This window comes from Marmota flaviventris, chromosome 1 (genome assembly GCF_047511675.1).
Source record: "Marmota flaviventris isolate mMarFla1 chromosome 1, mMarFla1.hap1, whole genome shotgun sequence".
Classification (NCBI taxonomy): domain Eukaryota; kingdom Metazoa; phylum Chordata; class Mammalia; order Rodentia; family Sciuridae; genus Marmota; species Marmota flaviventris.
Genome location: NC_092498.1, coordinates 85,273,515 through 85,334,462, shown reverse-complemented (window position 1 = coordinate 85,334,462; position 60,948 = coordinate 85,273,515). Strand labels below are relative to the sequence as shown.

At 40.6% G+C, this 60,948-nt stretch overlaps 3 protein-coding genes across 14 annotated transcripts; 1 reads left to right on the top strand and 2 right to left on the bottom strand.

Moving 5' to 3' along the window:
* Positions 1 to 1,667: 1,667 nt before the first annotated feature.
* On the bottom strand, positions 1,668 to 9,069 carry Cbx3 (chromobox 3). Of its 7 annotated transcripts, none has more exons than XM_027932747.2 (6): positions 8,961 to 9,069; positions 7,945 to 7,998; positions 5,387 to 5,529; positions 4,510 to 4,672; positions 3,173 to 3,267; positions 1,668 to 2,739 (listed from the first exon to the last, which is right to left on the bottom strand). In XM_027932747.2, exons 2-6 carry the CDS (start codon positions 7,966 to 7,968, stop codon positions 2,613 to 2,615), a joined length of 552 nt encoding a protein of 183 aa, XP_027788548.1. In that variant the 5' UTR covers positions 7,969 to 7,998; positions 8,961 to 9,069; the 3' UTR covers positions 1,668 to 2,612. The 7 variants fall into 7 exon arrangements, with proteins under 7 accessions (XP_027788548.1, XP_027788549.1, XP_027788551.1 ...); XM_027932748.2 differs by having other exon boundaries at positions 8,969 to 9,064; XM_027932750.2 differs by having other exon boundaries at positions 8,929 to 9,026.
* A 925-nt stretch (positions 9,070 to 9,994) lies between these two features.
* Hnrnpa2b1 (heterogeneous nuclear ribonucleoprotein A2/B1) lies at positions 9,995 to 19,970 on the top strand. Of its 5 annotated transcripts, none has more exons than XR_011707818.1 (13): positions 9,995 to 10,203; positions 12,824 to 12,859; positions 12,957 to 13,067; positions 13,228 to 13,374; positions 13,743 to 13,953; positions 14,081 to 14,182; positions 14,259 to 14,339; positions 14,986 to 15,048; positions 16,127 to 16,246; positions 16,575 to 16,697; positions 17,329 to 17,411; positions 18,779 to 18,851; positions 19,435 to 19,970. XR_011707818.1 is itself a non-coding variant. In XM_027932639.2 (12 exons), exons 1-11 carry the CDS (start codon positions 10,198 to 10,200, stop codon positions 17,388 to 17,390), a joined length of 1,062 nt encoding a protein of 353 aa, XP_027788440.1. In that variant the 5' UTR covers positions 9,995 to 10,197; the 3' UTR covers positions 17,391 to 17,411; positions 19,435 to 19,970. The 5 variants fall into 5 exon arrangements, 3 of the variants coding, with proteins under 3 accessions (XP_027788440.1, XP_027788439.1, XP_027788441.1); XR_003582356.2 differs by having other exon boundaries at positions 18,779 to 18,914; XM_027932639.2 differs by lacking the exon at positions 18,779 to 18,851.
* Positions 19,971 to 22,257: 2,287 nt separating this feature from the next.
* Positions 22,258 to 48,162, bottom strand: Nfe2l3 (NFE2 like bZIP transcription factor 3). 2 transcript variants are annotated; one of them, XM_071613848.1, is made up of 4 exons: positions 47,383 to 48,162; positions 30,775 to 30,951; positions 24,115 to 24,198; positions 22,258 to 23,831 (listed from the first exon to the last, which is right to left on the bottom strand). In XM_071613848.1, the coding sequence occupies exons 1-4, from the start codon at positions 47,935 to 47,937 to the stop codon at positions 22,617 to 22,619; spliced, it is 2,031 nt and encodes a 676-aa protein (XP_071469949.1). In that variant the 5' UTR covers positions 47,938 to 48,162; the 3' UTR covers positions 22,258 to 22,616. The 2 variants fall into 2 exon arrangements, with proteins under 2 accessions (XP_071469949.1, XP_027788457.2); XM_027932656.2 differs by lacking the exon at positions 24,115 to 24,198.
* Positions 48,163 to 60,948: the final 12,786 nt, after the last annotated feature.

The following is a 60,948-nucleotide window of genomic DNA, read 5'->3' as shown; positions in this document are numbered from 1 at the left end:
AACTCATCTTTAGGATGCGACAGATATTTTGTTCGGGCATCCCATGCCCTGTTTTGTATTTTATTTAGAGACAGGGTATCACTGAGTTTCTTGGCCTTGCTTTTGCTGAGGCTGACTTTGAAAACTTGAGATTCTCCTGCCTCAGCCTCCTGGGATTATAGTCATTTTCAAACAAGAAATCCAGAAGACAGAACAATTACCCATAAGTGATATTAAAACACAAAACTAGGAGAAAATATTTGCAACACAAAAGACTTCATTAAAAAACTCGTATAGGGCTGGGGCTATAGCTCAGTGGTAAAGCACTTGCCTAGCATGTGTGAGGCACTGGGTTCCATCCTCAGCACCACATAAAAATAAATAAATAAGATAAAGGCATTGTGTCTATCTACAAGTAAAAGACAAAACCCCCAAAACAGAAATTTAAGTAAATGATTAACAAAAACATCAGACATGCAAATTAAAACAAGATGCCATCAGATTGGCTAAAAATTAGTAAGATGTTAAATATTTGTAATACCAGTGAGAATATGGAATGTTAAGCTATTGGTAGACAAGTAAATCAGTGCCTTGACTTCATTAATGACTGTGAATCCATCTATATCTATTTGACTATACTGAAGAATGTTCACATTCATCTTAACAGCAAAAAACTACAAACTAAGTACCTAACAACTAGTTAAGTTGGGGAATCAAGTTAGAGAATCTTCATATAAAGCCTACTTCTATACTTTTAGGAAAAAAAAAACCAGGTAAAATGTATCTTGATTACTAAGTACAAAGCACTGTTCTAAATGTCTCACATACATATATTCATCCTTATACCAGCTCAAGAATGTTTCATACAAGAGAAACCTAAAGTATGGGGTGGTGAAATAAAAGATGGAAGACAGCAGATTCCAATCTAAACTCTTGACTGTAGTAGCCAGCAGCTATGCTAGAATAACGTGGAGAGAGGCTTGAATGTAAGCTGCTTAAAAAAAAAAAAAAATTAGATACATAAAATTATTTGTTAAAAACAGCAGCATAAATGCATAAAATAGTACAAACAGCAAATAAATGTACAACTGAGCTATTTGGGGGTTGGGGAGATCAATGAAGCAGCTTTATTTCTGTAACATTTGACTTGTTACAATAAAGTGCTATTTTTTTTCCCCTGGCTTTCAGCTAAAAATCTCAGGACTCAGGAATTTAAGAACTTGAATGGTTTGGCTCAATCTTTTCACAAAACAGCTAGCTACAGTAAACGAGATGAAAAGAGAGGGAGACAATTGGAAGGTGCTATATTGCTTGCTGACACTGAAGATCCAAGGACCCACTGATAACTTGTCTTTAGACCACTGGGACTGACTGTAGACTTCCAATCCCCAGAAATGTTAAATATGTATTTAAATAATTTGTGGTAAAATGTTACAGAACCAACAGAAAACTAATATAACACCCAAGACACAATAAATACCCACAATAAAATTTAACAGAGTTACCAATTGGTAAGATGACTAGGTCATATCATCTGTGAACTGAGAACAGCAAGAGTCTATAATAAGATGATAATGAACAGCATGGACATAATTTCCCTTTCTCTTTATGGATACTAGAATTCTGTAGATATGTGTTTTCCAACAGAATAAGTATTTTATAAAGGAAATCAGGTAAAGAAAGTCTCATCACATAAAGGAATATAAAACTATTTATTGACCATTGTTCACCAGTATTTACAATAAAGTAAACAATATACAGTTGGGTAACATTCTGATTACTACAAAGTTATTTTCCTGGCTTGTGTTGAACCAGTAATCCAAATACTGAAAAGACTGAGCCTACATGTTAAGGATGAACTGAGGTGAAGAAAACACATGCAGGTCAATAGTTTAGACTGTAAAAATTCCCTCACCAATTTATGTGAGCAAGCTATAAATTGCCAACATCTTTAGCCATCTGATCAGGTTTCTATGAGCCAAATCTTAAAGACATTCCATGAATTATGACCTTTTAGTATGCAGATTTCAACTTTTTAATGTGCTTTTAATCATCTAATTTAAAGTGTCCAATTAACTACAGAATCACTTATTTAATCTGAAAGGTTAAGTTTAGGGAAAATTTCAATTTAACTTGAAGTGACATTTCTTAGGTTGCAGAGGATGATGGCATCTCAGGAACTCGGGTTTACTACCCATTGTTTTTGTGTTGGTGAATGTTTAAAAAACCAAAACCATTATGTAAGTATTTTATGTACACATGCACACACACACACACAAATAAACAAAACCCCCAGAATGGTCCTTAGGCATATGAGTTAAAAACAAGTTCTGAGTAATGACTACAGAAATTTCCCCAACTTTTAGAAAAGCAGAGGAAATATACCATCATATCAAATGCTCTTTTCTGATAAAGGAAGCAACTACAGAAAGCTTTTATTTGTTCAAAGTAACCAGTGCTACTGATGCAAAACAAAAAATAAAACCCAACAACTCCCCAATACTACTTTCAAAACCAACATATCAAACTTGATTTTCATTAGAATGTAGTTATTTTTTCACACTAGTAAATCAAAAACCAAGACCCAGATTTTATATATATATATAAATATATATAAAAAACAATGCAAATAGTTATTGAGCTTCATCTTCTGGACAAGAATGCCAAGTTAGTCTCTCTTCATAAAAAGCAATTACAATTTGAGGACACTTCATATTTGCTTCTTTTGCCAGCACCAAGTCTGCCTCATCTGAATCTTTCCTGTTATAAGGAAAAAAAATTCAAGTTGAATTGCTATGTCAACTGAAAACTACTCAGGAAATAATTCAATTAAACAGCATTTAAGTGTTTCAGGAGGATTCTATAGTAGCTGTGGTTATGTTTCAATAAACTTCATTTTCCAAAAGAGATCACAGATTTGCTGACCTTCTCTTAAAAAACACGGTTGCCATAAGTAACTAGAATAATTCTCCAGCAGATAATTCTTATGTGTTTTATAAATGAAACTATAAAATCTTTCTAAGATATGGCTTGAAAAAAAAAATTCTTTTTTTTTTTTTTTGGGAAAAATCTGCCAATGAGGCTGAGGATGTAGCTCAGTGGTAGAGCATTTGCCCAGCACACAAGAAGCCCTAGGTTCAATTCCCAGGTCACCAAAAATACAAAATCAACCAAGTATCAATCAATCACTTACCATTTCATAAGAAACATCAATTCTCCACTGCTGTCTGTGGCACCAATTATTCGTTCAGGATCAAGACCTCTGGCAAAGCCTCTTGGTTTGTCAGCCTATTTAAAAGAAGTCAGGTGATTACTTTTTTCATAGCAAATAACTTCTAGTTTTTCTTCATGAAATATACCTTTTACATCAAAATCTTCTAATAGTGAAATAGAAACAACTGAAGTAAGAGCCATGGTACTAAGACATGTTGTACATGTCTTATTTCTTAGGTAGAAGGCTTAAACAAACAAACAAACAAAAAAACTGAACCAAAAGCAGACAACTGGCTGGGTATGCGGTGGCACATGCTTATAATACCAGCAACCCCAGAGGCTGATGTAGAAAGGTCACATATTCAAGCCAGCACCAGCAATTTAGAGACCCTAATAAGCAACCTTGCAAAAGTCTTGTCTCAAAATCAGCGTGAATTAGGCAAATAGGAAAAACCTTAGAAGTGGTTCTCCAATGGGTGGTCTGAGGATCCTTGGGAATCCCTAAAGCTTCTGGAGAAGAGGTTCTGCTAAGTTTCCTTTTCATGTACTAGAGTGTGGACTATTTTCACATACCTCCACCTAAACAACATATCCCAGCAATAAAATGCAACAGTAGAGCTGTCTACATTCCTTAAGCCAGATGCTGAAGAGATAAGATTTAATGTTCAAATCATCAAATTTCAAATCTATAATCCTTTACCAATTTATATTGTATTGCATACTTAGTGCCTAAGCCTAGAAACTAACTCATCACCAAAACACTTCTCCAAATTGCCATGCTAAGACAGTTGGTAAGACAAGTATAATCTGTTCTTAAGTCAAGGGTAGAAGTTATCAGATTTGCCCAATGCAAGGCACTAATGAAGCAAAGACTGGATCAAAGTATTTATGTAGTGAATGAACCAAATATCTCAATTTATGCCAGAAGTTATAAAGCTATTATTGTTATCAAAGATCATATACTTTGAAACCAAAGTATTGTTTGTAGCACAGATCATATGAAAAGTACTTTCTTGTGGTCAATACCACTAATGGACTATAATGAGGATATGCTATCAGAATTGCCTTCACTGTAATGCAAAGGCATCAGTCTTAACATTGTTTATAAAAGACTTTTTTTTTTTTTTTGTGCTGTTGGGGATTGAACCCAGGGCCTTGTGCATGTGAGGAAAGCACTCTACCAACTGAGCTGTATCCCCAGCCCTATAAAAGGCTTCTTAATGGTATTTTGAAATTACTTGATTAGGAGAAAAACAAAACAAAAAAAACCTTGTCTTTTATGAAGAGCCAGCATGGTGGGTAATGTTTTATACTTACAGCATCTCTTTTCTTCTTTGACTTGCTATCATCAGATTCGCTGTCAGATAAAGATTTTCTTTTGGTACCATCTTTTTCTTTACCAGCTTTTTGAGAATTAAGAAATGCTTCAATTAACTCTGGACAATCTAAATTTTCTTCAGGTTCCCAAGTATTGTCAGCACTGTGTTCAGTAAAGCAAAACAAAAATGTAGATTCAATCAAACATGGTTCATCATCTGCATCTATTTATAGATTACTGGAAAATAGTTCTCTGTACTACAGTTACTAATCATTCCCTCCCTTATCCTCTGCATGCCTTTGAGAGATTGTGTCTAGATTCTTTTGTGACTGTCTCTACTGTCCTAAGTAGGCAATTTGCCATTTTACTCCAAAATTAATTGAACCTGACTCCAATAGAATTGAAGCAAACATTATTCCAAGTTTCACAATTAAGAACTTGACTGGGTCTTTTTAAAAACACAAACTCCCAATTCCCACCCCAAGGTATATAGTAATGTTGTTTTAAAACGTTAAAACAATGACTCTGAGGAATTCTCAACTGTGAGACAATGTTTTCGATTTCTGGTAGGTGCTCAGACTATTTGGAAATGGTATATAGCAGGAATAGGCAAACCAAAAGGTAAATCTAATCTTTATTATAACTAGCAAACTAATTTTTAAAAATATCTTCCTAACTACACTAAAATGTATTACATAATAAATACATTCTTTCAGTTGAGTGCTAAAATCTTGGCTTTTTAAAAACATACCTTGAATAACGCCTAGAATTAAAGATTTCTATAGTAAAACTGGTGAGGTAAGGCCAAAACCAAATTTTTAGGACCGTAATTAAAGGTTATTAAAAAAAAAAAAAAAATGCAGAGAAGTTTCTTACTCTGTAAATCCTTTCCACTTCAGAAAGTATTCCACCTTTCCATTTACTACACGTCGGTCTAGGACTTTTTCTACCACAAATTCTTCAGGCTCTGCCTCTTCAACTTTTTTACTCTTTCCATTCTGTTTCTTTCCCATTTTTTGCTAAAAGAGAAATAAAGAAACATTAAAAAATTTGAATACATTTTAAAGGCTATACTGCTTATATTGCTACATTCAACACACACATCTTACACACAGAACAGAACCTCTGGTGGCCTTAAGTCACAATGCCTTTCCCAATTCAAACCAATGTTAAAATCTCAAAATATAAAAAAAATGAACTGATTTTCCTGACCCTTTGGGACAAACACATCAATGTCACTTTTACAGGCCAAAATGCTTTTCACTTTAAAACAACATGCTATAAGCATAAGGGTATATACACGTATACGTAAGAAACAAAAATTCTCTGGAATCATACATCTGATTTTACAGGTTTCTATTTCCAAGTCAGACCTTAAATGACTTAAAAAAATTTTTTTAAAGCTGTAAATGGACACAATATCTTGATTTTCTTTGTTTTTTAATGTGGTGCCATGGATTGAACCCAGTGCCTCACGCATGCAAGGCAAGCTTTCAACCACTGAGCTACAACTCCAGCCCTCTTTAATGATTTTTAATAATCAAAGAAACTGCAGCAAAAAGTTTCTATCCTAACTGAAGAACAACAAAAGAAAAAAACCAGCTACTCCACGAAGGAAGAAGGCTAATAAAGAACATTAAAAAAAAAAAGAAAGAAAACAAAAAGGAAACACAAGGATCAAACAAAGAAAAAGCTCCAGCAGGCAAAATGCTTTATTTATTACTAGTACGACAATCTACATAACAGTGTTCCATTTTTTTTTTTCTTTTAAAATATATGTTGGCTTAAGCCAGCAGTCTTTTCCAAGCATGGGGTAGGTTTTGGAGCCAAAATACATTCCTGCTATTAAAACACACACACAGAGTTCCCACAACACTAATGAAATTATTTTAAAATGAAAAAAATTAGATCAATACTGGTGCATTAAAATTTGTTAATATTCATTGCTCTAGTTTTATTTATTGATTGATTGATTGGCTGGGGGGGGTGTACTGAGGATTGAACCCAGGTGTGCTTAACCAGTGAGTCACATCCTCAGCCCCTTTTTGTATTTTATTTAAAGACACTGAATTGCTTAATACCTTGCTAAGATGCAGAGGCAGGTTTTGAACCTCTTTCTCCTAGATAATGTTTTGACTCTCCTAGAATACATTGATTTCTGTGATCTTCCTACCTCAGCCTCCCAAGCCATTGGGATTACAGGCATGCACTACCATGCCCAGCGTTCAATTTGTATTTTTAAGTGTTTTTCATCTGGGATAATGGGGCAAAACTGATTATAAACTTAAGTGGTTCATCTGGTCCTTAAAAAAAAAAAAAACAAACCCAGAAAATACCAATAAATACAAACACCGAAGGCTAATAAACTGTGCAAAAAAACTTCACCTTAATGAACATCAGTGTATTGATTTTTTTTTTTTGGTACCAGGGATTGAACCCAGAAGTACTTAACCACCAAGCCACGCCCCAGCCCTTTAATAATAAAACAGGGTCTCACTGGGTTGCTAAGTGCCTTGCTAATCTGCTGAGGCTGGCTTTGAACTTGCAATTCTCCTGCCTCAGCTTCCCTAGTTGCTGGGATTATAGGTGTGCACCACTGTGCCCTGCTCAGTATATTGATTTTCTGTTCTCCATATACATCCTCAAAGCCTCACTGACAGTTCATGCCTTTCCCATCCAATAACAGAAGGGTACAGGTGAATAAAAAGCCTATTTGACCACCTACATTTGGTTTACAGACTATGGAATTAAGAGGCAAAGATTGTGCTTTTTATGAGAGTCTATCACAGGCTTCATATAACATCTTTCAATCTATTTTCCAGAGTATCTGACTACATCTGGTCGAGGAACAAATTAAAAATCACAAACTTGCCTTTTCAGTGTGAAACCCAAGGGGAGAATATACAGATTAAAACCAGATGTTTTGCTTTACTTAAAATGTTAACTCACCTTTGTACGCTTATGATTATTATTAATGCAATGTGTTATAATTAACACATCTAAATAGACATGTTCTTACACTTTTGCACAGCCTGTTATGAAACACAAGAAAGCATGTAACATTCTTTAATTAGTTTTATTTCAAAATAAAAACTCAGCAAAACTCCTGTTTTCGATCAGTTTTTTTAACTCATTAACTCCCCAAATTTCAATTCTGTGAATATAATTCAAACATTATTCCTAAATTACCAGAAATATATTCGTTGCTCAATTTACATCTTATAGGTGTTCTACTTGACACTTACATTCAAAGGAGACATTAACAAACATTAACAAATTCGTTTTTGTTCTCAGTTCTCCCCTATTGGACTACTGGGGAGAACTGGGAAAAACGTGTGTACATAAACTTCTCAACCACAGAGATGCAAGTTATAATTTTTAGAGAAAAAAAATAGAACTAGATCCTTACATATCTTAGGTTTTAATTAACTTACCAATGTAGTCTTATTGGAGGCCATTTTTTAAAATTGCAGACTCGAAGAGCTACACTAGAAAAATGCACAACAGTTAAAACTGGTATCTTAAGTAGCTTTACCTAGAGAAAAATGGAGAAATACTTTCCCAACTAGGTCCCATTTACAATAAATTCAATTTTCATTTTTTTCCCCTAAAAAAGAACAAACGTTTTGGTTCAAAACCAGGCATGATTACTAAATTCACAAGGATCAACTACCAAGAATCTTTTCTCAAAATCTCTTTAACAGTCTCCTACATATATAACTCCAGGTGATTTCTATTCTGAAAACCTCCCTCTTTTCAACTGGGAGTTAGGAATAACCAAAGGAAAGGAAAAACACATGCCCCAACCCATTTCGTGACACTAGACACTCACCCCTATATATCCTCTTCCCTAAGCCCCGGGTCTTTCGCAGCTTAATCCCTCAACTGGAGGCCTAAAGACCAGGCACCCACCCCCACCCGGGAGCGCGGGCCTCGTGGTCAGCGGATCCGCAGGGAGAAACAAAGGCCGCGGCGCGGGGGCTCAAGGGCACTGCGCCACAGGGCCCGCGCCACCCCCTCGGGCGGCGGCCACGTAACGGAGTGGACGCCGCGGCCTCGGGACAGGGAACGCGCGCGCCAGGCCTCGACGCTGCAGGAAAATGCACCGCCTTCCCAGGAGGCCCAACTCCGCTAGCAGCGCAGCGAGGCGGGAGGCCCCTCTTCCTGATCGGAGACGGGGGAGGGGAGAACATGCGCTTTGTCTAGAAATAAGGCGGCTGGCACCACAGGTTTCAACCCTCTGGAGAGCACAGTCGTACCCCCCACCTAACGGCCTGTGCAGCGCCAGACCAGCTGCAGGGCCTCCACTCGCCCCTCCGCTCTTTCCCGTAGCTCCGGACACGGAGTACAGCGGGGAGGGTCGGGAAGCGGGGAAATGAGGGTCCCCGGCACGCATGGGTTATTTTAAGCACTACCACGGAATTGGGGGAAGAGAAAGCAAGCCACCGACATCACCACCTCCGATGCTCCAGGTCGCGGATCTGCAGCGTCTCCAGCCCTGCGCGCCTCAAGCTCGAGTCACATCAGACGGGGGAGGGGCAGGGGCACCGAGCGCGAGGGGGGGTGTGACGCCGCCCACGCTGAGCGGCCGCGAGGGGCGGGGCCGAGCGATCAGAGGGAGGGGCGCCGCGCCCGCCTGGAATCCCCGGTCAATGCAAGGGGGGAAAGGGAGAAAGAAAAAGACCGCGGCGCCGGCACTTACCGTTGGCGGCTGGGGCCTGGGGGGGGGGGGTCCCAAGAGGGTGGGGAGGGAGGGGCGAGGACTGCGACCAGAGTGTTTTCGTTGGCTTTTCTGTGTCGCAGTAGCGGCGGGTGCCGCCAAAACCGGACTCCGCCTATTTCCTCACCCCTCGGAGAGGGTGCCTCCAATGCAGAGGGGGGGAATAGGGAGCTAAGGACGAGTATCGCTCTCGGATCCTCCTCTGGAAAAGACTCTCCTGAACCCGAGTGGTCAGCCCCAAAGGCATTGGCCAGGGTTCGGTTGGTGCACCATGAACAGTGTAAATTGTTGACTAGAGGTCTCCTCGGGTGTTTCCGGAAGGGGCCGAGTCAGTTACCATATGCTGGGGGAGGGAAAACGAAGGTTTGCTATAGGGTTTTTGGGCGGGAGAACCAAGGGGGATAAGATTATCAAAGGTGTAGCTGCAAGGGGAATGCGTGGGATCAGGGGTCCGGACCTGAGCGGCCGATTAAGCTCCTCCCGACAGCGTTAATTTCAAACTGCGCGACCGTTTCTCACCTGCCCTGCGCTAAGGCGGGGGCTGGACTTAATTCCGAGAGGATTAACACGAAGGACTCGAGCCTTCCGCAATTCACTGAATCAATTTACGCAAGTGACGTAAAGCATTATTGCTATCCGCAGAGTTGGGGGGAGGAGCACGTACTCGGCGTAAGGAGGGCGTAGCGCATTCCCGCCATTGGCGGCGGTTAGGGCGTTTACGTAACGGCCTGACGTAGGGGAGGACGCGTTAGTCGGGGGGGAAGGTTCTAGAAAAGCGGCGGCAGCGGCTCTAGCGGCAGTAGCAGCAGCGCCGGGTCCCGAGTGGAGGTGCTCTTAGCGGTGTTGTTTCTCGAGCAGCGGCAGTTCTCACTACAGCGCCAGGACGAGTCCGGTTCGTGTTCGTCCGCGGAGATCTCTCTCATCTCGCTCGGCTGCGGGAAATCGGGCTGAAGCGACTGAGTCCGCGATGGAGGTAACGGGTTTGAAATCAATGAGTTATTGGAAAGGGCATGGCGAGGCCGTTGGCGCCGCAGTGGAAGTCGGCCCGCCGCCTCCATGGGAGAGTGGCAGGAAACCGGGCCGCTTCAGTAGCGCTTGGCCTTTTGGTGTTTGCGAGAGGGGTCGATAGCGGAGGCCTGATCGGTACAAACACCTTCCCCACCCTCAGCCTCCCGGCGCCATTTCCCTCTACTGGGGTGGGGGATGGGGAACTTCCACAAGGCGGCCGCGGCCGTTTTTTAGTGGAAGCGGGGAGCGCAAGTGGGAAATAGCACTCCTTTTTTAAGGCCCGCTGATTTGGGAACCCGGGCTTTTACGTGTTTGAGCGTTTCGGCGGGCATCGGGCCCTCGTGAGCGAGTCTGCGGAGCTTCCCTTCCCCCCCTCTCCCGGGAACCGGATTTGGCGGCCGCCATTTTCCTGTCTTTCCTTCTTCGCAGCGATTTTCTTATAACTCCCTGAATTTTACTAGTTTAATTCTTTTATCAAAGCATAGAAGTAGCTAACTATTTTTCTTTCTTCTCGGGCTGTTTTCATATCGTTTCGAGGTGGATTTGGAGTGCTTTGTGAGCTTGGATCTTTAGCGTCCTGCGCACCTCGTTTAAGGCGCTCTGCCTTCCCCTCGATGAAATGGCGCCATTGCGTTCAGAAGCCACACAGAAGGGGGGGGGGTTCCGCAGGGCTTGTTGGCGCGGGCTCAGAGAAGGTATCTCCACCTAGGGCGTTGGGCGCTGTTTCCGCGAGCTTTTTACAAAGAAATCGCTTTTCCAGGCCTTCATATTTTAAGACGAATGGTTTTATCTGCGTATGCTTTGATTAAGAGCAGTCGAATTGTAGCAAATTGGAAGTGAAAAAAAAAAATTGGAGCCCTCAGTACCGAGAGTGAGTGTAGCAACGAGGAGGGTCATTGAGGGGGAGGGGTATTCATAAAGAGTCCTTTTACTGTCCTGAAGTGTTCTGCTTGAATGATGGAATTTATTTGTATTTTAAATATTTTTACTGGGAAGCTTGAACCTTACTGGATAAAACTACCGGTCCTTACTTACAACATATGCCAGAAGTTATGAAGAAAGTGAAGCAAAAACGTGTTTTATTCTAGTTGTACTTAGATTACAACATGGCTCGGTCCTTCATAATGCGTGTATTGCAATGTAAATTACTGTTTTAGGCATGGACCACTGTGTGTTTGAACTTTGTCACTTGCTTTTCTCATTTGTTTGCAATCATGGTTGGTCATTACATTGATAAGCATAAGTTTCAAGCGAAGGGGGTCTTCCTGATTATTTTCTTTGACCCTAAGTACATTTATAAAATAACTTTGTTTATAATCGATAGTCGACTTCGGGTAAGTTTGGAAAAAACTGAGGTAAGTAAAGAGTTTTTGCTTTTTGTAGTGATACGTAAGAATTGTAGATATACTTTATGGATTTAGTGATCTAACAACACCTAACAGTAAATGCAGTTAGGTGGAAACTGTCTTGCTGAATAGCCATTGTTTTGAAACTGAAAATTTTAAGAGAACTAGTTTGATAACTTGTTATTTTTAAAAGTTCAGAATCCTCAAAACTAAGCAAAGAAAAAAAGTCTAAGTGAACCTTTAATCATTTTATATGCAGGTGGGATACTGCATGGAGCCAGAACCTCCATAGAATGGTGTGGAGAGCAGTAGTGCTGCTTTAGTAGGAAGATTATTTTTGTACTCATATTTGACCTTTTAATGTATCTTGCATGAGCCCAGTTTTAGTAGTCACCCTTAGTAATTGCCCAAAGTTAAGGATTGTTTAATCCAGTATATTTCTTGCTGGTTTGAGGGTACTAAAAGATTTCAGCCCAGTATTATGTTTTTGTACTGTTTAATAAGAGTTGTAGTCAGTCAGATGGATGCTAAGTTTGGTGAGCCTGAACTGCTTTAATTGAGCAAGTAAGTGATGGTGTTATAATATGAAACTATAATTTTTGAAATATGAGATCTATTAATGTATTTTTTTGTTTATTTGCTGACATTGTACTGTCACTCAAGTAACCAAATTAATGGAGTGCCCGCCAAAAAACCAGCATTTTAAACTTTTTTAAAGACATTTTTTAAAATGGTATTGGTCAAAACAATTTGCCTGATTATGAGAGGTTATGTACATTTTGAATATTAATTTTTTTTCTAAAAGTTACATGGAGAAACTTGCTTCAGTGGTTTCATTAGGTTGAGATACTTGTAGTCACCACTAGAGGGAGCAGTTAAGGGAATGTTGCTTCTTGGGTATTGAATCCTGAAATAAGTTGGTAAGCTTTGGCTTTATATGAAAAATTCTAGGTTGAGTAAAGTGAACGGTAGTTTTAGGATATAGAATCGAATGAAAATCTTAAGAATTTGTTAATAACCCTCCAGTGACCGTGGAATAGATTGTTTCTCCTCAGAAAGTTGTAAAAATTTACGTGATATTTAATTGGGTTAAGATAATTTAATGTGAAGTAAATTTAAATCAAGCTTTAGTGACATTGAAACTTGTATAATTCAGCTGAAACTTTTTTGGTGTAACACACTAATATGCAGTTTAACATATGGTTTAAATTTGATGTAAGTTTTTTTTTTCCCCCCCAGAAAACTTTAGAAACTGTTCCTTTGGAGAGGAAAAAGGTACTCTGCCAGCAGGTCACCTCATATTTAAGAATTTAATTTCCTGCATACAAAGAGAAAATGTAAATAAAAATTGAAATGGTGTTTTCCTTTGCAGAGAGAAAAGGAACAGTTCCGTAAACTCTTTATTGGTGGCTTAAGTTTTGAAACCACAGAAGAAAGTTTAAGAAACTACTACGAGCAATGGGGAAAACTTACAGATTGTGTGGTAGGTTAACTGTGGAAAGTTGGCTGCAGACACTAGCCCTTTATCTCTTGGAATTGTGATTAAAATGTGACTCATGCAGAAAGTATTCAACTCAGTATTCACAGTAAAAGCTCTAATTTGTTGCTAGTTTAAATGCTAAAGTTTCCTTTTGGTCTTAAAGGTTATGAGGGATCCTGCAAGCAAAAGATCAAGAGGATTTGGTTTTGTAACTTTCTCATCCATGGCTGAGGTTGATGCTGCCATGGCTGCAAGACCTCATTCAATTGATGGGAGAGTGGTTGAGCCAAAACGAGCTGTAGCAAGAGAGGTAAGCTAAATATAACTTCTGAAATAACATGGAAAAAATTCCTAATGATCAGAATGCAATTTTTTTTAAAAATTACTAATTGAATGACTTTACTAAAACTTACTTAAATGTACAGATATCCCTCCCTGCTTATTTTTCAAAAGTTGAGTTGTAGTAAGAGACAAAGATGGTGTACTTGAAAAAAATTTTTTTATTTATTGATGGACCTTTATTTTTATTTATATGTGGTGCTGAGGATCAAACCCAGTGCCTCACACGTGCTAGGCAAGTGCTCTACCACTGAGCTGAACTAACAGCCCCCAAATGGTGTACTTTTGATCATGTCTGGTTTCTTCTGTCAAGATAACTTTTCTCCCCCACTGTTGTAGGAATCTGGAAAACCAGGAGCTCATGTGACTGTGAAGAAGCTGTTTGTTGGCGGAATTAAAGAAGATACTGAGGAACACCACCTTAGAGATTACTTTGAAGAATATGGGAAAATTGACACCATTGAGATAATTACCGATAGGCAGTCTGGAAAGAAAAGAGGCTTTGGTTTTGTTACTTTTGATGACCATGATCCTGTGGACAAAATTGTGTGTAAGTGTCTGTAAGCACTAGGTGTGTGGACTAGATTTGGGGTATGTGAACACATATATTAGGTAACTTTAAAGTTATTCACTATTAAAGTGTGATCATTTATTGGAGTCTGAATCATTTATTCCAGTGCAAAAATACCACACCATCAATGGTCATAATGCAGAAGTAAGAAAGGCTTTGTCTAGACAAGAAATGCAAGAAGTCCAAAGTTCCAGGAGTGGAAGAGGAGGTAACATTTTTATCCACCCTCCCTTTCCCTTTTTATTTATTTGAGTGCTTGCTCTTAATCAGAGGTTCTATTATAGGCAACTTTGGTTTTGGGGACTCCCGTGGTGGCGGTGGAAATTTTGGACCAGGACCAGGAAGTAACTTTAGAGGAGGATCTGGTAAGTTCCAAGTTAAGATTGAAGGGTAAAATATGCTTGATTTCAGAAAAAAGTATGATTAGGTTTGGTAAGAATTACAACCTAAGTTAAAAATTTGTCCCAAAGATTTTTTTGTCCTGGCAAGATCCTAATCCTAATTTGGTTATGAAAGAGGTAATAGGCAGTTTTTTTTTTTTTTTTGTTTTGGTAACTGCATTCAGGATGTCACAGGTTTTCTGGCCACCTTCAGTTTTTAAACAGTTGAAATGATGTTGCAAGAGCCTTAAAGAACAAGTACCCCTAAATAGTAATTTTAGACAGGAATTGTTAGTGAGTTTAACAATGTTTAAATATTGGTAATGTCATGCAAGCTATATGCTTCAAATGTAATTATTACCAGAATTTCTGTACTAAGGTTTCAAAAAAGCGCTGGCTCCTTCCATTGTATAAATGAATAGAATCTTAATTTAGTGCTTAAAGTCCAAGTCTAAAGGTTAGTTACTGTGGATAATTATTAATTATGCACTTCTGTGTATGAATTTTTATAGATCAACAGTTACGCTATTGTGTTTCATATTGTTCCAGGTTATTTCAAGAAAGTGGGGAAAGAATATTTAAGATGAATAGGATTAACTAGCTTAAATCATTTTTTTTAAATTCCTGACAGATGGATATGGAAGCGGACGTGGATTTGGGGATGGCTATAATGGATATGGAGGAGGACCTGGAGGTCAGTTTCTTGTACATGTTGATTTATGTGGTAACAATCACATTGTATGTTTGGTGTTTTATACTTCAAAGGACTTAGGCTTTTGTAAAATAAGCTGTGTCTTAGTCATTATAATTTAGTACATTCTTGGAGTTATTGACAGTGCAAAATCATAAATGGAAGATGTCATGTAATTTCATTTCTTGAAAAAAGAATCGGAGCTAGATGTGATATTTTGTATTTTTGCTTTTCTGCAAACATGTAGGATACTAGATTTATCTGAGATCAGGGTATAAGGGAGACCCGTATCTAAGAGCAGTTGGGTTGTCTTAGTCCTCAACTAGATGATGGATGTCCTAAGATAACTTTAGTATTCCTTTGGTAAAATACAGAAAAGGTTGACAGTTCCAGACAGACTTAACTAATACAAGAGACCTTTAAAACCATGAGTTACTAATAGACTTGATTTTGCTCCTTATTGGGCATGACTAAATAACTCCTGTATTTTCACTGTAAAAACCTTGCTTCAGAACTCAAATTTTAATTGAACAAAGCAGAGTTCTTGTTCTTTCTGCAAGCAATTTGAGGCTTAGTGTACCAGGCTTTGAGAAGTTTTAAACTATAAGAAAGCTTATCAGTTTACTTCTAGTCATGAGAAGATAATTAACAGTTGCATAAGAAAAACTTTGCAGTTCACAGAAACATGAATTGGGAAGTTTATCTTTGGGGCAAGTTGAATGGGTGTGGCTCTTTATAGTAACTGTGCCAGTGGCTGCTCCCATAATCTTGACCCAAAATACATGTAGTATTTCAAGAAGCCATCAAAAAGGGACCCTTAATACAATACCTTTAGTTCTGGAGTGGTGTCATCACAGTCATTAAGTATAAATGGTTTTATGCTGTTATGTAAGCATCCTAGACTCCAAAATGTTTCCCAGGACAAGATAGGTATTTCTGTCTTTAAGGTTATTCTGGAAGAGATTACTATATACAAACATTCCGTTTCATAAAAAGTATGTGCTTTGAGAAATTGTAAATGGGTTCAATATGATAAAGTGGCATAGAAAACATGTGTAATTAAAGGTTTATTTTATACTAGGTGGCAATTTTGGAGGTAGCCCTGGTTATGGAGGAGGAAGAGGAGGCTATGGTGGTGGAGGACCTGGATATGGAAACCAGGGTGGGGGCTATGGAGGTGGTTATGACAACTATGGAGGAGGTAATTTCATCTTAACTTGAGTTTTTTTTGTTGGGTGTGTGTGGAGAGGCGGGTGCTGGAGATGAAACTGGGGCTTTGGGCATGGTGGGCAAAACACTGCTGCCAAGCTACATCCGTAGCACCTCCCACCCCTGAAACATTTATCTGGGAATTTGGGTTTGAATTATTTGACGATTTTTGCTTGTTTGACCATCACTAAGTGCCTTTAAAATTTTGGATTAGAAGGTTCTATTTTTGTGGGAGTGTCCTAAATACTTGGCTCTGTCATTGGTTTGATGTTTGGGTATATTCTGAGGTCTGTTATACTGATACTACATTTCTATTATAGGAAATTATGGAAGTGGAAGTTATAATGATTTTGGAAATTATAACCAGCAACCTTCTAACTATGGTCCAATGAAGAGTGGAAACTTTGGTGGTAGCAGGAACATGGGGGGACCATATGGTGGAGGTAATATACAAAGACAAATTGAGGTTCTTAGGAATTTAGTGATTATAGGGTTGGTCCTTCATAATCTATAAGGGGAAATAAGTATGTGGTAATGCTCCCATATGTGGTGTCACCGAAATAAAATCTGCAAAGATTCTGACAATGATTTTAATGTCAGATTAGAGATTGGTGTGGCAAGGTGGAATGCTCTTACAGTATAAGATATTTGGGGATTAGCAAAGTAGATATTAGGTGGGGCCCTATATTTCTTTAAGGAGATAGTTAAGTCAAATTGTTGTACATAGAACATGATATGAATCTGTATTGAATGACTACCTTTATTCAAGCTGATACTTGGCTTTAGAAAGCTTTTAGTAGGAAAGGATTCTTCAGCCTCTTGGTTGATACATTGTTCTAAAATCTCTTAATAGCAAATGGTGATGGGGAGCCTCTTGTAAAACTATAGCATCAATAGTGTTCCCAAGTTTTAAGAACAAAGTTAAAATATTCATGAATCCAGATATTTCATTATCCAAGTAATCAAGTTAACTGAACATATAAGATTATATTGTTTATAAAGTAAAAACTTGATTTGGGGATGACTACGGGAAATGACAGTATGCTTTCTTTTTTGCTCTTTTAACTGTTCTAGGAAATTATGGTCCTGGAGGAAGTGGAGGAAGTGGGGGTTATGGTGGGAGGAGCCGATACTGAGCTTCATCCTATTTGCCTTGGGTAAGTAGTTTTTGAGTTTTACAATTATTATTGTCTTGGGAGACTTAGCTGCAGGAGTAAAAAGCTTTTTAGGATCATGTTAATCTTTCCTTAAAATCTGGTTAGATGGATAATTTCATAACCTATTTTTTTTTTACTCTTTACTTCTGTTGAAACAGGCTTCACTGTATAAATAGGAGAGGATGAGAGCCCAGAGGTAACAGAACAGCTTCAGGTTATCGAAATAACAATGTTAAGGAAACTCTTATCTCAGTCATGCATAAATATGCAGTGATATGGCAGAAGACACCAGAGCAGATGCAGAGAGCCATTTTGGGAATGGATTGGATTATTTAATAACATTACCTTACTGTGGAGGAAGGATTGTAAAAAAACAAATGCCTTTGAGACAGTTTCTTAGCTTTTTAATTGTTGTTTCTTTCTAGTGGTCTTTGTAAGAGTGTAGAAGCATTCCTTCTTTGATAATGTTAAATTTGTAAGTTTCAGGTGACATGTGAAACCTTTTTTAAGATTTTTCTCAAAGTTTTGAAAAGCTATTAGCCAGGATCATGGTGTAATAAGACATAACGTTTTTCCTTTAAAAAATTTAAGTGCGTGTGTAGAGTTAAGAAGCTGTTGTACATTTATGATTTAATAAAATAATTCTAAAGGAAATTGTGTAATTATAGACTTTTTATTTTAAATAAGTTAAGGAGTGGGTAGTATAATTAAGGTCCATTGCAAAGCTGTTGTTATATTGTATAAGATAAATTGTGGTCAGATGTAAGTGTGTTGTCTGCAATTCATCAGGATTAAATTATCTAGATAACTTAAGGGATATCTCTGCAAGGAGAAACACCTTTTTAGATCTTTTAGATGCTGCTTCTTCAATGCAAGGAAAGGAAATAACCCCAGCGAGGTACTCTTCAGGGACACAGGTCTAGTACAAGAGAACTCTTGACGGCTACTAAGTTCAGCCAGTCTTAAAAAACTGTGCTGTTTTCTACAAAGTTTTAACTACAGTAGTTTATAAGGATGCCAACGAAAGCTGAGGGTGTAGAGCAAAATAGTTCTAAGCTTCAGTTAAACTTCTTTAGGTAAGATCTTATTTACTTTTCCTTTCTTAATTTTCCTCCCTAAAAGATAAACTAATAACTCTTCAATGGTCTTACAGTATAGTGGTTCTTATGTAGTTTAACATAGCTACAAATTGAGTTTAACAATATATAAACTCAAAAGAGAATAATTTTTATAAACCCTGTTTTCCAATCTGTCATTTACTTAAATTATTTTGGTTGTTTTTCCCTTTTTTCCTTCTTTCCCACCCCCTCCCTTTCCATGAAGATTCAGGTGCTTAACATATCATTTTTTTCCCTGCTGGAATTTAGCATTGATATGAACCATGGACAAGTATATTCTGCTGCCACAAAGACTGTAAAGTGCTTCATTTCAACAGCTGAGGCAAGCCAAGTGATCATTAATAAAGCTTTTCTTGGTTCCTTCAGTGGTGTTGGTAGTAAAATGGTAGGTAAAAGTTAGGCTGCAAGTTCAATAAATCATGAGATTTCCCATCGTTGCACCCTTGTGTATTCACATTTCTTGGAGCAGGCATTTTGAGTGAACCTAGGATTTTTTAAATAAAATAGACATTTATGGTTCTAACTATACATACTTTTGATGATGAGGCTGACAGAAGGTAGGACAAAATAGTTGGATTTTTTCCAGATAATACCTCATACAAGTAAAATGTCTGTCTACATTATGAATCTTGTTATGTACCCATTACTGATAGTTGGGTTAAAATGTAATTTTTACCCCATGTCCTATCCTAAACAGCTGTAGGTTGACTGCTGAAATTCATTTCCTAAAACTATTACTCAGATTGATTTCCTGGCTTTACTGCCTTTTCAGGAATGTGATATTCAGGGCTTATTCTGTATGCATCAGTGAGTCTTCTTTGATCCTAAGACCACCACTGAAGTTATTTAGGTTCTTTGGACAAACATGATAAACTTCTTCAGATACTTTTTTTTTCCTTTGGCAGGAAGGTGTCTTGCTGCAGGTAACTAATGAAGAAGTGGTCAACCACAGAGTCTTCAAGAAATAAGAAATACTGTACCATCTGAAAGTAGTTCTTGTTGGTGCCTTCATTTAAGAAGCACTCTTTAACATAAAAGGGGAATGTTTTCTGATAAAAACAAATATTTAGTACAGGTTCTTGATAAAATAATTACAAAATGAGTGTTGTTTGTAAAATAACAAAATAAGCTAGAGAGATAAATGTATCATGTTTTAAATTAGGTTTTGTGAGTAGACAGATATAAAGTTCTATTTTAAATACAAAATTTATAAAAATAAATACTTTTGTATCCAAATACTTGGTGTAATGTTTACACATAAAATGTGTGAATCTTGTTCTTCAACATTCCGTTGTCTACAAGATTTCCATCCCCTATTTTTTTAAAAGCAGTTTTCAGATTTATGCATATTGCCATTTTTCTTTGAATATTAGACAAATGAGAAAAGCATTGTGGACATTATTGGCTGTCCCTAATAAAATGCTATCCTTCATGCACTATACATTCAGCGTTTGAATACTGCTACAGTTTTCCTCTGTCGAACATTGTTGTTTTAAAACCATGTTTTTGAACCAGCTCAAGTGGTGTATTGGCTTGTGAAAGGCACCAAGACAAAAACCTGGCATGCTGTGTAGTGTTTTGTCAACTAAGGGTCATATTGAAATCTATGCTTGTAAATGAATAGTGATGGTCTTTGAAAAATGTAGCTTTGTGGGTCAATTTCATAATGGGAACTTAATATGGACATCTTTACCTGAATGCATTGAAGAAACCAGAAAAGGGCATACAAAGTTGACTTGGTCTGATTAATTTCTTTTGCTTTTGATAATAGGTGTCTAACAGGTAAGTCAGATTAATGACTAGCTCATATTACCAGCTCTCATGTCTCATTTGAAATACTTTGCCTTTATCCTGTCATCAACTATGAGCTTGTCTGAATACTAGCCTTCAGTTTTTAAGGACAAATTTCAGAGGTTTAAAAAGTGACTACAAACAAGTTAAACTTTGAAGTGAAGTAAATTGGCGTAACACAACCTCAGTACCAATTCTAACCAAAGTCAAGGGAAATATAATGGGGAAGATGAACTGGCACATGAAAATAACGGTTTACCCAGATAATGACAATTTTTCTATACGCTTGTATATTTCAGAAATTAACCAGGTAGCTTCTCGTAATCCTAGATGTGTCTTAAAAAGAAGGAAATTGCTCTAAGGGGGTTGGTGGCATATTTGTCTTAGGCATAAACTTTATCATTGCAATCACTTCTGTACTTGGACAACTTGTGCTTTATCTGTGGTGGGGAGAATCTTAAATATGGTTATGGCTTAAACTCAAGGAAACAATCAGAAAATTTGGCTATAACTGGACATTTCACATCCATAAGAGCCTCTTAAGGACTGAAAGACCATGCAACATATGTTTTTCCTGAGATTGAGGAGCAAGGAAAATCCACAAGACACAGCCAAGTACGTTGATTCCCACAATTTGATGGGGTGCCACTGACATAACTATCAATAACAAACATCACTGGGAACTACCTTTTTAGGCTTGACACAGTGCCTTGCCACACTGGGAAAGCTTTTACAAGTCTTAAGAGGATTTAGGAGGTAATTAAGATTTTAATAGTTGTATGCATTACTATCTGTAGTAATTAACGTTTCTCATGTAACAATCCTGCATGTACAAATACTTTCAAGTCAAGATTCAGAACTTCAAGTACCTTGATCCTTGATTGTCTTAATGCCAACACTTGGCTATTGAGCATTTTTCTTCCTGAGGTAAGGGTGGGTGAGGCCAGCAGCAAGAAACAAAAAAAAAAAACATTCTTTGATGGTAGGTAGATTGGGGAAGAGAATTAGGCTTGTGAAAATCTCAAGACCTCATAAGCTTGCTTTGAAGGTCAGTACAGAATGAGCAGATGTTGGGACCAACTGTCCTCAATCAGCATACACTTACAAGGAGAGCATAAAGTTATTTGTCAATCCTGGTGAGTCACTGCCGGATGTATTGTGGAGATTTTTGGGAAAAAAAAATCACTGTGTGGTCGCTTAATACAAAATGGTAAATCTAACAGATATGGGTCAATTCACATGAGCTGGAATTAAAGTACATTAGAGAATACTTGACATGGACATCATGGGGGCTATCTGCACATTGGTTTCTTTTTGAAGTCTGCTGGGCAAAACTAAAGAGGTAATGGGAAGAGTCAGGCTAGCAACAACTTTCTGTTGGTTCTATTGTAAGACAAGAATGAGATCTCTGCATCATTAATAGTAATGTAAACATTCACATGCCCCAAATCCAGGATGCTTAAGTGTAACCTGACCTATCAAAACTCATCCTTAACAAGTACAGTCATTAAACTGATGCCTAGCAGTTGAGTATCAAACTTATCAAAGGATCTTTCAGGCAGTTTTAAAAATATTGTGCATAGATTACTTTTGACATTTTCTGGGCAAAATATTCATCTCAAGCACAATGCAGGAGATTTAACTGGTAAAATCATGTTAGTGTGGTCATCTGGCTTTTTTACTGCTAGGTACTCTGCGTTTAGTAGCCAAGGCCTTCTTGCTCATTGTTGGAGAGGTGGTTTTTTAGCTCAACTAGGAAGGAAATTTCCCATATTTGTTATCCTACTATGCCTTTATAGTTTGCTCACCAGCCTTTGAAAATGTGGGTCTTTTAGGGGCTGGGGTTGTGGTTCAGTGGTAGTGTACTTGTCTAGCATGTGTGAGGCACTGGGTTCAATACTCGGCACCACAAACAAAATAAAGGTCCATCAACAAATTTTTAAGAGGTAGGTCTTTGTTTTTATATGAATTCAAATATAAAGTTTATTTTCACAAAAAAGTATAAGTTAAATATACAAATTAAAAGCTTACTATAGTACCAAACAATGTTAGGGCTGCTTTGTACTTATGTCTGTGGCTCCCCACCTTTTCCCTGAAGTGTGATCTTAAAAACATGTATTGATACAAACATCAACATATTGCCTTAACTGAGTGATTCAAGTTGCAGTAAAAGATTAAGACATACACATACACTTGAATAAAATCCCAAAGTTAGAACTAAATTTAAGCTGTTTCGATGGTCTGTGACCCAACTAATCTTTCTGAATATTAAAATGAATCCATCTTCAATTTCTAATCACTTTTTCCTTTTTCCCTTTTGGCCTTCCTTTTTGTGGCCTGAGGTCACCAGTTCTTTGGGCACAATCAAAACAGTTCCATCATGATTGCACTGAAGTGCATACAGGTTTGGATCAACAGGCCTACCCTCACTATCTTTTAACCTACTAAAAACATCATGACAGAGGTCATGCAGTTTTTGTTTCATTATGGTAATTGATTTGTTACATTGGGCTTGTTCTCTTTTAAGGGTCTCTTTCTTTGCTTGCAAATTGCACACTTCGTCTTCTAGATTCAAAATTATGTCTAATTTGCGTTTACGACAGTTCTGGGCAGCTACTTTGTTCTTCCCTCTTCGTCTGATATCACGAATGAGCGAGACTTGTAAGTCTGTCAGATAATACCTGCTTAACATGCTGTTAAAAGAATCAACAGGCATACGGACAATTTCATCTACTGAAAAAGGGATATGCAGAGCTTTAGCCCGTTGTTCATCACGGCTTAGATTTCTATGTGTATCATTGAGGTACCTACTCACTTTCTGTGATTTCCCAGGCCATGAAAGCGATTCAGAAGTGGGTTCTAGTTCATCTGACTTCGTATGGTAAGTGTGGTCATGAAATACGTGAAATGTGAGATCCCCATGAAAACCAGATTCATTCCTCTGATGCGTGTGGCACAGTTTACTGGATTCTGGGTAGTAGCCTCCTACAGCCCCTTCTAAGTCATAATGAGGAGAAACAGGGTCACTACTATAACCTATAGCACCTTCTTCATCACACACCGAGAGAGAAAAATTGCAATGGTGACTTGAATTCAATGAGTCTGGTTCTTCAAAAAGCTGAGAGATTTCCATGGGATCAAAATTTTCTTCTGTGACTAATGACAATAAGTTTATCTCATCAAGTATATTTGCATCAAGGTCATACAAGAGGTCTTGGCTTGTTAGATTCCACATCTGATTGTCAACAGGTGGAACAAATCCTGTTATATTAGTTCCTGGAAGGGTTTGCTCAGGATTGGAATGAAAATTCAGCTGCAAAAATTGTTCCTGTGCCTGTGAAGTCCTTGCTACGGGATCTCTTGTAAATGTGGTGTTGGGATACAGCAACATGGCCTCATGGAGATTGACATCATGACTTATAGCCTGGGTAAAATTCACATTGTAGTGTGCTAAAGAATTTATGCCATCACTGGTACTCCCTAGAAGAGGTGGAAAATCTTCTGAGATGTTCTGAAAAATAATGGAAAGATGGCACTTTAAAAAAGAGTTCTATTACCTAATAACTTGACAATACTAACAAAAGAACTGTTCTTAGCTATCACCAATCCACATTAATAATACAGGGATAATGTTAAAATTCTACTAAAGCATAAGTATAAACTACCATGTAGCTTTTAATATGAATGTGCTAATTGATTTCTGTCTAAGTTCTGTGTGCTTAATTCACAAGTTTGACAAACTACTATGTCATCCAAGTAAAAGGGTGGAACTTAAAAATCAAGATTACAATTACCTCTAGAGAATATTCAGGTTGTGAAGAAAGCAGCTGAAATAAGTCTTCTAGAGAGAAAGATGTATCTGTCCTATTTAGATGTATCTAGAAAAACAAAACAGGCACACCAGTCTTCAGACAAAAGATAAGTGGTTGTATGGGGTTTTAGGCTCAATTTGGATCTTTTATCCCTATTTTATTCCTTGGTTGAGAGCTTTACATTTTATTTCCCTTAGTACTTAATTTTGTAATTAGAATAAACTACAAACCCCACCATTCTTGTCCTATCGAACATCTTCCACATAATTTTTAGCCACTATTTTAAGTTCCAAGCCTTATTTTACTTTGTTCCTCCATAAAGCTACATATTTATATTTGCCCTAATGTCTTTCCCAACTTATTCTTTGCTTCACTTCTGCCTTCAACATAAAGCTTCTTGTTGAAGTAACTCCTTTGACAGAAAACCTGAATAAAGTTTTTGTATCCTGGAACTATTTTGCCTTCATGTTTCAAACTCTCTGACGTCTGGGGTTAGATTTTTTTTTTTCCTCTCATTGTCTCAGTTTTTCAATATTTTGCATCTCTGTAGTATATTCTGGGTATTTATCTCTTTGTGTCCACATTTTTCATGCTGAGGATTTCTTTTGATACCAGGGATTGGACCCAGAACCACTGAGCCACATCTCTAGCCCTTTTTATTTTTTATTTTGAGACAAGTTGTTTATGGCCTCCTAAATTTGCTAAAGCTGGCTTTGAATTTTTGATCCTCCTGCCTTAGCCTTTCCAGCTGCTGGGATGATAGGCATGTGCCACAGCGCCTATCAGATTTCAGTCTTTTTTTCTCAAGACTAAGCATTTATTTCTGCATGTCACTCTTTTTTGTTGCTGTTCTGGCACTGGACAACTGAGCCACATCCCCAGCCCTATTTTGTATTTGATTAGAGGCAGGGTCTTAACTGACTGCTTAGCCAGCGGCTGGCTTCCATCCCATGATCCTCCCGTCTTGGCCTTCTGAGCTACTGAGATTACAGGCAGGCACCACCATGCCGTTCTGTAAACTCATCTTTGCTGGAAAATTTCTGTACGAACCTCACACAATGAAGAGCCACTAACTAAAGCAATTGTGTGTTTTTCTCTCTCTCCAAAACTTGTTCATACTTTCTAAACTTTTTTTGTTTCTTGGTTTAGGATTCCTTGTGTTGGTAGTACAGATCAAGACCTTTTAGTTCACATTCCAAGCCACTCAATCTTAGAATAACTATCTATAGAATTCCTTTGTTACTGAGTTTTCTTGAAATTGTCCACTTTATTATTCAGGATCGCTGTTTTTAGTGAGTGCACAAGGGTTTTATGGTTTTTTTTTTTTTTTTTTTTTAGGTGCTGGGAATTGACCCAGGGGCCCTCTACCATTGAGCTATAGCCCTATCCCTTTAGTCTTGCTAAGTGACCCAGGCTAGTTTTAAAGTTGCAATTCTCTTGCCAGATTCCCAGATCACCAGATTACAGGTGTGTGCCTTCACACCTGGCTAGATTATCTTTATGTTAGTGAATTCATGGTCCTGAATGAGGTATTCATGTTCTGTGCTTCACTCCTACCCTCCTATATATATATTTTTTTTCTTCTTGTTTATTTGTTTTTTGGAAGATTCAGACCAATTGGAGGCCTGGAAGTCAAGCTCACTGGTAGGGCACTAGCGATTCATGAGCTGGGCACGGTGGCACACACCTGTAATCCCAGCAGCTTGGGAATCTGAGGAGGATCAAGAGTAAAGTCTGCCTCAGCAACAGTGAGGCACTAAGCAACTCGGCAAGATCCTGTCTCTAAATAAAACACAAAATAAGGCTGGGGATGTGGTTCTTGAGTGCCCCTGAGGCCCATCCTCACTACCAAAAAAAAAAAAAGTTTCAGGGCTGGGGTTGTGGCTCAGTGGTAGAGCACTTACCTGGCATGTGTGAGGCACTTGGTTCAAATCCTCAGCACCACACAAAATTAAAAAAAGTATTGTGTCCATCTACAACTAAAAAAAAAAAAAATCAGTCAAGATACATAGTATCCTTTTCTGCGAAATTGAGTTCTATTAAGTCCTGTTTTTTTAGGACCCATGATAAATTAGATTTTTCTATGTCTATAGATGCTATAGGACTATTTAAGCTAAATTAGTGGAAAAGATTTTTTCTTGCTCCTCTTTTGAGAAATTAAATGTTTTAACGACTGTGGACTTATTTGCCAACCAAACTATTGTTATTAAAATGAGACCTCTTTTTCAAAAATTATTTTTATTGTTGATGAAATTTTAATTTTATGTATGTATTTGTATGTGGTGCTGAGAATTAAACCCGATGCCTCAACATATGCCAGACAAGAGCTCTACCACTGAGCCACAATCCCAACTCCTAGACCTCATTTTTTTAATACTCCCAAGTATTCTATTAATGACCCCAACTTTGGATTTTTCTTTGGCCCCAACCAAAATTTACTGATAATCACAAGTGAGAATGGGTAACATCAGCACAAATCTACTTGGATTACTACAAAAACAATTTTTAAAAAATATATTTTTAATTGTTGATGGACCTTTATTTTATTTTTATGTGGGCCTGAGAATTGAATCCAGTGCCTCACACATGCCAGGCAAGTGTGCAACCACTGAGCCACAACCCCAGCCTCTGCAAAAACAATTCAAGGATTATTTAAAAGTGAAATATGGACTGGTCTTTTAGAGTAGCCAATGTTGTGTTTTATGAGGTTTTTTTTTTGTTTTGTTTTATTATTCCTGATAGCACCCAGGAGATTGAGAGCTGAAGGGCTAACCCCCACCAGGTGGGGTGACATGTCCAACAGGAGACAGATGTAAGAGTGATTCCCTTAAAGACTAGGGTTCGCTGAATCATCAGTTCCAGTTCTCACTGAGCTGTTTGTTTCTCCTCAGATTCCTTTAGGTCCTAAAGGTGGTAAGAGCTTCATGTTGTTGCTAATTCCTCAGTCTTTTCTTTGATATAGAGGTTATAACCTCTATATCAAAAATTCATTTTTTTCCCAGAGTTTCATCATCACATACCTTCTAATTGAGCATTTTAACTATGGAAAGCGTTCTGTTGTACACAATAAGCAATACTTTTTTCGGTCTACTATACCTCAGAGGACAATTTTGAGGCATTTAATTTCAAAGAACTCCACCACTTAAAAATCAAACTACTTACATATATTTTGTTCACCTGAGTTTAAGTCTTACCTAAAAATGGATGGCTGAGCTATTTTTAAATATTAATCTGTAAGACAACTTATACTGTACTTCAGTTCAATTTAGAGTGCCAGGAAATTAAGTCAGATTCTTGTAATTGCTTCTAATCCTCATATAAAATAAAAACATACAGTTCCATTTTAGGTTAAGACCTCACTGCATTTTGAACAAAGACCACTAGGAATATTCAAAGAACATGGTGGATACACATAAGTTCAGTTCAGTTTCTCATTAGTGAGAAGAAAATGTCTTTGAACCATTTAATCTGCGTATACAATGAATTCATTAACTGCCTGCAGTGGAGCTAGAGAGAAAGCATGTGGTAAATTTTATCACTGTCCCTAGGTATTCTAGGGTTGTCATCCAAATGAATGGAAATGCCAGTGATTCACTCACCTGACAAAATATCTTTAAAAATGCAAATTACTAGTTAGAGCTACCTTAACCGCCTGAAATCCTGATGACTCAGGAGGCTGAGGCAGGAGGATCACAAATTCAAAACCAACCTTAGCAACTTTGTGAAGCCCTAAGCAACTTAGTGAGACTTTCAATAGAAAGGGTTGGAGGGCTGGGGATATAGCTCAGTTGGTAGAGTGCTTCCTGAGATCAATCCCCAGCACCACAAAACAAAAAACCCCCAACCACATTCAACTATAAAGCTCTAATAAAAAAATAAATTTTAAAAATGTTGTACAACTTATAGTATACAAAGACCTCTGATGTAAATGATGAGGAGCTGAGCCTGATAGGACCTGGGGCACAAATGCCTTGCTCTTTGGGTGATTTATTTATGTATCTTTAGTTTTAGGTGGATACATTAGTTTATTTTTATGTGGTGCTGAGGATGGATTCCAGTGCTTCATGCATGCTAGGCCAGCACTCTACCACTGAGCCACCACCCCAGCCCCTGATTAATATATTTCAAACTGATGTTTTCCTACATCATATTACATTTTACCTTCTCTTCAACTCAGCTCCCTGCTTTATCTACTCATTTAATGAGTTGGACATGGAGGTGCATACCTGTAATCTCAGTAACTCGCAGGAGGATCACAAGTTCAAAGTCAGCCCCAGCAATTTAGCAAAGCCCTAAGCAACTTTGGGAGATACTGTTTCTAATAAAAAATTGAATGAGTGTCCACTGTTTATCTAGCAGGGAATTAATTGCTAACATTTAATTCAAAGACTTGAACAGTTCCTGCTTTTCTGTGATACCCAGTGAGGGAGTAAAGGCAAAGACATACCACATACCCAGGAGAAAAAGTACACAACAGCATGAGGAAATATACCAGGAACCATTAAATAAGTGGTGGGAGAATACTCTCCCAGGCTAGGGAAGTGGTTCAGGGGAAGTTTGCCTAACATGTACAAGGCCCTGGGTTCGACCCCCAGTGTTGGGACACACACACACACACACACATTCATTTAGGAATATGGGCTAAAAAATGATGTCTCCTGCAAAATAAATATGGATTTTTCAGTATATGTCTATAGGCACTGACATCACCATATGTTGCTTGTGTGGGCAATGGTAGTAAAGCCACACAAAAGATACCTGAGGAAAGATAAAAGTCTAATAAGTAAATGAGGGGTCAGGGAGAATACCAGCTGGAGAAAAAAAAGCACAGGCAGGTGCCAAATGCTTAGAAATTTGAAATGAAATGCCAGACTGAGACGGAGGGCATACATGAGTTGAAGCTGAAGAAGTTAGGGAATGAAAATGGGGTGAATCTCTCTACCCTCCTTCTTACCTAAAGAACAGAAAAGCCTCAGAGAGAACTGCTTACAAACTTGGTGTGTGCTCCCTGCAGTCTACTTCTCAGGTCTTGCCTGAGAAATACAAAGGGTGTAAAAAGCATGTGGCCAGGAACCCATGCTAGACAGCCAGATAGTGGTTGATAGGGCCTGATGGAGAGGCTGTGGCTGAATATTTAAGAATCCAGAGGACCAGCTGGAGGTGGAGATGCATTTGCCCTTTTCAAAAGAATGGCAGATGAAAGACACCTAGCCACAAGAGCAGGGATTCCCCAAAGAATCTACAAAATGAAAGTAACTAATCTGAAATGAAACCGTATCCCAAGGTCAAGGGAAACAATGCCCAGTTGGTGCCAAATAACCTCTCCTGAATTCTTACCACTCCATATCCTCAGCTCCAGGGAAAACAGCCTAACAGGCAGGAGAGGACAAACTGAGGAATTAGAGAACATGACCATACATACCATTTCCACACTAGGAAAAAGCCTTGTGGGTTCAACAGATGAGATGGGAAGAGGGAAGAAGCTAAATTTTGGTTGTAAATTTTTGAGAACTACACTAGATTATTTTTTGTCAGTTGGTGCATTAGAATGACCAGAAGAACTTTTAAAATCTGATTATCTAGAAGTCATGTGACCTGCCCTAGATTTTACCCACAGTGGAAGGAAAAACTGGTTCCCCTAGAACAGGTTAGAACAGGCTGGAAGGGGCAGGAAGAGTACTGGGTAGGCAAAGAGAACAAAGCTATTTCTGATTTCATTCCATAAAAATCAAGTAATGTTTGTAATGTTACATGGTCAAAACCTCAGTGAGGTTGGACTGTCTGGGATGGGCCAGGCATGGTATTTTCCATCCTCCAAGAGGGTTCACAGATCAGGGTCAACCCCTACCTCCCAGGGAGGGGACATGCTGAAGCAGGTCATGGTGAAAGGTCCATCAGGACAAGATCTGCAAGGGTGCTCCTTCTGGGTAGAAATGCCATGTGACTAAAGGTCTGTGGAATCTCCAGGCCTGTCTCTGGAGCACCTGTGTGCCAGGCTTGTGGGCAGGACCTCAGCAGCACAGAATAGAAACCAGATGTGGTCCAAGTAAAAGAAGAGGGTAAGACCAGGCTGCAGGAAGAACCCATCCCTTCAGCCAAGCTTCTAGAGTTCATCTTTCTATACCTCTTCTCTCAGAGTACGTTTAGTCAATGAGTAGCCAATAAGGTGGACCACCAGGCCTGGCCCCTTAGAAGAGAGACCAGAAGTATGAAATGTGCTCCTGGATGTCAATGGGTCTGCTTGGCCCACTAGCAGACTGCAGATCTGGACTCAAGCCTTAGCAGGAATTGAGGGTGATTTGGCTACAGGGTTAGTCCTCTTTCTTGTTCTCCAGGATCCAGCCAGCTTGGGTCCAGAATATCAGTCATGTATTTATCACTTATCTTGGCAAACACAATGAGCAAAACCTGCTAGTAGGCTGCTGGAGGGTATGTGTGCATGTACTGCAAAATCTTGAGTTTAACCAGAGAAAACATTCTGTGAGCTGATTCTTTTTAAAGTCTAATTATACTTTTTCATATGACAGATTTGTAACAGTGGAGCATACTTACATGCAAAATTCATTCTCAATGTAAATTGTCAATGCCACAAAGCTACACAAAAGCCAAAACGGCAAGACTAGAAGATTCTGATGTGCTCACCTCATTTCTAGATTCAGCAGTCTTTTCCGCCTCCCACTCAGGTTTATCTGCTACTTTGTTTTCATCTTCATTATTCTGTTGTAATTTCTCCTTCTGGCCGGACACCCTTTCCTCGTTTTTTTCCTCCTCAGATCTGTGATCCATACCTTCATACCTCTCTCTTGGTACTTGATTCTCCTAAAAAGTACCCAACAATGTGCTTAGAAACCCAAATAAAATAAGCAAATGGCATTTCACTTAATTGTTTAGTGATCTTATAAACCCTTATGTCAAATGCTACGACAGGCATTTCATTATTTCAGTATCAAAGAAACATTTAATTCTGAAACGAGGACAAGCACTAATTTTGAGATGGGCTATTCCAACACGGACAATTTAAATTATATGCGTGTACACAGACCTTGAATTTAAAATATTTGCATACTGAATCTGGAAATCAGTGTTACAGTTAGGTAGTTTTTCTTTAGTTCTTTATTGAAAACACATCAAGCAGCTAAATGGAAAGAAACACTGATTAAATACCTGTGTATGTAGAAAAATCTGGAGGCCAGGTACAGTGACGCATACCTAAAAGCCCAGCAACTCAGGAGGCCACCCTAGGCAACTTGGTAAGATCCAGTCTCAAGGGCTGGGGTTGGGGCTCAGTGGTAGAGCGCTCACCTAGCATGTTCAAGGCCCTGGGTTCGACCCTCAGCACCACATAAAAATAAACAAAATGAAGTTTTTAAAAAAAAAAAAAGATCCAGTCTCAAAATTAATAAAAGGAACTGAGGATGTAGATTAGCCACAGAGTGCTTACCTAGCAGATGCCAAGCTGTGGGTTCAATCCCCAGGACGAGGAAGGAGGGAGAGAGGAAGAGGGAAGGAAACAAACAAAAAATCTGGGAAATGTTATTTTACAAACTATTAACTGTGATTCTTTCTAGAAGGCAGGATGGGTTGGGACAAACTGGGAAAGGACTGACTTTGCTATACATACTTCTGTAATTGAATACAACAAACACGTATTCCTTTTATAATCAGAACTATATCAATATGACTATTTACTCAGATGAGTCCTTCCACTTTTTAATTTGCTAAGGAGACTTAAAAAAAGATTCTTCTAGCAATTTAACACATACTGTTTATTTCAGTTATGATATTAAAATTTTCTTTAATCTTTTTCCTGTAACAATAAGGCTTCTCAAACTCTTTCAAAGGATCTCTTTAATTTTTGACTTCTAGGAACATGGCACTAACTAGACTAACTCAAGGATAGCACCCCCTACCACCACCAATCCAAAGAAATGTTCATTCTTTAAGTTGGGGGGTGGGGGAGAGGTAGGAAGGTGAAGATCAAAGAAATGAAAATCCACAGATGCCAGAAGCAAGGAAAAAAGCAGAAAAGGGATGCAGATATACTGGTGGCCCACTTGGTTTCTCTGGCTTCTCTATCTGTACAAACTCCAGGACACATTCTGCTTCCCTCCCAACACTGCAGGTGACTCTGGTTCCCAGCATAGTCAGTCTCATGTGTATACACCTCATAATCCCGCTAGTAAGTTGAGTTGTACCTGCTACTCTCCTTTCTCCTCTGTGTCAACAGCGGTGCACCATCAGTTGGGCAATTTCTTTTTTTTTCTTTCTTTCTTTTTTTTTTTTTTAGAGAGAGTGAGAGAGAATTTTTTAATATTTATTTATTTTTTTTTGGCGGACACAACATCTTTGTTTGAATGTGGTGCTGAGGATCGAACCAGGCAAGCGCGCTACCGCTTGAGCCACATCCCCAGCCCGGTCGAGCAATTTCTATCAGCCTACTAATGTATGCCTGCCATGTGTAAAAACCCCTTCCATCGGTCCCACACTACCCTTGGTCCCATTCCACTTTTCTGCTCCCCTTTAGAGCAAAATCCTCCAAAGAGTTATCTGGACTCAGTATATTCTCTCTCAAATCTATTTCAATGAGAATTTTTTGCCCACCACTCCACTAAAACAGCCTACAAGGTCTCCCAAATCCAACAGTTCTCCATCTTCATTTGACCTACCAGCAAAATCTGACTTTAGTTCCTGCCTCCTCCTGGAAACAGTTTGTTCATCTTGCATCCAAGTACCCCTTCCCCTATTCTCCTAGATCCCCTAAGGCTTCTGCTTTGCTGCCTCATCCCCTGATCTCTAAATAGCAATGTCCCCAAACTGTCTTCAGGCCCACCAAGGACCCCTTCACTTTGCAGCCTTGGATTGGCTGCCCTACAAGGTGCTCTCTCTGACTTCAACTCTACCCCCTTTTCTTGTGGCTTCATTCAGTTCTCTAAATTCAGTGTGTGTGTGTGTGTGTGTGTGTGTGTTGCTGGGGACTGAACCAGGGCCTTGTGCATGCAATGCAAGCACTCTACCAACTGAGCTATATTCCCAACCCCTAAGTTCACTTTTCTTTCTTAACCATGCCATTAAAAAGTATCTCTTGCCAGGCACAGTGGTGCACACCTATAATCCCACCAACAAGTTCAAAGCCAGCCTACCCTCAGCAACTTAGTGAGGCTCTAAGCAACTCAGCAAGACCCTCTTGTGTGTGTGTGTGTGTGTGTATGTATAAAAATGTATGTATGTGGTGCTCCTAGGTTTAATCCCCAGTACCAAAAACCAAAAACCTCTCAGTCCAACATCTACCTCCCTTGCTCTGTGTCTCCTACCCCGACAGAATTCAGCAACCAACTGATATTTTTGTATTTGTTAGCAGTCTTGTCTGTCCTGCTAGGATGCTAGTTTCTGGAGGGAGGGTCTCTTGTTTGCTTGGGGGCTGCTATATGCCATCTGTCTACCCTAGTGTCCAGCACATAGTAAACCCCAAACAGACATTTGTTGAATGTTCAATTCTTAGATACAACATCCTAAGACTTTGGTAGGGATCCTATGTCTGATGGATTGTTCTTTGATGTAATTACAATGCTAATACTCTCTAAATCTGGAAAAGGAATAATTGGCCACTACTTATTTTTTTTTTTTAACCTTTTATCTTTTGCTCAAGCAAGGTTTGTTAAATTTGAAGATGACCAAATTGAAAAATTCTGATTCCCAACACAGCTAACTTTGCTGCTGGTGGACAGAGGAACTTCTAATTTCTAAATCACACAATCAATTTTAGAACACAATGCAAGATTCCCTTATTCTGTATTACGTTGAATTAATACAACACACATGAACACTTATGTCAACATGCCAACTTGAGAATGTTACCCATAAAATTGTATAAATAACAGAAAAAGGTAACAAATCAAGCCCATAAGGAAATGGATCAAGTAAACATTAGTCTGGAAAACTTTTTTTTTTTTGGTGTGTGTGTGAACTCAGGGAGACGAGGACCAAGGACAGAGAAATTCTACAGGACCAGAACACACAATGCAGGAAGCTAAAACTAGGTTAAAAATCTAATAGAATAATGGATCATAACTCACTGAATAAAGTTATTTAGTAATCTACTCAACTATAAACAGCTAAATAAATGAGGGAAAAATGTTTTCTTACAGTAGAATACAAACAATAAATATGGAAAGAGAATGACAGAGCTAGAAAACCATCAATAGATGCTACAACTATGGAGTGAAAATTTGGTAAGAAACAAGATACTTAAATAATAGTCTCAAATTATCACTGCAGATTATTTTTAATTACAAAGAGAAAAACACTACAAGAAAACCTGGCAGATACCATCTTACCCAAATGGGTAAACTGACATCATGGTACTCCTAATATGAAGAACACTACCATTTCTATGTTCCTGTCAAAAATTCATTACTCTCAATCGAATTATGAGGAAACATCAAATAAATTGAAACTGGGGGGTCGTTTTACAAAATAACGGATACTCTTCAAAAATCTAAAGGTTAAGAAGTTCTAAAACCGAGTAACTTTTCCACTAAAGATGACTAATGGAACACAGTAACTCAATTGCAATGTATGATCCTGGATTAGATGGGAATCCGGAAGAGAAAGTAACTATAAAGCACCTTTATGGGCAACCGATTCTGAATATAGACAGTAAGGTAGATAATCATCTTAGATGCATGTTAAGCTTCCTGGCTTTGATAACTGGATACAGAAAAGAAAATCATTGTTCTCAAGAAACACACTAAAGTATCTGGGAATTGAGGGATACAATAGCTTTAATTCACTCTTTAATTAAACAACAGATAAATCGGGGCAAAGGATATATGTACTCTTTTTTTTTTTTAAAAGTTTGAAAAGATGTTCAGTCTCAAAAGTTTAAATGTGTATGTATTTCTTTTGCTCATTTTTACCATGAAACATTAGTCTTTTTTCTCATTCATCAGTAGTCGTGTTAGGTCATTTCTACTTGTCTCACCTCCAGTCTTCACAAGAGTGGAAGCAGGAAAAGAGGCAAGGAGGCTACTCTGGTGATCTCAATGGATGACAGTCTGAAAAGGGATGGTGACAGATACAGATGGAAGTGGGGAAAACCATGATATATTTTGGGAAAAGGTTAGTTGGGGCTTGTCTCTGAAACAGAAACAGGAGGTAAAGGGAAGAACTAACTGACTCTTAGATCTGACTCTTGAATAACTTGGGATAGCTGAGGGGAAAACAGCTGAAATAGGAAACAGTTCTTCCATTTTGGACATGGTTCAATTTAAGATGTGAAAAGACAAGTAGAAATGTCATACTAAGAATCTGGAAATCAGAGCAAATGTCTGACCTGAAGGTGACACATCAAGACAGGTTGGGGTGGGGAGCAGGGTCACAGGAACTGATGAGATTCCCAGCAAGAGAGTACAGAGCGAGGAGGGGCTTGGCGCCGGGAGTCTTCAGGAATTGTAATGTTGGAATCCTAATATGAAGGGTCAGGTGGAGCCCAGGGCATGCTGTAATCCCTGCAACTCAGGTGTCTGTGGCAGAATGATCAAGTTCAAGACCAGCTGGAGCAACTTACAAGACTGTCTCAAAATAAAAAGTACTGAGGATGTGGATCAGTGATGAAGTGCCCCTGGGTTCAAGGGTTTAAAAAAAAAAAAAAAAGCCACCAAAACAGAGCAGACTGAGGAAGATAGGAAGTGGAGAGGGGCAATGAGGAGGCTACAAGTTTGTCATCTATATTCTTTGTGTATCTTGCTATTAGTTTAATATTTTTCATGACTATTCCTAAGAGTAACTTGTGGTTTTCTTTAATGTGTTATTTTTAGGTCTTGGTATCCTCATCATGCCAATTTTGAAAAAGGAACTGAGAAGCTTTATATAACATAAAAATTCCCTATTCTTGTAAAGCTTAAAAGAGTTTTCTCCCATAAGTTCTGTACTAGGAATTTTTGCTTTCCAAAGAAATTATTCTGACAATTTTCCAACTTTTTTTCATGGGATATGACAATTTGCCACCCCCCTCCCCCAAAGGCTGTTCCATTTTAACATTGTCTTCAACAGTATTTGAGCATACCATTTCCCCACACCCCTTTACCCTGGGTCTGTTTCTTTCTTAATATTCAACAATTAAAAGACTAAAAATGCAGCTCATCAGCAGCTACAACCCCACAGATAACAATGTATGTCTGAATATGAAGACAGCAGGGGCAGCTCTAGACTAAAGTGGGGGACAGATTCAAATAGTAAGAGAAAGCCTGAGTGCTCTCACAGTGAGTTGTTCAAGGAACTAAGTTCAAGTCATGGTTGGGGTAGGTATTTATGCTTTGCTGCCTCTGGGTATTTCCTCTTCTCTCTCCAGTTCTAGAAGACTGAGAGGCAGACAGACCTGGGGCAGATTCATTTCAACCTTGATAATCTGGTTTCCTCAAAGGCTCCCTTATCTCTGACATTCCAGGGGGTCTATGAATAAGTGGCCATCACAACTGTTAAGTTCACCAGTTCACCTTTGAGAGGATAAGAGGGTGCTGTTAATAATTAACTGGGTAAACCAGAACTGTCTGATATGGTCACCTTGCCTATGAGGCCACAAGGAGAAAGAGAAGCCTTCATAACTATTGAGAATCCTGATTGCAAACTGTTGGCTGAATCCCACAGACCTAGGGAAGATCAATGCTAAAACTTGCACAGCCCTAAGGAATAAATATCTTAGATGGTCTTTCCTGTATTCATTTACTGAGAACATATTAGGAAGCGAACAGGAACATGTCACAAGAAGTATAGACAAAAGAAAAAATTATCCCCATAGTTAGTTAGCATGATGCATGTGGGGATGTACCCTAGATCCCCTATAAGGAAGGACTTGTGACTTCCATGAGCAGCTGGCCTACAGTTGCTGAGAGCTCTCTCACCCAAGATCATGCCTTTCCACATCCCAGTATTGATCAGGCCAAGGCAGAAAGGCCTGGTCATCTTGATGTACCATGTCCACATCATAGCTGAACCCTTGCTTTCCCTCCTGCACACTAAACTTAGCCTGGAAGTCTGCATTCCAGAGAAACCAACTATGCCAGTTATCTCAAGGCAGGGAAGAGTAGGATTCACTCTTATATTATTTATATTTATAAAGTGAAAAAGGTCTGTGGCATTTGTAATATCATTTGCAGCCTGCAAAGCCTTAAATGAACTATTGCTACAAGGGCCCAGATCTGACAGACAGTAAAAAGGCCTGTTGCATGTCAATGGCTGTGTAACCTCTCTGACCCTGTTTCCCCAACTCTGAAATGAGAGGTCAGTATTATCTAATAATTCCCATTTTAAGGAATTAGTTGAAAAAAGTGCCTTCATACATATCAAGACACTTTATAAACATTAGTTACTACCCCTTTTTGATTCTGAGAAGTTAAAATCAATGACGGACTGCCAATAACTCAACTGGAGTTTCAAGAGAAAGCAATACCGGCCCCTGGTAGGAAGCAGTTATTATCTCTGTTCTCTTCTTTCCTGTTTTCTCAACTCAATGGCACAGAACTGAGATATATGGATATTTTACAAGTAGTGTTGTATATGATGGAGGTTTATGGTCCAGGCTCTTTAAAGAATAGGCAAGCTAAACCCATCATTAAGTTCCTTTTTATTTGTGTGTAGGTGATTTTTACACTTGTGGTACTGGGACCCAATTAAGAAGGAAAAAAAAAAAGAAAAAAAAAAGTCAGTTTCCACGCTTACCATAGGAAGCCATCATAAATTTGTGAGTTGGGGCCCTTAATCACAACTAAAACCCTGGTGACTCACGGAGAATCAGAACCTCCAGGAAAAGTCCTCTCTACCACATTCTTGGCTGGGAACTGATCCATCTCATCCTCTGCAAGGAGCCAGAATCCTCTCAGCTTGGGCCCTTAGAACCTAAACAATGGGGTGGAGACTTTGCTCCTGAAAACAACACCCTTTGTGAGCAGTCCCAGCTGGACTGACAGGCCCTCTCATTTACTCATCAAGGGGGGGAGAGATTGAGACCTCCTTGACCTTTGGGGTTGGATGAACCTTCAAAGACAAAGAACAGTGTGGTTGGGCTGGGGATGTGGCTCAAGCGGTAGCGAGCTCGCCTGGCATGCATGCGGCCCGGGTTCGATCCTCAGCACCACATACAAACAAAGACGTTGTGTCCACCGAAACCTAAAAAAATAAATATTAAGAATTCTCTCTCCGCTCTCTCTCACCTCTCTTTAAAAAAAAAAAAAAAGAACAGTGTGGTGTCTATGAGTAGGGTGACATTAGAGGGAAACACTAGGGCCAAAGAATTCGGAGGCTGGTCTCTAGGCTGGAGGCAAGCTGGATCATCAGGGCTACAGAGACAAGAAGCCAGATAAAGCGAGACAGTGCCCTGTTTGGCCTGGGTGGTTCTTAATAACAGCTTATAATAATTATAGCTCAGGTTTATGGAGTATTCACTGTGGACCAGGCACCATGGGCATTATCTCATCTAATTTGCTCAGCATCCCCTCAGGGTAGGTACTGTTACCATCCTTCTTACAGGGGGAAAGTGAGGACAGAGGTTAAACAATTTTCCTAAAGTCACACTGCTAGTGAGTGACAAAACCAGGATCAGGCTGCAAGCATTTTTTATTCCATGGCCAGCTCTTAGCCCTAGTACTGGGGTATTGTCTGTCCCTCCAGATCCATGTACATCCCCTGGAAGCTGAGTCCTGCTATCTGAGGTTCTGAAGCTGGCTGGAAATCAGCTGAGTTCACCAGGAGGAGGCTGGAACAGAACTGCAGGGTGGAAAAGGAAGGGTCAGGGCACTCCAGGGTTCTCCAACATTCCTCAACACCAACACCCCCATCTGCCCTAATCCACATGGTAAGAAGTCATTCACTTCAGTCTCTTCATGAGCCACCTGGGGGAGTTCTGCTCTCTGTCACCACTATGACCCACACTGCTCCCTCATACTGAGGCACAGATTCCAACCGTGGTGGTGGGACAGTGGATCCCATCCGGATCAAACGTGTTCCTATCTGTTTGTTACTTTACTATGCAGACACAGCTGGCAAAAATTCAAGGTGGGATCTTATTTGGATTATGGTTCAAACCAACCACAAGAGACTATTCATGAAATATTAGGAAATTTGGAACACTGACTGAATATTTGCTATTAAAGAATTGTTATTAATTTCTTATAGGTGTGCTAATGGCACAGTTTAGAAGAGACTTCACATTCACATTTCAGGAGTATATACTGAAATATTTGCAGGTTTTCTAGCCAATGAAAGTAGTGGGAAGAGTAGTAATAAAGAATCAAAGTTGGAAAGTCCCTGCAGAAAGTTCACACAAGAAATGTCTGGGGAAATAAAAAATTATGTTAGGGACTATTTTAAAACAAGGAAGCAGGGAGGGGCTGGGGCATAGCGCCGTGGTAGGGTGCTTATCCAAAATGTGGAGGCCCTGGGTCCAATCCCTGCATTCACTCTCCAGCACAGGGGGGAAAAAAAATCACAATATTACAAGAGGAAAGGGTGAGGGAGTCATGGATGAATCAACACCAACATGAACTGGACCTGATGAAGCTGGATGATGGAGATGGAGGTCATTATCCTAGTGTCCATCTCTCCACTGGTGATGTACGCTTGGAATTTTCTGTAGTAAGACATGTGATAAGCCAAACTCACTTCTGAAGATCCCTGGTGGAGGTAGGGAGGCAGCTATAAACTGGACAGATACCTGCTTGATGTACTCCCCTCCAAGAGAGGTCAGGCAAAACCACCACCAGGCTTCCAACCACCAGCACCACAGTGCCTGTGACACTGGGCCTGAGCTCCAACTCAAAGGCTTTGATTTGAAATGAGGCTGCTTCTCATGAAAGTAACCCCTCCTGCAGGCCAGGGCCAGGGATGGGGGATTTCCTTAGGATCTCTTTTACTTAATTTCAGTTTACCCCAGCAGGTCAGATAGGCTACCTGGTCCTTGAAATGCACAATGCTTTTTATGTTATAGAAAATACCAAGCACACGTAAATAGAATGCAGAGTACTATAGTGAACTTTCCATGTACCCATCACCCAGTTTCAATAATTACCCAGCATTCATGTCAATAACTTCACCCCTCCCCACTCAATTAATCTTTCAGTTTTGGGGTTGGACTGACACATGCAGAAATGCAGAAACCTTAGCAAAGGTTTAGCAAATGCAGGCACCCATGTAACCCGTGACACACCACAATATAGAATACTTCAGAAAGTTCCCTCCTATTCTGGTACTTTTCCCTCAGCCTCTCTAGTTCTAGAATTTGAGTTTAAAGCTGCATTTACATGCAAGTTATACATTCATAATTAGTACCTTTTTTTTTTTTTGCAAGCCAGTTCCACATCCCCCAACCTACTCCATCTCCATCCAGAGAAAAGTTCTTTGGAATATGCAGGGAAATAATAAAAAGAAATTGGGCTTCAACTTTAAACTTCAAAAACACTCGGGGTAGCCCTGGTCCTTTCCCCAAGCATGTCCCTCTGGCCCAGTCCTTTAGTTATCTTAAGCTTTTAAATTCATAGAAGGGGTGTTGGCATGGCCCTCCCTCCACCCAGGTGATGCTGGACACTGGGAATTCCTGAGGGAGGAACCCTAAGGCAGGAGCCCTCCATCTGGGGGTACCACAAGAACCCAGAGGCTCTGATTCAATAAGTGTGAGTGGGCCTGGCACTCTGCATTTTACCAAGCACCCAGGTGACTGATGCAGTCACCGACCACTCCAGGAGAAGCAAGCTCTAAAGAAAGGTGAAGTCTCTCCTGTAGCTGAGCCTCAGGAAAGCTTCAGTCTGGCTCTGGGTTCTCCCTCCTCAGCAAGTCCAGGGTCTCCTTCACAAGACAGCTCTTCAGATATTTGAGGATGGTGCTTGTGTTCCTTCCCCAGCCAGATCTTACATGCGTGTGTGTCTGTGTATACACATATATATACACATATGTATATGTACACACACACACATTTCAGTTGTAGATGAAGACCTTTATTTTATTTTTTTATGTGGTGCTGAGGATTCAACCCTGTGCCTCATGCGCCAGGTGAGTGCTCTATCACTGAGCCCCAGCCACCCCCTCATCCAGACCTTAATGCAAACATCCCCAATTCATCTAACCATTTCCAGTGTGACTTCCCCCTTGAGGAGGGAAGGGTTTCTCTCAGGCCAAAGCAGGTCACTGCATGACTGAGCAATCACTTGCAATTTCCTGGAGAGGCAAGGGTTTCCTGGCAATTTCACCCAGGGCTCAGCAGCAGCAACAGCAAATCATTAGTTGAGCATCTATTACCACACTAGGAATTGGTACCAACCCTTCAATATGGTTGTCTTGTCTTTTCTTTTTTTTTTTTGAGTAAACTCAGGGGGACTCAACCACTAAGCCACATCCCTAGCCCTATTTTGTATTTATTTAGAGATAGGGTCTCACTGAGTTGCTTAGCACCTTTACTTTTGCTGAGGCTGGCTTTGAACTCACGATTCTCCTGCCTCAGCCTCCCCAGCCGCTAGGATTACAGGAGTGTGCCATCACACACCTGGCTCAATGTTGTGTCATTTTATCCTCACAAGAAGGCTCAAAGAAAGATGTTAATATCCTCCTTTTGCCAATTTGGGAGTGAATGACCGATCAGAAGGACGTGGAGTACAGATGCTTAGTTTTATGTCAATGTGATTAGGCTACAGTACTGTTCCTCAATTAAATAGATGCCTATGTGTTGCTCTGAAGACATTTGTAGATGTGCTTAATGTCAGCAATCAACTAGCTGACTTCAAATACCTTCAATAATCTTGGGGGGCCTCGTCTTATCAGCTGCAGGGCTTTAAGAACAAAATTCTCTGAAGAAGAAATTCCACCTCAAGCATGCAGCATCCCAGCTCTTGCTCCTTCCAGGGCTTCTGACTATTATACAGAGTTCGGACAGCTAGCCTCCACAACTGTGTCAGCCAATTTTCTGAAATCAATCTTTGTGTATTTATTTATTCATACTCTACTGGTTCTATTTGTCTGGAGGAGCCTGACTCATAGATGGAAACTCCGTTCTAGCCTCTTTCAAAAGGTCTTTTCTTGCCTCCATGACATGGCCATATTCTGCCAAGCACCACCTACAGCTTGACCAAAAGCAACCCAAGCATGTACCTCAGCTGCCTTGGTACCTGAGTATGAATGTAAATCCTTAACAACTTGATATTGAGAACGAAATATCCCTCTCACAAGGCTGCCATGAAAGGGAGCAGCTATTGTTTGGCAGTTTGCAGTGGGCGGGAGGTGTGGTTTACTCCGTGCTTGGGAACAGTGCCCTGCTCTATTCCAGCAAGGTCACTGCCGTGCTCTACAACTTCAGGCAATCCCAAGTTTCACCACCTGATTCATTATAATGCCAACCTGATGGTCTGCCCTCCTCTGCTCCAGCCACTGAAGTAGTTGGCATTAAATGGTCAGGATTTCAGGTCTGACCTACTTTCTAGTTGGAACTCTGGCCCTGAAGGACCCAAGGCACATTCAGGGTTGTGACAACCTTGGAAGGGCTGTAAAGCCCCTGTGCAACCCTGGACATAAGTGGGCAACAGACACTAACTGTACTGACCTCTGCTCTAAACCCTGGCCCTGGGTGCTACTGCAGGGAAAGTAAAGACCCAGTTTCCACATTCAAGACACCACAGTTCAAAGTAGAGGGTGCCAAGTCTTAAAAAAGGTTCCAGAGTGCAATGGAGCCCAAGGAAGAACAGGAACAGTCTGAGAATTTAACAGTGAAAGCATGGCAGGAATGAAAGGCAGGAACTCTAGGCAAGGGAAACAGTAAAGAGGTAGCATGGGGATGGGGAGTGGAGGGAGAAAAGGTCTGAGCAGGAAAGTAGGCTTCAGGCAGAGCACCAGGGTAACAAGTTCAGCAAGGGCAGGTGGGGAATGGGTTAATGGGCCACTTGGGAGCCCTGAATGACAATATATAGAATTAGTTGGTGATAGGAAGCTAGAGGCGGATCCCCAAATGAAGTGGGGAGATGCACCAAGGTGTGCTTTAGAAATCTGCACCTGGCAATAGAATGATCGGGACTAAGCTGGGGAGAGGTTATTATAGAGCTCTCAGTTCAATAATAGTTAATATTGAAAGTCGGGCTGGGGATGTGGCTCAGCGATAGCGCGCTCGCCTGGCATGCGTGCGGCCAGGGTTCGATCCTCAGCACCACATACAAACAAAGATGTTGTGTCCGCCGAGAACTAAAAAATAAATATTAAAAAAAATTCTCTCTCTCTCTTTTTCCCCCACTCTCTCTTTAAAAAAAAAAAAAAAAAAAGAAAGTCTACTACATACCAACCCTGCCCACTTGACCTGCACTATCTCTTTTGATTCTCCAACAACTCCCTCAGGTACTCTTATCAAAACTCAAGAGAGATAAGAATGATGGGGCACAACTGTAATCCCAGCAAAGCTAAGGAGAATTGCAAGTTCAAGGTCAGCCTCAACAATTTAGCAAGACCCTAAGCAATTAGGAAGACCTTGGCTCAAAATAAAACAGAAAGGGCTGAGGATGTATATCAGTGGTAAAACATTTCTGGGCTCAATCCAGAGCACGTGTGTGTGTGCGCGCGCGCACACACACACACACACACATGAAGTGTTATCACAGACAATGGTAGAGCTGAGATCACCCTGGCTGGCCAGACTCCAGTGTCAGTACCATGACCCCCCGGACCATGGCTCTGCACGCTGATTTCCCACTGCCTGAACACAGAAGCAGGGGAGATGGTGAGGAGGGGAATGATTCAAAAGTTGTTATAAAATATTTCTCTGTAACCTGCCAATAGAAGTCAAAGTTTGAGTAGAAAAAGATGGTTTGAACTAAGGTTCCCAGGTTTGCACATCAAGTCAGCAAAAGCCAACTTCCTCAAGAGCTTGTCCCAAGTCCTACACACAGATGGTTCTACACACAGATCAGTCGATCCCAGAAACAGGTGACTTAGCTTTTAATGGCTAGAGCCTAAGCAAGATGAACACCCCCAAGAGTTGACAGAAGGGCAATGGTGACTGTCATGGGTTGAACTGTGTCCCTCTTATGCTGAAGTCAGAACTCCTAGAACTTTAGAATGAAATCTTATTTGGAAATTGGGTCACTGCCAGTGTAACTAGATAAATTAAGATGTCAGGGTGGATCCTTACCCAATATGAATGATGTTCCTATAAAAAGGGACACCTGGACACAGATACACCCACAGGGAGAACTCAGTGAAGATGAAGGTAGGCATTGAGGTGATGCTGCTGAAGCCAAGAAATGCCAAAGATTACCAGCAAGCCACCCCAAAGCAGGAGGGATCTGTGAGCAGATTCTCCTTCACAGGCCTCAGAAGGAACCAATGCTGCCAACACTTTGAGGATTTCTTGCCTCCTAAACTGTAAGACAGTAAATTTCTATTTAAGTGTGGCATTTTGCTACAGCAGCCATATGACATTAATACAGTAACTTGTGCCTTCCTTTCCCATGCAAGACCATAAACACTTTACAATGTCTGTTAGTAAGCAAAATGAGAAGCTTACTGTAAAATTTTGTTGAGCTACAATGTAATTATAAGAATATTTCTGTATCATGACTGTAAGTTAAAAACAGGCAAATATCTGTGTTTCATCTCAGGCATTAGTGATTATTGATTTTGACATGAAAACAAATTTTACTTTAACAATCAAGGAACTTTTATCTTTTCCCTTTACTCTTAGAATTAAATACTAACTGTATTAGATTTCTGTGACTTGAAGAAAGCAGCCCAAAAGTCAGTAAATAGAGTGGTCCCAGATGGGACCTGTCTGTCCTGTGATAGGTCACTGTCACAGACAAACCACAAGCCCTCTCAGGTTCAAAGTAGCAACAGTTCTCTCAAATACTGATGCTGACTGCAGGCAGCCATGCATCTTTAAATACGCTCAAACATCCTACTCTACAAAGCTGTTCATGTCTTGGTTTAACCTGTGCGCAACTTTGAAGGACATATTCATTGGTTATAGTGAATGGCTGTGGTTATGAAGGGAAGCTTGTTGGGCCTGGGGAATTCCAGGAGTTTGTTTTCAGATAATGATTAGCCCCATTAAGAGGTGAGACCAAAGCAGTACATCTTTTGACACCTACCTGTAAAATCCCCTACTCCAAAATATTTTTTGCATGTGTACAATAATTATGAAAAAATATACACTAAAACCAGAATGTCCTGCAACTCAACTGTAAGCCATTAGACTTATCTATTAAAAACCAAAAAAGAAAAAAACATCTATAATGTTCCTATGGGGTAAAGTATGATTCCTCTTCCAAGTTAACAGTAAGCTTACATGTATTAAGTACTTGAGACAGATGCAGGACTAAGCCCTTTCTATGGAATGAAATTTTAATTCCTACTTCGACCCTATGGGGCAGGCACACTTATTGGCACCACACACATGCTTTTCCCATTTAACTAGCACAATATCCTCCTCTTGACCTAGGAGACATGGAGGCTTGGAGTGATTAAAAAAACCTGTGGGAGGGAGGGAAGCTAGTAAGTGATAAATACCAGGTAGCTAAGCGCAAAGACTGGTATTGTTTCCCTAGACCATTTTTTCCCCAAAGTCATGGTCTTCATTATGAATTTAAAATCTCTTTAAAAACCCAGCACCAGAGAGCAGTTCTCCTAGGGGCAGGAGACAAGCTGAGGGGGGGAGCTGAGTCACCCCATCCCAGGTGTATGCTTGTCCAGACAGCCTGAGTAAAGGGCCCATTGCTTAATTTATGAGCCAGTTTAGGAGACAGGAGACTCAGATTCTGGTCCCACCTCTGTCATTAATTAATGTGTGGCTTTAATCAAGTCCCCTAACTCATTGGACTTCTGTTTTCCATAAATACAAACTAGACATAAGGATGCCTGCCTGTGGACCTCACAAGGCTTAAGCAAGAGGCATTGCTGACAAAGGGGACATAGCTTGGAAACTCTAAAGTCTCAACAGTCACTACCAGACTGAACAGAACCAAGTCATCTGGCAGCTAAGACAGCTAATTGATCCCCACATGCAAGTCCAGGTTCTCCCTAGGAGGTAGGTCCTCAAGAGCACACAGCCTCCCCTCCCTCCCGTTCCAGCTCACTTTGCAAACAGGCTGGTCTTCAGCTGTGAGGGGGGCAGGGTGATAACCTAGTGCAGCATCCAGCAGTGGGTTATAACCCCATATATTTCAGAACCAGGTAAGGAAACAGGGCAGTCCTCCTCAGGTGAGACAGGCCCCACAGGCCCCAGATCTGAAGAAAGAGCTAGTGTTGCAGGAAGAACCTTCAACTTTTCTAAAAGACAGGAGCCCACCAAGACTCACCAACCCCATCCCCCTTAGTTCCGGTGGCCTTGAGGAGGAAGGGATCAGATCCGCATAACAATGAATCACCCAGAACTTCGCACAACGACCCCTCTCTCAGAGGGTGGAGAAGCCCGTCAGGCAACTGCCTACACAAACAGGGCGATTCTGAAGTGCTGCAAACAAACCAGTTTAGCCCCAATTTCCATTTTGCATAAGACTCCACTACACACTCAGACACACACACACACACACACACACACACACACAAAATATCCCAAGGAACACTTGTTGATCCATACCAGTTTACACTAAGATTTGGGTCAAGAAGGAATTTAAAAAGTCGCTGGTAGGAACTATGGATAAGGAGGTCTAGTGTTGGGCAGCACCAGATATTTCAATCTACAGAACTTGGTGAATTTTGTTTAAAAGAAAAAAGTTGAGCTGCAAAAGAGGCTGTACCAATAAACCAAAGGGACCATGTTGGTCACAAGACTGTCAGGGTACCTGTTATCTGTGTGCTAATAATGGGTATGCTAATAATTGGGCGAGGTTGATGGTTAGGTCGCTGAGGGACCGACTGCTGGCTGGCCTTGGAGTGCACATTGACTCGGCTCCTTACTCCCGGGAAGACGCACACACGGACAACCATTGGGTTAAACTCCTGGTGAGCCGCAGCGTGGTTCTTAGGAAAAACGCGCATCCTCATAGAGGTCAAGACCACTTCCATTATCCTCTAGTCCCAAGTACCAGGGAAAGACATTCCCATGCACGCAAGGTACTGAACCAAAAGAGTGAGCAAAAAATCTAATCCCATTCCTTCTTCCTCTCCCCACCCCCAACTAACTCTGACAGCCCCGCAGCCTAGCTCCACCACAAGCCTCCAGGGCTCAAGGCCAATTCCTCAGCCCCGAGCGTTGTAGACGCCGCACTCGCTTGCGTCCCTCTCTAAGGTTACCTGGCTCGCGCGTCCGCCAGCGTCCGGCACCTGCGCCGTCGGTTCCACGGGTGCCTTCTCCTCCTCCTCGGCGGCCAAAGGGCTACTGCGACCCGCTCGGGGGCCCCCGCCGCCTCCCGGCGCTGCCTGGCTGCCGCCGTCCACACCCGCACCCGACGAGGCGGCGGCACCAAGTAGCCCATGGGTCCCGGCCGCGTCCCCGGCAGCCACGCTGTGCACCAACCATGCGTCAACCCGAGTGTGGGGGATGAAGGGGACCCCGAGTGCGCGCACCTCCCGGAGCAGCTGGCCCTCGAGTGACGCAGCAGGGTCCAGCTCCCGGCCCTTGGGGTGAAGCAGGCTGGTGCGCCCCCACCCACCGGAGGCTGGAAAGGGGCTGAGCGCATAGGCAGAGCGGGTCGGACCGCCTAGAAGCAGTAGCTCATCCTGAAGTAGGGTGGGCGGCGGCGGCAGCAGGTACAGGTCCAGATCTACGCGGAGCCCTGCCAAGCTCAGTAGCACGGTGAGGTGTAGGAGGCCGCCGCCGGTTGACCACCACTGCTTCAAGAGCTTCATCTCCGCCGCGTGCCCGGGGACACCCCTACCGGGGTCCGCTGCTCTCAGTGCTACAGCCGCCGCGGCGGCACGTGCGAGCCCAGCGCGCCGCGGGCACCTGCCCGGAAGAGATAGAGAAGTGAAACAATGGGCCCGGGCGAGCAGCAGCCGTCGCGGGCTCCCGCAGCCCGGCACAAAAGGCTCTCCCTCCGCAGCCAGCTCGGCCAGCACTCTGGAGAGGGAAAGGAGGAGCCACCTGCACCCCTAGCTCGCCCGCAGCTCCACGCCGAGGTCAGACCCCGCCCAGCGCCGCGGGCGCCGCCGCTGGGGACACGCCCACGGCCTCCAGGGCCCGCGCTCGTGGGAGGGGCCGCGCGGGGCGGGGCTCTGGGTCAAGGCCTCTTTTTGCCCGAGGTGGGGAGGCACAAAGCTTTGTGGGAACAGATGTTGTTCTGGGCAGCCGATGGTCCTTGGCGACCTGTGGCCCTGTAGTGGGCCACCATCACTGAAGGCTTTGGGTAGGAGTGGGGGGGCCAGAGTAAGTGGGTGGAAGGGACAGATTGCGTAGACGGGGGTGGGGGGGGTGGGGGGGGTGGGGGGGAAGTACCTGGGCAGCTTCGAAGCTTCTGGCAGCTTGCAAAGGGCTTTCCTTCGTGTGAGGACACTTGGCTGGCACAGTGTGTTAAGGGTAGGCTCACTGAATTCACATTCCATCCCTACCACTAGCAGTGGTGTGATCTTGGATGAGTTAACTCTATTCTTCAGTTCGCTTATCTGTAAGTGAGGATAATAACGCCTGTCAGATAGGATGAGGCCAGATGAAGTAAGACATAAAGTCAGGAATTTGACACATGAATTCCAAACTACCATTTTGGGATCAAGCAGTATCACACACACAGCCTCATAGACTCTCCACTGCCCTCCCTTTTGATATCCTTTGCTCCTTTAGCAGAGTGCTCCAAACACCTGGTTTACAAGTGCCTCTTTGTGCTCAAATCCATCCTCCACTGCTTCCTTGGCTGGACACTAAACAAATAGTTCACTCTTCCCGTGCCTCAGTTTCTTCAATGTAAAATAGGACTAATAAGTGTAAGATCAGGCAAGGTGGGCAGCGACCAAAGGTGGCATATTTTAAAAGGCCTCCGAATGAGGCTTTATTTGAGATATCACACCCTGGTGGAACTGGATCAGACCCACGGAGTGGACAGGGGAAGGGTATGAGGAGAAACCGCGTGGGAGCTTGACCGGATTGGACTTTTATGGGGCTTACAGCAGGAAGGGAAGGGCTTGGGACAGGAAAAGGTGTTTTTAAGTCCCTTGTCCCATTGGAGTTGGTCAGGGGAGCTGGCTGAACTCCAGGATTGGCCAGGGGGTCCTGCTGATTGACAGGCGTTAGTCAGGAGATCCCGCTGATTGGCAGGCGTTTCTGTGGGCGCCTGATTGATGTTTCTTTCCGGTTGGCTGCTTTGTTCTTAGTCATGCCACCTACCTGACAATAAGAGTACTCCCCTGGGCTGGGATTGTGGCTCAGTGGTAGAGCGCTTGCCTTACATGCGGCACTGGGTTCAATCCTCAGCACCACATAAATAAATAAAATAAAAGGCTTGGCCTTAAAAAAAAAAAAAAAAAAAGGAGTACTCTCCATTTGACCTTTCCTGAATTCCAGAGGAGCTAATGCACGTAAGGTTTAGGAAGTCTCCCTCTTACCATTTTTATTACCCATCCTACAAGGTGTAAATCCAAATCTACATCCTCTGAATTTTCACCAGTTGGAATTAATCTCTCCCCATCTGTTCTCCCATAGTGCTTTCTCCATCTGCCAACATTGCAACACTTGAACCATTCTACTTTGCATTTTCAGTAGCTGAGGATTGATCTGTTTTGTCCATTGTAAATTCTTGAAGGAATGTATAGGAAAATCTTTAGTTCACTTACATGCCTGCACAGTGCACAGTACTGGACCTTGCAGATATAAGCTCTACTAACCATTACTCCCTTACTTCGAGAGAAGAGGATGCCCAGCTTGGGGGTTAGCAGTTAGCCAAGAAGTTGAGCAAAACTTGTTTTAAAGATCCTTTTATGCCTGGCCCTTGGCTCACACCTGTAATCCCAGCAGCTCAGGAGATTGAGGCAGGAAGATTGCAAATTCAAAGCCAACCTCAGCAATTTAGTGTGTCCCTAAACAACTTAGTGAGACCCTGTCTCAAAATAAAAAAGAGCTGGGGATGTGGCTCAGTGGTTGAGTACCCCTGATTAAAAAAAAAAAAAAAAGGCCCTTTTTTCCAGAGTTTTCTTTTTTCTCTTCTGGGGCTAGTGTGATCAGAAGGATTTCTATTTGTCCAGTGGAGGCCTGGGAAGCAGAAACTGACTTCTTAAAGTTGCTTCTCATTTAGTTTTGGAAGATGGGCAGGGGGTGATGAAGAGGATGAAGGAGGCCCACCAGTTTAGCAAGATTTGGACAGAAGCCCTGTTCACAGCTCCTGGTCCCTGAAGAGAGGATTGGCTCAGTAAATGTCTGCTACATTCAAGTTTTTCCTGGGAATTTGAGGATACAGAATAAGGAGAACTAAGTCTCAAAAGAGAAGCCCCCAGGCAGGAAATGCTTATGAACCTTTGAAATGCAAAACAAGCATTTCTGAGCAACTAGGTCCTTATTCCTACCTTGTGCCCTTGACCTGAGCCCTTGACCGTTGTTCTTGCTGGCAGGAAGTAAAATGAGGGCAATATCCCAGTCCTGGGCAAACTGGTGGGAAGTTGTGTAACTCTCCCTACTACTATCCCTCTGCAAATAGTAACACCCCATACCAAGGGGTAACTGTCTCTTACTCTCAAGATAGCTGGCATTGTCACTTGAATGTGTATTTCTTACTTTGCTTCAAAAGGTGTCTCTCGATAACCCACATTGTCCACTGAATGTGTCTCTGCTTTCCTAAATGAATCTGACTGGAGTGTGCTGAAATTCTTTACTGTCCCTTTGCCAAAGACCCTTCTTATATGAGCGAGGCCCCCCTCTCCAGGAACTCCTCCATTGATACTAACTGCCTGATACTGTGCTGGAGATGGTGAAGGATCTGAGCTGGATCAGGTTTATGGTTTATTAGGAAAAGTAGATATAAATTCTTTGAGAAAGAATATACTCAAATGCAAAATATCTCGAAGCCCTAGGTCCCTAAATTCAATCACTATTTCACACACACACACACACACACACACTCACACAGCCAAAATATTGAGATGTAAATGACTTCAGTGTTTATAAAGGAAGAGGGTATGGCAGAGACCACCCTTTTCTTTTTTTTTCAGGTGGTGCTGAAACAATCAGGAACACACCCTGCCACCACCACCCATTGGAAAAACAGGACCCCTCTGGGATTAAAGGAAGAACACCTCTCAGGCAGAATAAATCAGCCGAGCTAGCTCTCAGTTTTCTGAGGTTAGCAGCCATATTGGAAAGATGGGAGTTAAAAGGTGGTCTAATCTTCAAGGCTATGGGAGTGAGATAACAGGCCAGGAAGTGGGAGGCTGGGAAAGTCAGCTCAGTCTTCTGAGTCTATGTGGTCATCAGAACTGCCAACTAAAGCCAGACAAAGCAGTCTGCACTATTCTGGAAATAATTACTATCAGACACTTTCCCAGATGATAAGGGCAACTCCAAGTGGTGAGGGGCAAAAACATGGTAGACAGTGAAGTAACCCAGTGACCTTTATTAGCATAGTGAAACCCACTCCCCTAGCTGGAGACTTGAGATGGTAATGAGACATTCAACACGTGCAGAGAAGCATGATAAGGAAAAGTAGAAATATGGGTCGGGGCATAGCTCAGTGGTAGAGGGCTTGCCTAGCATGTGTGAGGCCCTGGGTTAAATTTCTGGTACCACAAGAAGAAAAGAAAAGTGCAGGGACAAGTGAAGTCCCACTGCTATTTCAGGAGATCAAGTTCCTATCCATCCAGAAGAGGCTATAAAAGCTTTACCTCTTTGTTGTTCACTTGAGCCAGACTAACACCATCCCGGTCAGTGTGTGACTCCCCCCTGGCTGGAGCAGAAATTCCTTAACAAAGTCTTGCCTGCACTTAAGTTCCTTCTAGGTTTAGTGTTGATTTCTACAATTCTGGATCCAAGAGCCAAGTACCTTCCAGCTTGTGCACCACCCTGTAATCCCAGCGGCTTCGACTCAGCAATTTATCCAGACCCTGAGCAACTCGGAGAGACTCTGCCTCTAAATAAACCACTGAAAATAAATAAATAAATAAATAAACCACTGAGCCACAATCCCAGCCCCCACCCCCTTTTTAAATATCACTTCTGCCATTTATCTATCTCTCGATCTATCTATTTATTTATTTTTGTGGTGTTGGGAATTGAACCCAGGGCCTCGGGCATGCAACTGAGCTATCTCCCCTATCCCCTGCTGCAGCCCTTTTTGTATTTTATCTTGAAACAGGGTCTTCATAAGTCATTTAGGGCCTAAAATGGTGAGGCTGGCTTTGAACTTGCAACCATCCTACCTCAACCTTCTGAGCTGCTGGGATTACAGCCCTTTTAATTAAAAAAAATTTTTTTTGTTTCATTTTTTATTTTGAGACAGGGTCTCACCAAATTTCTTTGGACCTTGCTAAATTGCTGAGGCTGGCCTTGAATTTGCAGTTCTCTTTTTTCAGCCTGTGGAGTTTCTGGGATTACAGGTTTATACCACCACACCTGGCCAACCCTTGACATTTTTAACATGTGAATTGATAATCTCTATCAGACTGCTCACTTCACAAGTGGTTTACCTCTGTAGCTTCCAGATTGGTGGAAAGGAGGGCACATAAAAAATTTCACAGTAAGATATTAAACTGGAGATTGACTCATAATTAATCCTACATACCCTTGACCTTAATACAACAAAAGGTCCCATTTCTAGAAGTGCAGGATAGACTGGAGTGAGCTTAAAAGGAAAGACTTACATTTAGATTTATTTCTATAATCTCTCTACCCAGAAATAGCCAAGTGAAAAGTCTAAACCATTGTCTTGTAAAGGCTTTGAACAATCATTTACATCTATAAAATACTTAAATCATTGCAACTCAAAGGATGGTCTGAAACTGGCACCAGTTTGTAAACTATTTCTGACCTAGAAGAAGTAAGTATAGCCATCCCTTGGTATCCTCATGGGATTGGTTCCAGGATCCCCTCAGATACCAAAATCCACTGATTCTCAAGTTTCTTATATAAAATGTGTAGAGTCTGAAAAAAAAAAAAAAACAATAAATAAAATGTGTAGAGTCTGTATATAACCTGTACATGCTCTCCCATATGTTTTAAACAATTTCTAGATTATTTATAATACCTAATACAATATAAAATGTTATGTAGGTAGCCATTAAACCTTATTGATGAGGGACTAACAACGAGAAAAAGAGTGTGCATAAGTTCATACAGATTCAAATGTTTTTTTCAAATACTTTTGATTGACTATTGGTTGACTCTGTAGATACACATATAGAAACCTGACAGTAAATAGAATTGAGAGTTTTTAGAAGCAATTTGACAAATTTGTGATATCCAACGCGTAATCTATGGGCTTGGGTTTTGTTTTTTTAATTTGTTTTTTATTCTGATTGTTATTTATGACAACGGAATGTATTACAATTTATATTACATATATAGAGCACAATTTTTATATCTCTGGTTGTATACAAAGTACATTCACATCATTCATGTCTCTATACATGTACTTTGGATAATGATATCCATCACATTCTACCATCATTTCTAACCCCCTGCCCCCTCTCTTCCCCTCCCACCCCTCTGCCCTATTCAGAGTTCATCTATTCCTCCCATGCTCCCCCTCCCTACCCCACTATGAAACAGCTTGATGATGGTTGTTTTAATGAATCATAATAATAGCCATTATTATCAGGTGGTTAGTATGTGCCCAATACTGTTAAAATGCTTCATGAACTAGATTTCTTTTTAAAGTCATATTTGTTGAGATATAATTTATATATGGTACAATTTGCCCTATTTAGTTTTATAGTTACATGAATTTTGATAACACAAATATAAAAAATTACAACATATAAATATGGATATATATAGTACTACAGTGAAGATACAAAATATGTTACCTTATTCTCCTTTACTTCTTTCTTTTCTAAGAACAAATAGAGAAATTAATTTTAATATTTTCATTTAACCCAATGGATTACCAACATAATTTGCAAAGAAAATAATTGTTAGATATTTTATGTTCATTTTCTTTGTCCTAGTAATTCTTTGGAATCTAATGTCAGTTTAACACATAGTGTAGAAGGCCGGCTGGCTGCAAAATAACCGGGGGGGGGGGGGGGGGGGGGGGGGGGGGGGTGACGAATAACTTGTGTACGTTGATACAGCAGGAGTGGAAGCCGTTTATTGCAGGACAGGAGCAGTATTTATACATTCCACACAGCTTATCTAATTAACATAAACTAGATACATCAGTCAACCAATAAGGAATCTCCACACTTAATGGCTCGCTTTTGTTACTTCTCAAACCACTCCCTCTGGCATTTTGCCAGGCACCATCCAGACTTGTTTAGGAACTCTAACATTCCCCTGGCTAAATGCCAGGTGTTATTTTGACTTGTTTACAGACTCTAACAACATAGCACACCTCAATTCAGACTAGACACATTTCAAATACTCAGTAGCCTCATGTAACCAATGGTTGCCTTTCTCCATCTTTCACCTTTTGGTGAGACATATGCTGTAGGCTGCATGATAAGTCCCCTTGTTATGTGGTTTCTTGTTGAGTTCCATCAGAAAGGGACACCAAAGAGATGAACTTAGAATATACAAGAGTAGAGTGAGGTGTTTTATTCCTCCCTATAAGACTCTATTAGACTGTGAGTTGGTTTCCACATGTTTTTGGTGGGTATAAGTTCAGGTCACCTTCTCCTACAAGTTTTTTATAATGGCTCTCTCTTCCTTCACCTCCTACCTCTCCAAGTTTATGGAAAGGTGCTTCACAAAATTTGTTAGTTTCCCTCAACCTTGCCCTTACCTTTGTAAATACCTTATTAAACAATTTTTACTCTGATTGATCTTTTTCATCCTTAAATCTTGATTAATGGATTTTTAATTATACGAGAGTAAAATATACCTCATCTCATATCATAGGCAATGTATATACACATACCAGATTAATTATGTATCAAGATATATGCTAAAACTTTTAAAGGAAATATTTGTGTAACTTTGTGAAGAGAAATAGAAAACAACAACAACAACAAAAAAAAACCAAAATAAACAAAAACCTGAAAAATTAGATGATATTGTAGTTAAAATTTTTATGTGTAAAAATTTATCCAAAAGGGTTGAAAGAGACATGAATTGTATTACAGATCATTTTTGTTTATTTTTGGTATTTAGCTTGACTTGGTTTCTCCTCTGGTTGGTTTTTCTTTTATTGTAGTTCTTCCCTTTGCAGATTTTCATTGTTGTTTTTCATTTCTTCCTTGTGGAATATTTTGCCAAGAATGTTCTGTAGCGCAGGCTTTCTTGCTATAAATTCTTTTAGCTTTTGTTTGTCATGGAATATTTTTATTTCATTGTCAAATTTGAAGCTTAATTTTGCTGGATATAAGATTCTTGGTTGGCATCCATTATCTTTTAGAGCTTGGTATATGTCGTTCCAGGATCTCCTAGCTTTGAGAGTCTGAGTTGAAAAATCTGCTGAGATCTGAATTGGTCTTCCCTTATAAGGTAATCTGATTTTTCTCTCTTATGGCTTTTAAAATTCTATTCTTATTCTGAATGCTAGGCATTTTCATTATAATGTGCTTGATGTAGATCTGTTGTAATTTTGCCCATTTGGTGTCTTGTATTTGATTTTTCCAGTTCATTCTTCATGTTTGGGAAATTTTCTGCTATTATTTCATTGAAGAGATTGTGCATTCCTTTGGTTTGAATCTCTGAACCTTCCTCTATCCCAATAAATCTTAAATTTGGTCTTTTGATGGTATCCCATAATTCTTGGATATTCTGTTCATGATTTCTTACCATCTTCACTGTGAGGTCAACTTTATTTTCAAGATTGTATATTTTGTCTTCATTGTCTGAGGTGATCTAGTCTGTCTTCCAAGTGATCTAGTCTGTTGGTGATGCTATCTATTGAATTTTCAAATTGGCTTATTGTTTTTTTCATTTCAAGTATTTCTGGGTTTTTTTTTTTTTTTTCAGTATCCCTATCTTTTTCTTGAAGTAATCTCTTGCAACTCTCTTATCTCTTTGTTGGAGTGATTGATTTTTGCCTGTATCTGCTCACTTAGGTTGTTCTTTAATTCCCAAATCATTTTAGTTATGTATATTCTGAACTCCTTCTCTGACATTTCACCTACTGCACTATATGGATTCTATTGTTGTAGTATCTTGGTATGTTTGGGATACTTTCGTCCCTTGTTTTTTCATGAGGTCTATGTGTCCTCCTCTCTTGCAGTGTAAATCTGAGGTATTACAGCTTCTGTCCTATTGTATTATAGTGTCCCTATAAGTTACCAATACCTCACTTTTAAGGTAGAGATCAATATCACAGCACTCAATGTATCCAACATGCAGCCATATATCAGCTTCTATTTTTACATTTACAGTTTTGTCACTATAATCTGAAATGATGAGTTTGGTTATTTTCTACCTTATAGTCAATAGATTTGCGTAATGATTTATAGTTTCTAATGGTAGAAGGGGGTCTGGGGGGTTGGCTGAGGTGTTTATAAGGTAAGATGTAAGAATATGGAGGTATTAGATTGTATGACAAGTGAGAGGGTTATCATAAGAAGTTGGCTGATTGTAGGAGAAACAAGAGATAGGCAACCCCATGCAAGACTCCCTGTTACCTCAGCAACTGAATAATTGTTAGTATCCCTAGTAGAGAAACCTCTGGTGCAGCCAGGCCCATGGGGCCTTGGTGACATCTTACCAGGTCCTTATTGTTGTCCTTTGATACAAGGGGCAATTCTAAGTTACATGGCGGTGACAGCCTCAAGCCTATATGTACCCTGATGTTGGACTGTGCAGCCATGCTTTCGTGAATAAGGAACCCCAGCGCAGGGTTGCACAGTATGTCCCCAGGCGTGGGGCGGGCCTCTCCTCTGGATCTTGGGCCTCGGTGTTGGGCTTGGTTTTTTTAATTTTAGAAATGAATTTCTATTCTACTTGCTGACCTACAACATTTTTTTTTTTTTTTTTTTTTGATATCAGGACTTGAACCCAGGGGCACTTAAGCACTGAGCCACATCCCCAACCCCTTTTTGTATTTTGTTAGAGAGAGAGTCTTGCTGAGTTGCATAGGGCCTTGTTAAGTTGCTAGGGCTGGCTTTGAACTTGTGATTCGCCTGCCTCAACCTCCTGAGCCACTGGAGTGAGACCCTGTCTCTAAATAAAATGCAAAATATGGCTGGGGATGTGGCTCAGTGGTAGAGTGTCCCTGAGTTCAACCCCTGGTACCAAAAAAAAAAAAAAAAAAAAGAAAATAATAAAATAAAATAAAAATTAAAAATAAAAACAAAAACAAAAAAAAGAAGCAACTTAAAAAATATCCAAGCCAGGCATAGTGGTGCATACCTGTAATCCCAGCAGCTTGGGAGGCTGAGATAGAAGGATGGAGAGTTCAAAGCCAGCTTCAACAACTTATCCAGGCCCTGAGCAACTCAACAAGAACTTGTCTCAAAATAGAAAATAAAAAAAAAGGAGCTGAAGATGTGGCTCAGTATTTGAGTTCAATCCCTTGTACCAAAAAGTAGATAAATGAAATAAGAATAAAACTGTAAAAAGAAAGAGTGAGTGGCTTCTATTTTGCTTACCTCTCTCTGCATCCCATTTCACCCATTCCCTCTGGGAGCCTTCAGTCAGGGAGAAGGAGGCTGCCATGTCGTGAGTAGCCCTACACTGAGACTTGCATAGCAAGGCCCTGTATCTCTGGCCAACCACTAATATGGAGCCAAGGATTGCCACTAGCCACTTGAGACTGGAGGTGACAGTAGCCCTGGCCCACTCCTTGATGCATCCTTATCAAAAGACCCTGAGCCAGGCGACATGTCTACATGCACATGGATTCCTGATCCAGAAATGGATCCAAGATAATATGTGTTCTTTCTTTTTCTTTTCTTTTTTTTTTTTTAGAGAGAGAGAGAGAGAGAATTTTTTATTTTTCAGTTTTTGGCGGACACAACATCTTTGTTTGTATGTGGTGCTGAGGATTGAACCCGGGCCGCACGCATGCCAGAGGAGTGCGCTACTGCTTGAGCCACATACCCAGCCCTAATATGTGTTCTTTCAAGTCACTACATTTGGGTGATTTGTTATGTAGCCATAGATATCAAATATCAGTGGTTAATGTCAATTAAATAGAAGAAAAACCTAAAAATATGCCTGTAGTTATGCTGCACAGTTAATGATAAATTCAGTGAGTGATTTATAACTGTGAAGTAACATTGCATCAATACATTTTGGTCTCTAGATGTAATTATCTGGCTTAATCCTCTAAATGTAAGATTATAGCTTAGCTCAAAAGATAGTTACCACTAAAATGTAGCCACCCTTTGCTAGTACAAGGTGAGTACAAGTTGAGTACAGGCAGTAATTTTTTTTTGTAGCCATATAAATAGGAAATATCTTTTTTCCTCTTTATGCTCTTATCCAGCACTTCTGACAACAAACATGTGGAGTTTCCATACCCAGCAATCAATCTTCCAGTTCTCTGAGGACACCAACTGGGTGCTCTGTAATTCAACTCAATCCTGACACTACCTGGAATTAATGTCAAATCCCACAGGTGCGACAAGAGTACCCCCACCTTCAGATGCCAATCTGAAGTCTGTACCTCTCAAATTTCTGACTAATGGGCTAAATTTGGGGGTTCCCACCACCCTCTCCTAAGGTTCTAAAATTTGTTCTTCACATGGCTCAGGGAAAATGCAGGGGAAACTTAGCTCATGTTTACCAGTTTATTATGAAGAATTCAATGAGTGCATTGTATAGGGCAAGGAATGGGGGGTGGGCTTCTCCCTCCTGTGGAGCACCACCCTTCCAGTACCCCTCATGTGTTCATCAGGGCAGATCTCCAAACCTTGACCTTTTTGTTTTCTATGAAAGTCTCTTTCTGTAGGTGTGATTGATTGATTAAGCATTGTGATTGAACACAACCTCTAGCCCCTTTCCCTAATCAGAATTCCCTATCCAGAATTTGGGGGTGGTAGGGTATAGGACTGGACAGGACTGAAAGTTCCAACCCTGGAATCATGTGATTGAAGCGAAGCAACAGCTGTGCCATCATTAGGGGCTTTCCAAAAGCCACCTAATGAATAAATCCAGGTGTGGGTGATGGGTTCATCATTATGGATAACCAAATGTACTTTTTAACCTTTATTGTTTCAGAACTAGTTCATGAGAGGAGCCAGAGGTAAGAACCCCAAAACATGGTCCTATTACTTGTTGTTTAGGAAGCTATAAAGGTTTGAGGAACCCTAGCCAGGAGCCAGGGATGAAGACCAAATATATATTTCTTAGTATATTACAATATCACAACATCTATCCTAAATCAGAAAGCTTCTGTTAATATTAGTCATAGGCAATTTAAATTTGTGATAGAAATCCTAGGATCAAACAAAATAGCCTATTAAAGTTTGGGACAATAAATTAAGATATAAATGGTATTACCCAGAAGGAAGAATTAGATATTGCTAAGACTCAAAACAAGCACACTCACCAGAATTTAAATGAGTGAAATTGTTGAGACACTTTGCTTTTGAGAGAGAGTATTCAAACAGGCGAATGAATTTGCTATCTAGTACTGATTCTGGGATGATGAACAAACTGGTGCATTTTTTTTTTTTTTTTTTTTGACACCAGGGATTGAACTCGGGTGCTCAACTAATGAGCCACATCCTCATCCACATCCTTATGTTTTATTTTGAGACAAGGTCTTGCTAAGTTGCTTAGGGCCTCACTAAGCAACTGAGGCTGGCTTTGAACTTGTGATCCTCCTGCCTCAGGCTCCCAACCTGCTAGGATTACAGGCAGGCCCTTCCTCACCACGCCTAGCTCATGTGTAATTTTCAACTATAGAACAGACTGATAAATATTAAGAGAATAAAAAAGCAAAGTTCTGTATTTATATACAAAGAGCTAATTACAAACATAAGATTTTTACCAGGGATCAAACCCAAGGGTTCTTAACCACTGAGCCGTATCCTCAGCCCTTTTAAAATTTTTTATTTTGAGAAAAGGTCTTGCTAAATTAGTTAGGGCCTTGCTTAATTGCTAAGCCTAGCTTTGAACTTGCAATCCTCCTGCCTCAGCCTCCCAAGCTGCCACCATGCCCAGCCCAACTGATACTTTAATAAAGAGGAAGAGTTCATGTCTTTTTTCCTATTAGTTGATACTCTTCTGAAAGTTTGGCTTTAAGGTTGTCTTGGACATAAGCATGATGTTGATCATCATCTTTGAGCTCACACATGCATTCACAATAGAAGCTACAGGTGCTGAGACCTGCTCTGTGCTGGGCCCTTTTCATGCATAATTGCTCCTTACAGCAACTCTATGAAGCAGGGATCACCTCCATTTTATATTGTCTAGATGAGACCCTTGAAGCTCAGGGACATGTCAGTCTCTGCCCAAGGACATACCCTTGGTAAATGACAGAGCCAGCATAACCTCTCCACTGCCCACTGCTGTCCACTCTCCGTGTCACTGTTTTACTTACTTAGCTATTGCTTATCTTCTTCGTCCTGCATGAGGGAAGGCCCTTCCTCAGTCAATGCATTCTTCCCACAACTTTTGAAGGTGTGAAATCTGCCAAAGTCTTCTTTTCTTTGAAAAATTTCTGGAGAAATTAAGTAATGGTTTTGTCCCTCTTTTGTTTTACATAAAAAAATACTCATCTTGTATGGAGAGCTCCATATCTTGTTGCTTGGCTCTTTGGTGATTCCTGCAAAGTGTTGATTCTTATTGATCCATGTCAACTTTATTCACCAAAGTGACTCATATTAAGCACCCATTGGTGACAGTTA

What these genes read in the sequence shown, in the direction of transcription:
- Hnrnpa2b1 (XM_027932639.2), top strand. An exon ending in TTCCTTTGGAGAGGAAAAAG is followed by an intron (nt 12,860 to 12,956) that starts GTACTCTGCCAG and finishes TTTCCTTTGCAG; the next exon opens with AGAGAAAAGGAACAGTTCCG. An exon ending in AACGAGCTGTAGCAAGAGAG is followed by an intron (nt 13,375 to 13,742) that starts GTAAGCTAAATA and finishes CCACTGTTGTAG; the next exon opens with GAATCTGGAAAACCAGGAGC.
- Nfe2l3 (XM_071613848.1), bottom strand. Translation starts at nt 47,937, where the DNA reads ATGAAGCTCTTGAAGCAGTGGTGGTCAACCGGCGGCGGCCTCCTACAC. An exon ending in CTGGCGGACGCGCGAGCCAG is followed by an intron (nt 30,952 to 47,382) that starts GTAACCTTAGAG and finishes GGTACTTTTTAG; the next exon opens with GAGAATCAAGTACCAAGAGA. An exon ending in CTGCTGAATCTAGAAATGAG is followed by an intron (nt 24,199 to 30,774) that starts GTGAGCACATCA and finishes TTGTTTTTCTAG; the next exon opens with ATACATCTAAATAGGACAGA.
- Cbx3 (XM_027932747.2), bottom strand. Translation starts at nt 7,968, where the DNA reads ATGGCCTCCAATAAGACTACATTG. An exon ending in CCTCCAATAAGACTACATTG is followed by an intron (nt 5,530 to 7,944) that starts GTAAGTTAATTA and finishes TTTCTCTTTTAG; the next exon opens with CAAAAAATGGGAAAGAAACA. An exon ending in TTGATGTTTCTTATGAAATG is followed by an intron (nt 2,740 to 3,172) that starts GTAAGTGATTGA and finishes TCCTTATAACAG; the next exon opens with GAAAGATTCAGATGAGGCAG.